Below are 72,089 nucleotides of genomic sequence, written 5' to 3' on the forward strand. Positions count from 1 at the left end.
TTCCCTGCCTGTAGTGCCTGCAAATTCTTATGTAAATTAAAATTCCTATGCTCGAATTCCTCTACTGCCTGCAAATTCATTTCCAAATAAATATTAACACTACAGATAACAACAAACACTTGAATATTTGGTTCACACGTTCTTTGTAGTATAATTTCAGTTTAAGGTGTTAGGTTGGAAATGTGAGCCTTTTAATTTCACTTTAATGTTTCGATATGGGAATGGAGGCCTCTTAATTTCTGTTTTATTTGTTCTCAATCCAGGTGCTGAGCTACTTCACCACCAATAGCCCGGTTGTTTTCCGCCTTTCAATAAGCAGGAAGATGAAGGATGCCCTAGAGATGATTGATGAACTGGTTGTAGAGATGAACAATTTCCACTTCCTGCAACATACCGAAGCACCATACGTTGATCATCCGCAAACACACTCTCAAGTCAATGAATCAGAGATTGTGGGCAGACAAGACGAGAAGGAACAAGTGGTGAAGATGTTGCTCGACCACTCCAACCACAATAATGGTAATGACAATGTCATGGTGCTCCCCATAATTGGCATGGGGGGAATTGGTAAGACCACACTTGCTCAACTTGTGCTCAATGACCACAGAATGGTGCATCATTTTGAGTTAGTCTTATGGGTCTGTGTCTCTGACAAGTTCATTATCATGGAAATAATTCGATCTATAATACAAGTGGCCACGCTGAATAAGTGTGATTTGACCGAGATGGAGGCACTGCGGAAGGAACTTGGTCAAGTGTTGGGCAAGAAAAGATACCTCTTAGTGCTGGATGATGTTTGGAATGAAGATGGACAGAAGTGGGATGCTATGAGATCATTGTTATGCTCACATGCTGGCTCAGGTAGTGCTATAATTGTGACAAGCCGCAGCGACAAAGTTGCATCTATCATGGGCACACTTCCTCCACATCAGATATCGCTTCTAAGTGATGATCAATCATGGGAGTTCTTTGACAGAAACACATCTGGAAGAGAAGTAGAAAGGCAAGAGGAATTTATTTCAGTCGCAAAGAACATTGTTGACAAGTGTAAAGGATTGCCTCTTGCTATCAAGACCATAGCCGCTTTACTTCCTTCGAAGAATCACAATCAGTGGTTTTCTGTTCTGGATAGCGATGTATGGAAAGATGACATTCTCACAACTACTGGGATTGTACCTGCACTACGACTGAGCTATGATCATTTGTCATCAGAGGAAAAAATATGCTTTTCCTTTTGTTCTATTTTCCCCAAGGATAGCCCAATGGATAAAGACATGTTAATCCAGCTATGGATGGCAAATGACTTTATTGCATCAGAAGTAAGAGGCCAGCAAATTTTTGATGTGCTAGTTTGGAGATGTTTCCTACAAGATGTCAAGATTCAAAAGAATCCTATGGGCAGATTTAAAGATGAGTTCTTCCGTGGACCTGCTTGCAAGGTGCATGATCTCATGCATGACCTCGCTAACTTCGTAAGCGGAAATGATTGCTCCATTCTGCAAGAATCTTCATCATGTCAAGAAATTATGCAAGGATCCACAAACACCTGTTCGTTACAGCATGAGGTTCGACATTTGTCACTTGATTATGTGAGTAACAATACTATTGCAGCCATGAAGAAAATTTTAGCTCCCCGAGCCCGCACAATATTAGTCCGAAGGGAGTTGGAGTGGACTAAGACTTCTCTGGATATGGGCAAGTCTCTGAGTATGACCATGTCAAAATTCATGTCCTTGCGAGCATTGAAGATATCGTCAATCTTAACACATATGACAAACTTGAAGCATCTTCGGTATCTAGATTGTTCTAATTCTGATATATCTGCACTGCCTGAAGGCATTACCATGTTTTATAGCTTGCAAGCATTGAAGCTCACGGGTTGTCGCAAACTTGAGAAATTACCAGAAGGCATACGATATATGCTCAGCCTTCGGCATATCTTCCTTAATGGGTGTCATAGTTTGGAGTGCATGCCACATGGTATTGGTCAGCTGAATTCTTTACAGACATTGACGGATTATGTCATTGATAGTGATGTGGGCCGTGGAATTGATCAACTGAAAGATTTGAATCTAGTTGGTGGTCTTTCTTTGACTAAGCTGAGGAAAGTGCATAGTGCAGAAAATGCTCAACAAGGCAATATGTCTGCTAAGCATGATTTGAAAAGATTGTCACTCGATTGGGGGGAAAATATATATACATGGCGTGAAGTTGAAGTGGATACTAATGCAGAAGGAATATTAGAGGCCCTTCGTCCGCACAAAAGGCTTGAAGTTTTAGTGTTATCTAAGTATATGGGTGCTAAATTGCCATCATGGATGCAAAACTCTACACAGTTAGAACATATCAGTGAACTTTATCTGAAAAACTGCATGAAGTGCAAGGATCTTCCATCATTATGGCAGCTTCCCTCTCTCTGGTACTTGTGTTTGGATAGTTTGGATAGCTTGACCAGTATATGTGTTGGTAATGATGATAACGACAGTGGGGAATCCTGTATTTCTCCACCACCCTTCTTTCCTAAATTGAAAACCATGGACCTTTTCGACATGCCTAAGCTAGAGAGATGGCACCGGGAAGTGGCAGGACAAGTAGCAGTTGTATCATTCCCTCAGCTCAAGAAGCTAAAAATTTCCAGATGCCCGCATGCCCAATATGCTCCCTTTGCTTGAAGATCTACGTGTGGATAAGGCAACAGATATTCCCCTTTACCATCTGATGAATCTGTCTGTGCAATCTAACCTTGAGTGCAAAGGTTCCATTGAAGTAGGACCTACAGTTGGTTGGCGGTCTAGTGAGCTTCAGTTCTCGAGGCTTGGTGACTCTAATGTGACACTGACACTTAGAGATTTGATGGAAAATGTTGAGCCCTTTGAAGAGGAGCTGAATAGAATACCTTGCAAATTTATGAAGGAGCTGCGTATAACAAATTGTGGCTTTCTTTTCTCATCAAAACCATCCCAAATACAATCAAATATATGGAACCATTTTGGTTTTGTTGAAGTGATGCAGATTATAGGCTGTAATAATATAGTACAATGGCCAGCTGTAGAGGTCAGAAACTTGAATCGTCTTCGAGTTCTACACTTGTTTGACTGTTCCAACTTAACTGGTTCCCTTCCATCAACAATATCTGATGACGAAAATGTCCTGCATCCTCGACTCCAGAATCTCTTAGTTATGAATTGTGGAAAATTGGTGGAGGTACCAAAGTTGCCTGCATCTCTTGAAAAATTGCACATCACTTTTTGTCCCAAGCTGGTGTCCGTGCCAGCAATTCTTGGAAACGTCAAAAAATTGAGAGAACTCTCTCTGATTGGTTGCGAAGCCCTGACGACATTTCCAGATGGAATTTATGGAGTTACTGTGCTCAAGAAGCTAGAAGTGAGGCAGTGCCCAAGGGTGAAGACACTACCGGAGGGACTCCTGCAGCAGCTCCCAGCCCTCGAGGAACTATATATCAGAGACTGCCCCAACTTGGAGGGAGCCTTCTCAAGAGGAGGCGCTTACTGGAATTTGGTTGAAGCAATTACATTTCGATTGGTTGACTGAGCCCGTGTGCTGAATGCTAAGGTTGCCTTCAAGTGGGATGCCTGTGCCCTTGCTTGTGTATGCTGTCCTCGTGTGGTTATGCGTTCTAGTTAGGTATATACACCCTCCTCTCATTACCTTGTTCTCTCATTCTTCAAAAGTATACCTTGGTCCAGAAGTTTGCAAACATTTTGTATCTCAACTTGAGTTATTAATCATGTATAGCTGCATCAATCTGTATAATCTATTTGGTGTCTTTGTACGCGTCAAAACTCAAAAGCACCTGTATATCTATCTAAAGATTGTCTGGGTCTTTTTTTCAGGTATCTGTTATCAGGTCCAGATGAATTGCATTGGCTTTGGGCTACTGCAGTTGTGCAACAGGAAGGGAAGGCCCTTTCCTGTCCAAATGAAGATGATTGAGGTTGTTGCTCGTAGGCAAGTACACACGCCGTGCAAACCTTGCGTGCCAAGTACATGCTTTTGATTCAAGAATCTCAGGCTGGACCATGCTGGTCTGCAACACAACTTTTAGGCTGTGTCAACTTTATGGACTGAAATGAGTCGGTGTATATCACCCAGTCTTCAAGTAATCGTTGTTACTGTATGAAAGAATCCAGTGACTGGGATATTCTGTAGTATGTTCTTGTAAAGCAAGAGATGCGACTTTTTGTAAATACAACCTTTGCCTGATTAAGTCGTCTCGTCCTCTGCTCTTCTCTGCTCTTACTGAAATATTTGAATCTCTGCGGTTAATTATGGCAGAGATCCATACATGTCTTGCATTCTTTTTGAAAACAAAATACATGTCTTGCATGGGTAGTAGCATATTGTATATCATAAACTGTATCAGAGGGAGTAGATTTTATTTGTTACAAAAAACAGTAGGAAGTATGTCCAGGCATCATTATTTCAGGCTTGTTTTTCAGCCAAAGCTTATTCAGTTATGCGGATGCTCCTTCTTGTTGTCCTTTCTAGCTCACAAATTGAGATTTTGGCGAGAAAGAACGTACATCAGATGAGTCGATGCCATGGTCTTATTTATGGACTGAAATGAGTCGTTGTATCATGTATGTCACTCAATCTTGAAGTAATCTCAATAGCTATGTGGCTACGTTCGGTTCCAAGGGATTATATCCACTAGTGGATCTAATCCGTGCAGGGTTTTGGTGTCGCCACCCAATCCCCACGAGGAACCATTCCACTAGAGGGATCACCTAATCTCTGTTCGGTTACACCCACCAGCAAAAAACACTTCTAAGTATACAGCAGTATACAACGGCACATCAGCACAACAGAAGTAATACAAGTCTTGTTCAGTAGTGGGAGCAATCAGTGACTATTACAAGAAGTAGGAATCAGTAGCAATCAATTCATTGGAAGCCAAAAAGGAAACTTGGGGTTTGTTAAAAAAAGCAGAGGAGAAATTACCTTGTACAGTTGCAGATCAGCAGATGAAATTACGATCAGTAGATAAAATTACGATATAGATGAAATTACGATCAGTAGATGGATCGTTTTGGGGCTTATAGCGCCCAGACAACGAGCTGGACAATCGGAGCAGCGGAACTGCGCCACTGCGGACGCCGGAACTACAGCCGGAAGGCAGGGCCCTACCCGCACGACCGACGGAGGCAGCGGAGGGGTCTTTGGGTCCTGGGACTGACGGACGTGTTAGAATAAATCCGAAGTTACCGTCAATCTATCGAGGACTAAGCAATCACACAAGCATGACACCGAAATTTGTTAACGAGATTCACCGATATGACTACATCCCCGGGGCATGACTACATGCGCTCCTCCCATGACACCGTCACAATACCGCACCCTGGCCGCCCGGGCGCCCGCACACGACGCCGGCTCCCCCGCGTGCCCGTGCTATTATGTTGGCATAGGTTTCATCGTGTGTCTACCCCTACTATATATGAGAGGCTTAGGATACAAGTGTCCTATTAGGACACAACTCCTACCCTGTCTACACACATTACTACTCCAAGTCCAACTGCGTAACCTAACTTGTACAATAATATTCGACACAGCTCTAACAAACTCCACCTTGGCGAATATTCTCCACCACCTTGAATTCGTCGGTGCGTCGAACTTCCATGTACATTGGATTTGAGATACGCCATGAGCACCGCTGCTACTCCCAGACTCCATGTGACTCCACCTGCAACTGTAGTCCCTTCTTGTCTTCTTCACAATCAACACTCGAGCAAAATTAAGTTCCTCATTACTCTATCTTTTGCTTCCAACTTCCGGAGAATCCGTTCAACGCCATCACACACCGACCACTGTCTGCATGAAAATGAACAACTCATATATTGGACGCCACATATAAGAGTTACATGAACTCAACATCACCACTCTTTCATGACCGTCTGTTTGAAACTTGAAGGAATTTCACCGTCGCCCTGTGTCACCCTGAGTCAAATTCACAGTTGTCTCACCCTTTTCCCGGATAGTCTCTGACATGTCCCACAATTATAGCACTCCGCCTCCTTCTGTATTTGTCATCCGCACTTTGCCATGTGCACTGAACACAACAAAATATACGGCCATGTACTCTCTTTGTTTTGACAAATCCAGACTTTCCGCCACTTTCTCAGATTCTCCATGGTCAACTCCTGTCCATCAACTATCACCGATAGACCCAGTCACCAACTTGAATCCGGTACTCGTCAACACTGCTTTAATACCCCTGCACAATTTGTCTGACCACATGTCTGACCACCAGTGCCTTGGCATGTCGCTGTGTCCCGTGCTTACCGCACGCCTCGCCGCTATCACCGCGTCGAGCCTCTGCTGTCCTGGTCGAGTCTCCCGGGTAGCTAGCCCCCACTGCCTCAACCTCCACTGCAAAGAACCACCGATCATCACCTACCGATGCCGAGTATCATGTCTCCATCAGACCACTGGTACCCAGTCCGATCCACGTGTCTCTCGCTATCCCGCTGAAATAGGCTTCGACTCTCCGAATTCTTACGCCGTAACCCCTTCATCAGCACAGAGTGAAGTCTTCTGCCGGACTCCAACTCCACCTTCAACATGACTCCATTGTGGTTGTACGTGCCACCTCCACGCCCCGTCGACCTCAAGCTCTCATGTGTACACAACCTTGAATCAACCATGCGTCATAGTCTTGTCAAAGCCGCACAAGCCCTCAAGCCTGCACCACGTGTTTCCACGCCCTAAAAGTCGATCACCATCAGCATCACGCGCCTGTGTCGTCGTCGCTGAAATCACCGCCGTCTTCTGCTTTGACCGACATCCCCGTCTATCCGTCAGACAGTCCAATCCGACCCAGCCGAAATTTTCCGACTGCAACCATACTCCACCCTGCGTCGTGTCCGCCTCCATACATCGTGCATTGCTTGACGCCCTGTGTATGCATGATCCTTATCACGACACGCTCCAGACTCTTCCAAGTCTTATACGCATGCCGCCATTCTTGCCACACGCACCATAGACTCACGCCACCATCCCCGTACACAGACTCCGTACAAAGAAATTAAGCTAAAACTCCACCATAGAGGCCCTTCCCGCGTGCACTTAACCGTGGAGAAAAGAAATCTCCAAACTCCACCATATGCTCCTGTAGGCTTTTGGTCAATTAGCTGTTTTCAACCGGTAGCACCTAGTCTATTATGCGTAGCCTTTTGTTCTTAACAAATCTCACGTCTCAGCAGCATATCTGTACGCTCCGCAGCTCTTGTGTACACGCGCGCCGCCTGTAGCAGGCACATAATCAACACGCCTTTTTTTAGGTGAAACTAGGCTTTATTCATCAACCAAAACAGACGGAATACAGATAATGTCTGGTAAGTTCCCTAGCCACACATGTCGACCAACAGGGAGTGTCGAGGCTGCCTTTGCCAAGGCATGTGCCTCAACATTTGCCTCCCTATTCTCAAAGCGAAAAATAACTTTAACAAAATCTAAAGTTCTAGTTCTAATTTCATCCAGTACAAAAGCATAAGAAGAAGATGGCGCAGAACCATTTATATCTGAAACGACTTGCGAGCAATCTGAAGCTATTATCACATGTGATTGTAGGAGATCTTGAGCAAGAGCGAGGGCCTCGTTGCATGCTTGAACTTCCAAACTTGCTGCCTCCACTAGGCCTTCAAATACCATCACTGACGAACCAATGTAGCAACCATTTTTATCCCTGCATATTGCCGCGCTTGCCCCCGTCCTTCCTGAGCGGGAAACGGCTCCATCGACATTGATCTTTACCGCATCTTCGCCTCGTGGTAGCCATCTTCGACCTCTTGGTGTTGCTACACCTGCATGTTTTATTGGTTCTCGTTTTGTGGCTATCTGCAGATCCTCGAGATACCTGTTCACAAAACACATAGTAGATAATGGGCTCTGAAATTCATCGTCATGGATCGCCCTTCTCCGCGCCCACCATATGGCCCACATGGTGATTAGAACCCTAGCAAGATCTTGCTGGTTTGTTGATTCAAAAAGTCAGAAGAGCCATAATCGTGCATCCTCAGTTATGTTTGATATTATATGCTCAACAATTTCCTCATCATAGAGCGCCCATACACATCGTGCCATTCTGCACTCAAAAAGGGAGTGGCGCCAAGAGTCATATCCCTCCTTACATAGGCCACACTCAGGGGACGTGGCCAAATTGCGCTCATGGCGGAGGGACCCAGTAGGTAGTGACATCTGGGCTAGTCTCCAAACAAAAACCTTAACCTTTGAAGGTATTTTCACTTTCCAAAGTTGCAACCAGGACTTGCTATCAGCTTCGGTGTTCGAATGACTCGGCCTATGCTCTAGCCAATCCTCTCGCTGCTGTTTGATTCCATTGATCATTCTATAGGCTGATTTAACCGTAAAAACTCCTCTTCTATCATAATGCCAAGCCCAGAAGTCGGGTTGCACTCGGAAACTCAGTGGTATACTCTGAATGACCATCACATCCGGAGCAATAAAATGCTGAGCTAGCTTCTATGTGTTCCATGACCTGGATGTTTCGTCAATTAGCTCTGACACAAGCTGCGGGGGATCAGCAGATATAGAGCATATTGGTTTCAGCTTGTAGTCCTGTGGCAGCCAGTTGTCTTCCCAGATGCGCGTATTCAAACCCGAGCCAGTTCTCTTGATCAAACCCAGAACCAGGATCTCTTTTCCTTCCAACAGCGAGCGCCACACCTGTGATGGATGTGCGCCAATGGTAGCCTCCAGAATGCTACCGTGTGGGTAATATCTAGCTCGCAAGACTCGTGCGCTTAGAGACTCCGGATCTTGAAGCAGGCGCCAAACTTGATGTGCTAGCAAAGCCAGGTTAAATAACTCGATATCCCGAAAACCAATCCCTCCCATATTCTTTGGTTTACACATGGTTTTCCACGAGACCCATGCCAGTTTTCTCTGACCTTGCTTGCTTCCCCACCAAAACTTCCTCAGCAGGCTATTTATGTGTTCAGTTATTCCTCGGCAAAGCTTAAAACATGACATTGAATATGTCGGAATAGATTGTGCTACTGACTTGATCAAAACCTCTTTCCCCCTGCTGACAAGCATTTTTCCATCCACCCTTGAATGTGTTTCCATATCCTGTCCTTCAGGTATCTGAAACTACCTTCCTTCTTCCTACCTACATCTGTAGGGAGTCCCAAGTATTTTTCTGACAGAGATTCAGTGTGTACATCCAAAGCATTCTTGATTTCATCACGCATTGAATCCGGTACACCCTTCCTGAAATAAATCGAGGATTTTTATGTATTGACCCGTTGCCCCGACGCATCACAATACCTTCTCAAGATGTCTCGCACACGCATAGCACTCTCACTGTTAGCTTCAAAAAACAAAAGGCTGTCGTCTGCAAAGAGCAAATGATTAACTATAGGAGCTGATTCTGCCACCGACAAACCTCGAATACCACCAACCTGAGCCTTTAGAAGGCATGATAGGCCTTCAGCTGCAAGTAATAATAAGTACGGGGAGATGGGATCCCCCTGTCTCATTCCCCTCGTTGGCCTGAAATCTTGCAGGCTACCACCATTAAATAAAACTGAGAAAGTGACAGATGAAACACATCGCATTATCGTCTCTGTAAAACGCGGGCTAATGCCCAACTTTAGCATTACCGCCTTTAAGTAAGGCCACTCCAAACGGTCATAGGCCTTCATCATGTCTAGTTTTAGGACAACAAAGCGGTTCCTCTTTCTTCCTACGTACACGCAAGATCATGGTGATGGCATAGCAACGAGAGGGGAGAGTGTTGTCCACGTACCCTCGTAAACCGTAAGCGGAAGCGTTAGCACAACGCGGTTGATGTAGTCGTACGTCTTCACGATCCGACTGATCCAAGCACCGAACGTACGACACCTCCGAGTTCAGCACACGTTCAGCTCGATGATGATCCCCGGGCTTCGATCCAGCAAAGCTTCGGGGATGAGTTCCGTTAGCACGATGGCGTGGTGACAATGATGATGTTCTACCGGCGCAGGGCTTCGCCTAAACTCCGCGACGATATGACCGAGGTGGAATATGATGGAGGGGGGCACCGCACACGGCTAAGGAACGATCCGTAGATCAACTTGTGTGTTATGGGGTGCCTCCTGCCCCCGTATATAAAGGAGGGAGGGGGAGGTGCGGCCGGCCCCCTTGGGGTGCGCCTGGAGGAGTCCTACTCCCACTGGGAGTAGGACTCCCCCCTCTTGCCTTGGTGGAGAAGGAAAGGGGGGAGGGGAAAGAGGAAAGGGGGCGCCGCCCCCCCCCCCCTTCCTTGTCCTATTCGGGCTAGGGGGGGAGGGGGCGCGCGGCCTGCCCTGGTCGGTCCTCCTCTTCTCCCTCATGGCCCACTAAGGCCCATTAACCCCCGGGAGGGTTCCGGTAACCCCCCGGTGTTCCGGTAAAACCCCGATTTTACCCGGAACCTTTCCGATGTCCAAACATAGGCTTCCAATATATCAATCTTTATGTCTCGACCATTTCGAGACTCCTCGTCATGTCCGTGATCACATCCGGGACTCCGAACAACCTTCGGTATATCAAAACTTATAAACTCATAATAAAACTGTCATCGTAACGTTAAGCGTGCGGACCCTACGGGTTCGAGAACTATGTAGACATGACCTAGAACTATTCTCGGTCAATAACCAATAGCGGAACCTGGATGCCCATATTGGTTCCTACATATTCTACGAAGATCTTTATCGGTCAAACCGCATAACAACATACGTTTGTTCCTTTTGTCATCGGTATGTTACTTGCCCGAGATTTGATCGTCGGTATCCAATACCTAGTCACAATCTCGTTACCGGCAAGTCTCTTTACTCGTTCCATAATGCATCATCCCGTAACCAACTCATTTGGTCACATTGCTTGCAAGGCTTATAATGATGTGCATTACCGAGAGGGCCCAGAGATGCCTCTCCGACAATCGGAGTGACAAAACCTAATCTCGAAATACGCCAACTCAACATGTACCTTCGGAGACACCTGTAGTACTCCTTTATAATCACCCAGTTACGTTGTGACGTTTGGTAGTACCCAAAGTGTTCCTCCGGTAAACGGGAGTTGCATAATTCTCATAGTTACAGGAACATGTATAAGTCATGAAGAAAGCAATAGCAATATACTAAACGATCAAGTGCTAGGCTAACGGAATGGGTCATGTCAATCACATCATTCTTCTAATGATGTGATCCCATTAATCAAATGACAACACATGTCTATGGTTAGGAAACATAACCATCTTTGATTAATGAGCTAGTCAAGTAGAGGCATACTAGTGACTATATGTTTGTCTATGTATTCACACATGTATCATGTTTCCGGTTAATACAATTCTAGCATGAATAATAAACATTTATCATGATATGAGGAAATAAATAATAACTTTATTATTGCCTCTAGGGCATATTTCCTTCAGTCTCCCACTTGCACTAGAGTCAATAATCTAGATTACATAGTAATGATTCTAACACCCATGGAGTCTTGGTGCTGATCATGTTTTGCTCATGAGAGTGGCTTAGTTAACGGGTCTGCAACATTCAGATCCGTATGTATCTTGCAAATCTCTATGTCTCCCACTTGGACTTGGTCCCGAATGGAATTGAAGCGTCTCTTGATGTGCTTGGTCCTCTTGTGAAATCTGGATTCCTTTGCCAAGGCAATTGCACCAGTATTGTCACAGAAGATTTTTATTGGTCCCAATGCACTAGGTATGACATCTAGATCGGAAATGAACTCCTTCATCCAGACTCCTTCATTTGCTGCTTCCGAAGCAGCTATGTACTCCGCTTCACATGTAGATCCCGCCACCAGGGACGAATCCAAGGGGGGACGAGGGGGGGCTAGACCCCCCCTAACGATTCTGCGGTTCTGCCCCCCCTGTGAAACGCAACGTCGCCTGAAAACTCTGAAACTCTCAGGCCCCAACCCATCAACTGCAGACAGAAGCCCATATAGATCAGTTGGAAACCAGCAACACACATGTATTTCTCAAAAAAAAAAGCAACACACATGTGGATTGGGCCAGCCGGCCTGGGACTTGGAAAGTGGAAACCATGGTGGCAGCACACACGCGGTTACACAGATCCTGTTCGCCACACCTGTTTCGTTTGTGCTCCTGTTCGCCACTGCCGCCGCCGCCGCCGAGGGCTATTTAGATCAGGCTTGGTTTCCATTGCAGATCGAAGATAGATGGTGAGAAGAGGGCGGTCATGCAAGGCTGCACGGGTGCACGCCCCGGCCGGCCGGCCGCTTGATCAAGATGAGCAGGGAGGAGGCAAGGAAGAAGAAAAGTTAGTCCACTCTCCTCTTGGATTTTGGTCGTGTTTTAGTTAGTCCTTGGATGATCATCCAACATGAAGTTAGCTTGTATCGAAACTACAAACGGCAAAATTCTATTGGCAAGTGTTCAATTGTTCACTTGTGCCTGTGGACATTAAGAGAACAAAACTACCAGCGAGGTTTTGTATTATAGAAATAATGTAGTTTCTTTTAGGATTGAAATTATGTAGATTTTTCTATCATGGTGGCCACCGGATCGATTTTAAATTAATAGATACGGACCTAAGCATGCTTACTGTAATATATGACTATATTTTCTTAGATTTTTATGCTTAAAGTTCTCGCCCCCCTCATCCCCATTTCCTGGCTCCGTCCCTGCCCGCCACGACGCTTTGTTTAGAACTGCACCAACTTACAGCTCCACCGTTTAATAAAAACACGTATCCGGTTTGCGATTTAGAATCGTCCGGATCAGTGTCAAAGCTTGCATCGACGTATCCATTTACGACTAGCTCTTTGTCACCTCCATATATGAGAAACATATCCTTAGTCCTTTTCAGGTATTTCAGGATGTTCTTGACCGCTGTCCAGTGATCCACTCCTGAATTACTTTGGTACCTTCCTGCCAAGCTTATTGCTAAGCATACGTCAGGTCTGGTACACAGCATTGCATACATGATAGAGCCTATGGCTGAAGCATAGGGAACATCTTTCATTTTCTCTCTATCTTCTGCTGTGGTCGGGCATTGAGTTTGACTCAACTTCACACCTTGTAGTACGGGCAAGAACCCTTTCTTTGCCTGATCCATTTTGAACTTTTTCAAAATTTTATCAAGGTATGTGCTTTGTGAAAGTCCTATTAAGCGTCTTGATCTATCTCTATAGATCTTGATGCCCAATATGTAAGTAGCTTCACCGAGGTCTTTCATTGAAAAACTTCTATTCAAGTATCCCTTTATGCTATCCAGAAATTCTATATCATTTCCAATTAATAATATGTCATCTACATATAATATCAGAAATGCTACAGAGCTCCCACTCACTTTCTTGTAAATACAGGCTTCTCCAAAAGTCTGTATAAAACCATATGCTTTGATCACACTATCGAGGCGTTTATTCCAACTCCGAGATGCTTGCACCAGTCCATAAATGGAACGCTGGAGCTTGCACACTTTGTTAGCACCTTTTGGATCAACAAAACCTTCTGGCTGCATCATATACAACTCTTCTTCTAGAAATCCATTCAAGAATGCAGTTTTGACATCCATTTGCCAAATTTTATAATCATGAAATGCAGCAATAGCTAACATGATTCGGACAGACTTAAGCATCGCTACGGGTGAGAAAGTCTCATCGTAGTCAACTCCTTGAACTTGTCGAAAACCTTTCGCAACAAGTCGAGCTTTATTGATAGTTACATTACCATCAGCGTCAGTCTTCTTCTTAAAGATCCATTTGTTCTCAATGGCCTGCCGATCATTGGGCAAGTCAACCAAAGTCCATGCTTTGTTCTCATACATGGATCCCATCTCAGATTTCATGGCCTCTAGCCATTTTGCGGAATCTGGGCTCATCATCGCTTCCTCATAGTTCGTAGGTTCGTCATGGTCAAGTAACATGACTTCCAGAATAGGATTACCGTACCACTCTGGTGCGGATCTTATTCTGGTAGACCTTCGAAGTTCAGTAGAAACTTGATCTGAAGTTTCATGATCAACATCGTTAGCTTCCTCACTAATTGGTGTAGGTGTCACAGGAACCGATTCATGTGATGAACTACTTTCCAATAAGGGAGCAGGTATAGTTACCTCATCAAGTTCTACTTTCCTCCCACTCACTTCTTTCGAGAGAAACTCCTTCTCTAGAAAGGATCCATTCTTAGCAACGAATGTCTTGCCTTCAGATCTGTGATAGAAGGTATACCCAACTATTTCTTTTGGGTATCCTATGAAGACACATTTCTCCGATTTAGGTTCGAGCTTATCTGGTTGAAGTTTCTTCACATAAGCATCGCAGCCCCAAACTTTAAGAAACGACAACTTTGGTTTCTTGCCAAACCACAGTTCATAAAGCGTCGTCTCAACGAATTTTGATGGTGCCCTATTTAACGTGAATGCGGCCGTCTCTAAAGCATAACCCCAAAACGATAGCGGTAAATCAGTAAGAGACATCATAGATCGCACCATATCTAGTAAAGTACGATTACGACATTCAGACACACCATTTCGTTGTGGTGTTCCGGGTGGCGTCAGTTGCGAAACTATTCGCATTGTTTTAAGTGTAGACCAAACTCGTAACTCAAATATTCTCCTCCACGATCAGATCGTAGAAATTTTATTTTCTTGTTACGATGATTTTCCACTTCACTCTGAAACTCTTTGAACTTTTCAAATGTTTCAGACTTGTGTTTCATCAAGTAGATATACCCATATCTGCTCAAATCATCTGTGAAGGTGAGAAAATAACGATACCCGTTGCGAGACTCAACATTCATTGGACCACAAACATCAGTATGTATGATTTCCAACAAATCTGTTGCTCTCTCCAAAGTACCGGAGAACGGTGTTTTAGTCATCTTGCCCATGAGGCACGGTTCGCAAGTACCAAGTGATTCATAATCAAGTGACTCCAAAATCCCATCAGTATGGAGTTTCTTCATGCGCTTTACACCGATATGACCTAAACGGCAGTGCCATAAATAAGTTGCACTGTCATTATTAACTCTGCATCTTTTGGTTTCAACACTATGAATATGTGTATCACTACTATCGAGATTCAATAAAAATAGACCACTCTTCAAGGGTGCATGACCATAAAAGATATTACTCATATAAATAGAACAACCATTATTCTCTGATTTAAATGAATAACCGTCTCGCATCAAAAAAGATCCAGATATAATGTTCATGCTCAACGCTGGCACCAAATAACAATTATTCAGGTCTAAAACTAATCCCGAAGGTAGATGTAGAGGTAGTGTGCCGACCGCGATCACATTGACTTTGGAACCATTTCCCACGCGCATCGTCACCTCATCCTTGGCCAGTGCTCGCTTATTCCGTAGTCCCTGTTTCAAGTTGCAAATGTTAGCAACAGAACTAGTATCAAATACCCAGGTGCTACTGCGAGCTCTAGTAAGGTACACATCAATAACATGTATATCACATATACCTTTGTTCACCTTGCCATCCTTCTTATCCGCCAAATACTTGGGGCAGTTCCGCTTCCAGTGTCCAGTCTGCTTGCAGTAGAAGCACTCAGTTTCAGGTTTAGGTCCAGACTTGGGTTTCTTCTCTTGAGCAGCAACTTGCTTGCTGTTCTTCTTGAAGTTCCCCTTCTTCTTTCCTTTGCCCTTTTTCTTGAAACTGGTGGTCTTGTTAACCATCAACACTTGATGCTCCTTCTTGATTTCTACCTCCGCGGCTTTTAGCATTGCGAAGAGCTCGGGAATAGTCTTGTTCATCCCTTGCATATTATAGTTCATCACGAAGCTCTTGTAGCTTGGTGGCAGTGATTGGAGAATTCTGTCAATGACACTATCATCAGGAAGATTAACTCCCAGTTGAATCAAGTGATTATTATACCCAGACATTTTGAGTATATGTTCACTGACAGAACTATTCTCCTCCATCTTGCAGCTATAGAACTTATTGGAGACTTCATATCTCTCAATCCGGGCATTTGCTTGAAATATTAACTTCAACTCCTGGAACATCTCATATGCTCCATGACGTTCAAAACTTCGTTGAAGACCCGGTTCTAAGCCGTAAAGCATGGCACACTGAACTATCGAGTAGTCATCAGCTTTGCTCTGCCAGACGTTCTTAACGTCGTCAGTTGCATCAGCAGCAGGCCTGGCACCCAGCGGTGCTTCCAGGACGTAATTTTTCTGTGCAGCAATGAGGATAATCCTCAGGTTACGAACCCAGTCCGTGTAATTGCTACCATCATCTTTCAACTTTGCTTTCTCAAGGAACGCATTAAAATTCAACGGAACAACAGCACGAGCCATCTATCTACAACAAACATAGATAAGCAAAATACTATCAGGTACTAAGTTCATGATAAATTTAAGTTCAATTAATCATATTACTTAAGAACTCCCACTTAGACAGACATCTCTCTAGTCATCTAAGTGATCACGTGATCCAAATCAACTAAACCATAACCGATCATCACGTGAGATGGAGTAGTTTTCAATGGTGAACATCACTATGTTGATCATATCTACTATATGATTCACGCTCGACCTTTCGGTCTCCGTGTTCCGAGGCCATATCTGCATATACTAGGCTCGTCAAGTTTAACCTGAGTATTCTGCGCGTGCAAAAACTGGCTTGCACCTGTTGTAGATGGACGTAGAGCTCATCACACCCGATCATCACGTGGTGTCTGAGCACGACGAACTTTGGCAACGGTGCATACTCAGGGAGAACACTTCTTGATAATTTGAGTGAGAGATCATCTTAAAATGCTACCGTCAATCAAAGCAAGATAAGATGCATAAAGGATTAACATCACATGCAATCAATATAAGTGATATGATATGGCCATCATCACCTTGTGCTTGTGATCTCCATCTCCGAAGCATCGTCGTGATCACCATCGTCACCGGCGCGACACCTTGATCTTCATCGTAGCATCATTGTCGTTTACGCCATCTATTGCTTCTACGACTATCGCTACCGCTTAGTGATAAAGTAAAGCAATTACAGGGCATTTGCATTTCATACAATAAAGCGACAACCATATGGCTCCTGCCAGTTGCCGATAACTTCAGTTACAAAACATGATCATCTCATATAATAAAATATAGCATCACGTCTTGACCATATCACATCACAACATGCCCTGCAAAAACAAGTTAGACGTCCTCTACTTTGTTGTTGCAAATTTTACGTGGCTGCTACGGGCTTTAGCAAGAACCGTTCTTACCTACGCATCAAAACCACAAACGATAGTTCGTCAAGTTACTGCTGTTTTAACCTTCGCAAGGACCGGGCGTAGCCACACTCGATTCAGCTAAAGTGAGAGAGACAGACACCCGCCAGCCACCTTTAAGCACAAGTGCTCGCAACGATGAAACCAGTCTCGCGTAAGCGTACGCGTAATGTCGGTCCGGGCCGCTTCATCTCACAATACCGCCGAACCAAAGTACGACATGCTGGTAAGCAGTATGACTTGTATCGCCCACAACTCACTTGTGTTCTACTCGTGCATATAACATCAACGCATAAAACCTAGGCTCGGATGCCACTGTTGAGGAACGTAGTAATTTCAAAAAAATTCCTACGTACACGCAAGATCATGGTGATGGCATAGCAACGAGAGGGGAGAGTGTTGTCCACATACCCTCGTAGACCGTAAGCGGAAGCGTTAGCACAACGCGGTTGATGTAGTCGTACGTCTTCACGATCCGACCGATCCAAGCACCGAACGTACGGCACCTCCGAGTTCAGCACACGTTCAGCTCGATGACGATCCCCGGGCTCCGATCCAACAAAGCTTCGGGGATGAGTTCCGTCAGCACGACGGCGTGGTGACGATGATGATGTTCTACCGGCGCAGGGCTTCGCCTAAACTCCGCGACGATATGACCGAGGTGGAATATGGTGGAGGGGGGCACCGCACACGGCTAAAGAACGATCCGTAGATCAACTTGTGTGTTATGGGGTGCCCCCCTGCCCCCGTATATAAAGGAGGGAGGGGGAGGTGCGGCCGGCCCCCTTGGGGTGCGCCTGGAGGAGTCCTACTCCCACCGGGAGTAGGACTCCCCCCTCTTGCCTTGGTGGAGAAGGAAAGGGGGGCGCCGCCCCCCCCCCCCCTTCCTTGTCCTATTCGGACTAGGGGGGAGGGGGCGCGCGGCCTGCCCTGGTCGGTCCTCCTCTTCTCCCTCATGGCCCACTAAGGCCCATTAACCCCCGGGAGGGTTCCGGTAACCCCCCGGTGTTCCGGTAAAATCCCGATTTTACCTGGAACCTTTCCGATGTCCAAACATAGGCTTCCAATATATCAATCTTTATGTCTCGACTATTTCGAGACTCCTCGTCATGTCCGTGATCACATCCGGGACTCCGAACAACCTTCGGTACATCAAAACTTATAAACTCATAATAAAACTGTCATCGTAACGTTAAGCGTGCGGACCCTACGGGTTCGAGAACTATGTAGACATGACCTAGAACTATTCTCGGTCAATAACCAATAGCGGAACCTGGATGCCCATATTGGTTCCTACATATTCTACGAAGATCTTTATCGGTCAAACCGCATAACAACATATGTTTGTTCCTTTTGTCATCGGTATGTTACTTGCCCGAGATTTGATCGTCGATATCCAATACCTAGTCACAATCTCGTTACCGGCAAGTCTCTTTACTCGTTCCGTAATGCATCATCCCGTAACCAACTCATTTGGTCACATTGCTTGCAAGGCTTATAATGATGTGCATTATCGAGAGGGCCCAGAGATACCTCTCCGACAATCGGAGTGACAAAACCTAATCTCGAAATACGCCAACTCAACATGTACCTACGGAGACACCTGTAGTACTCCTTTATAATCACCCAGTTACGTTGTGACATTTGGTAGTACCCAAAGTGTTCCTCCGGTAAACGGGAGTTGCATAATTCTCATAGTTACAGGAACATGTATAAGTCATGAAGAAGGCAATAGCAATATACTAAACGATCAAGTGCTAGGCTAACGGAATGGGTCATGTCAATCACATCATTCTTCTAATGATGTGATCCCATTAATCAAATGACAACACATGTCTATGGTTAGGAAACATAACCATCTTTGATTAATGAGCTAGTCAAGTAGAGGCATACTAGTGACTATATGTTTGTCTATGTATTCACACATGTATCATGTTTCCGGTTAATACAATTCTAGCATGAATAATAAACATTTATCATGATATGAGGAAATAAATAATAACTTTATTATTGCCTCTAGGGCATATTTCCTTCATTCTTAACTCTCCTCGACTTCATATAGTGCAAGCATTCGTACGCTGTTATGAAATTGTCAGTGATAAGGCGACCAGGCACAAAGGCCGACTGCTCCTCGGAAATTACCTTTGGGAGAATGATCTTCAACCTATTGGCTAAGACTTTTGACGCTATCTTGTAGACCACGTTGCAAAGACTTATAGGCCGAAATTGTCCGAGGATTTTTGGACTAGCTATCTTGGGAATTAAAACGATGAACGTGCGACTGATATCCTCTGGTGAGTCATCTCCATTGAGCAATCTTATAATCATACCCGTAACCTCTTCACCACAAAGATCCCAATGTCGCTGAAAAAAATGTGCGGGAAACCCATCAGGCCCCGGTGCTTTTGTTGGGAACATTTGAAAAAGAGCTTCCTTAACCTCCTTATTAGTATAAGGTGCATTCAACTTGCCATTCATATTTGCATCTACCTTGACCGGGATATGAGACAGCACCTCCTCCATCCCTATGCATCCCTCCGATCAGTACATATTTTCATAGAACTGGCTTGTCATCTCTGCCATCTCAGCGGCATCTGATGTGACTGTCCCGTCCGGCTTCTCCAACTGTGATATGTTGTTTCGAGCTCTCCTAGCACTGGCCTTCTTCTGGAAGTATTGGGTATTGCTATCGCCTGCACGGAGCCAGCCTATTCGGGACCTCTATCTCATCATTATTTCCTCCCTGTATGAGATCTCCATGATCCGGTCTTGGATCAACTTTTCTTCTTCTCCCGGTCCAGTTCGCAAAGGGTTAGCTCGTAGTTCTGCCAGTTGTTGGCGCAGCCGCCGAAGCTCTTGCCTTACTGACCCAAAGCTCGCTCGGCTCCAATGCCTCAGTGAAGAGCCAACCGAGGTTAATTTTGCTGCTAGTTCTGTCAGGTTGGTCGCAGGTAGATCCTGCTCCCACGCATGTTTCAAAGTTGCAGCAAACCTGTCATCCGTTTCCCAGCAGCACTCATATCTGAATGGTTTCTTCAGTGCAATCTGCAAGTTACTAGCCTCGAGTTCATTCATCAACAGTATGGGGCTGTGGTCAGATTTTGCCGCCGTGAGATGTTCAACTGAGGTGAACGGAAACAAGGATGACCAACTAGCGGTAGCTAGCGCTCGATCAAGCCGAACCCCGCAAAACTCTCCACCAGCGACTCTCTTCTCGAAAGTCCAGTCCAGGCCTTTGTACCCTAGATCAGCCAGCTCACATACATCTACTGCTTCTCTGAAGCCTTCGATCTGTGCACTATCTCTCTTGTTGGGACCCATTTGCTCCTCTGGCCGTAATATCTCATTAAAATCACCGATGCAAAGCCACGGCAATGTACTTTCGCCCCGTAAGAATTTCATCGTGTCCCATGTCCTGAACCTCAGGCTCCTGTTAGCTGTTCCATAAAAACAAGACAAACGCCACGGGTTTTTGCCCAGTTCCTTCACAATCGAGTCAATATGATATTGAGAAAAGGTTTTTATTTCCAGATCAACATCACTCTTCCAAAACAAGCACAAGCCACCACTCCTTCCCGCACTATCTACTCCAAAACGACCCGAGAAACCTAAGCTACCCGCCAAACCTTCCACCCTATACTTCGCAAGTTGTGTCTCCACAATGCAAAGCACCATCAGTGCACATGCCTCCACTAAATCGCGGAGCTCTCTGACTGTCGCGGGGTCGCCAATCCCGCGACAGTTCCAACAAAGCGTCCTCATTGGGATCGGCGGTCCTCTCCAACGGAGGCCGCCTGATCATCAGTTACCATGACAGCATCCTTCACAGCTCCATCTTGCCTTCTTCTCTTGACTATCGGGGCTTTCCCAGGGGTGCTGGAGGCCCCAGGATTTAGTTCGTCGCCATTGTTTTCCAGAAGAAGAACGGTACCAGCGACTCTGCCGGCCAAATTTGGGAGCACTTGGCCCCTTATATTCACCGTCCCATCTGCTAAGACAAGTCTTTTGCGTGCATTGGGATTATCAGTGGAAGGATCTTGCTGAGTATGGCCCATGCTGGTGGTATGCATATCCCCCTCCCTTCTAAAACCCTCACATCCTCCTTTCCCTTGCCTTCCACCTCTTCCCCCTTTTCCTCATGACCTGCCTCCTCCACCTCGTCCATCCATGTTTCCTCCTCCTCCTGACACAAAGGTCGGTTGCCCCGAGCCCCAAAGAAGTCACTCGCCCCACTCGCAGGTGCGAGGGTCATGTATGCCGTCTCCACACTCCTCCACTGTATGACCCATCAAGCCGCAGAAAAAGCAAAAGTCCGGCAGCCTATCATAAAAGACAGGATATCTTTTTAACCCCCTGAGGGTGATTGGTACAAACCTCACCAGAGGCGTGCTTACATCCACAAAAACTCTAACTCGCAGGGCATTTGCTGGATTGATCTTTCCTTCATTGACAATGACCGTGAAGGCGGTTCACCAACCTTGGTTGTGATCTTCTCTGCCAGTTCCTTCTTCGCTGTCAAACCATCCGGCAGCCCCTTGATTCTAGCCCACACAGGGACCTTGTTCAACTTGTACTCTGAAACATCGGTGAACCCATCATACTCCTGGATGATAACAGGCGCATAACGAAAGATCCATGGCCCCCCATCCATGATCCGTTTCCAGTCACCGAGGCAATGACACTGGAACAAGAATAGATTTGGGCCCTTTACATTGAAGGTTACTCCTTGTGCAGCCGCCCACGCGTTCCTCATCTGCTTCAACAACGCTGCATGGCTGAAGGGCTTCGTGGTATACACGCGGAACAGCCCTAGCCAACGCACGCCCTTTATCAGATCATCTACTTCACCTGACAGATCGAGATCATCCTCCTCCTCTCCATGCAATTTCATCCCTTCAAAGCTGTCTTCCAGATCCAGCACCGGTCCGTAATAGTCCCACTCCTCCTCTTCATCCCCTTCCTTGCTTCCACTACCCGATCCTCCCTCCATCGTCCTAGGTTCTTCTTCCTCCAGACCTCCTTCCCCTACCTACTATTTCCCCGCCAGATCAAAGTCTACCCTCGTCTCTTCCTTCTCACTCCCCTCTCCGCCCAACGCCTTCATGTGTCGTAAATTCGCCATGCAAGCGGTTCCCAGGGGCACCGCCGCTGTGATGACTCCCCGCCGCCGAAGAAACCCGGCCGGCGTGGAGGATTTACGTGGACTCCGACGTTGCCGCCGGAGGATAGGTGGAACCCTAGATCGCCTCTAGGGGTTTTTCGGTAGAGGATGCCCCCAAAATTAGAAAACATGATCGAGGCCTCCTACAATCAACACGCCTTGACTAGCAGCTGTCACGTGCTCCCTCTCGGCCCAATCTGCCCACTAAGCCATGACCCAACACGGCCTGCTTGCTCCTCTGGCGCCATGTTGGCTCCGCTCTGCCCCTGCGATGTATCGCTCCAATCAATCGTGTCACACTTGGACCGAACCTCCTGCACGCTGAGCATCTGAGCCTCCGACCGCGTTCTATACGCACCATGCCTGACGCAGCTTCCTGGCCGCCACACGAGCCTCGCTGCTGCGCTTCTGCACAGAATCGAAAGACTCCCGCTTCCTGCCTGTGCGCCGCCGAGAACTACTACGAGTCGATCTGCCTCCCGCTGCCGATTGCTTTATACGCGACGTTCTCCAATCGCCGCCAACATCCCACACGAACATCGTGTCAATCTGCAGCCGATCCCCGTCGCTCTCCTCTGATCAACAAACCTGCGACCTCAAATCGAACCTTGCTCATGATACCACTTGTTAGAATAAATCCGAAGTCATCGTCAATCTATCGAGGACCAAGCAATCACACAAACACGACACCGAGATTTGTTAACGAGGTTCACCGATATGGCTACATCCCCGGGGCATGACTACGGGCGCTCCTCCCCATGACACCGTCACAATACCGCACCCTGGCCGCCCGGGCGCCGGCACACGACGCCGGCTACCCCGCGTGCCCGTGCTATTATGTTGGCATAGGTTACATCGTGTGTCTACCCCTACTATACATGAGAGGCTTAGGATACAAGTGTCCTATTAGGACACAACTCCTACCCTGTCTACACACAGTACGACTCCAAGTCCAACTGTGTAACCTAACTTGTACAATAATATTCGACACAACTCTAACAGGACGTCGGAGGGAGAGGGCCGCTGCCGCCGGATCTGGAAGGGTCGTCCCCGCCGTCAGTTAGATCCGTGTCGCCGCCGTGCTTGAGCTGCTGCAACTAGATGCGGCGACGCCAGTTGGACATGTGAGAGGGAGGAGGGCGGGGGTGGGAGGAGCACGCCGCCGCAGTCTCCTCCAATAGCGCTGTTGCTGCTGTCCCTTCTTCTCCGGCACCGGCGTTGGCGTCGCCGCAACACGATTAGAGGCGGCGGTCGGGCGAGAGAGCGTTTCGTGAGAGTGGGCGTGGCGTTTCGAGCGAGAGAGAGAGACGGGGTTTGCTTCCACCAGCCGGGACGCGTGGGTCGTTTCCCGGCAATTTCCACGCGGTTTGGGAGGGGTTTAATCCCGGCCAGGTCTAAACAAAGGCTATTAGAAGCCAAACCGGGATCCGACCCCAGCCGGGGCGAAACCCACGGGGATCAGCGGGGTTTTGGCCCGATCCCAGCGGGGGTGGGGATAACCGAACAAGGCCTTAAGGGCAACATAATACACTTTCCAACTTGGTATCAGTCGCCAGGTCTCTCTCTCTCTCTCTCTCTCTCTCTCTCTCTCTCTCTCCATGGCTCCGGACGACACCTCCTCCTCCGCCGCCGCCGCCACGAGCTCCGCCACGTCGTCGGGCTCCCTCTCCTTCTCCTCCTCGGCGCCTGCTGCCGGTACCACCCCGGCTACCTCCCCTGCCACCACCCCTCCCTTCGTCTTCGGCACTTTTCCAACCCTCTTCAGCGGCTCCTTTCCCACCCCGGCATCTCAGTTTACCCCCTCTTCACCACCGCCATCGGCTCCTCTCCAGCACCGCCGCTGGCACCCGCAACACCCCATCCGATTTTTCGTGACCACATCACGAACCACATCAAGCTTCTCCTCAATCTAGCCGATCACAATTATCATAAGTGGAAAACCTTCTTTCTGATGGTCCTTGTTCGCTACAGCATCTCCTACCTCCTCGACCACCCTCCACCTCCTAACGCTCCGCCTACCTTGAGCTCGACGCCGATGTCATTCTATGGATCTATGCCACCCTCTCGGACACCATGTGTGATCACGTTGTTGGCGCCACCACCACCTACGCCCTCTGGCACAAGATCAAAAGACTTCTTTCTCGCCAATCGAGATGCCCGCTTCATGATCCGCGACCGCCAATACCGCAACCTCAAGCAGGGTGACCTCTCGGTGTCGGAGTACGCCGACTGTCTAAAACTCCTCACCGACGGCCTCGCCGACATCGAGCATGCCGTTACCGAGGTGGATCTCACCACTCAATTTCTTCACGGTCTTGACAAGCGGCTTGACACCATCCATGTCGTCCTCGGTGACCAGAGCCTTCCCTTTGACACCATCCTCTCCCGCGTCGTCCTCGCGGAGGAGTATCAGGCACAACGCGCGACTGAGGAGGGCGTGCCCGCGTTCGCCATGGCGGGCGGCACCTCTTCGGGCGGCGGCTCCTCGACCGGCCCCTATGGTGGTCGCGGCCCGGCCGATCGCACGGCTGACCGCCCAAATGATCGCGCCCCGGACACCCCCCATCCATCGCCCAACACCTCTGGTCATGGGCGCGGCGACCGCTCCGGTGACGGTGGTGATCGTGGACGCGGGCGTGGATGTGGGCGTGATCGTGGCCGCGGTGACCACTCCGAGCACGGTCAGCAGACGGCTCACTTCTCTCCCTTCACGGGGTACTTCGCCCCGTATGGGATGGCTCTTCCGTCGCCCCGCTCTGGCTGGATCCCACCGAATTCTGCTGGTGTTCTTGGACCCTAACCCAGCGCTCACACCCAGATGTACCCTGCCTTCACGCCCTCTCCGGTGCCCTCCACCCCGTACTATCAGCCACCCCAGCCATCATGGGACCACCTTGCCATGCTCAACACCGCCTTCAGCAATGGCGGCTATGCCGCGCCCCCGGCACCCGAGTGGTACCTCGATAGTGGCGCTTCTTCACACGTGACGGGCGCCCAAGGTAACCTAACCTCGTTGAGTTCTTCATTTTTGCATTTACCTTCTAGCATTGTTGTCGGTAATGGGCATCATCTCCCTGTCACTGCCACGGGCTCTACCACCCTCTCACCTCACGATTTTTGTCTTACCGATATTCTTGTCTCTCCCAGCATAGGCACTAGCCTCATTTCCGTTTGTAAATTCACTAATGATAACTCATGCTCTATTGAATTTTACCCGTGTGGTTTTCTTGTGAAGGATCTTTGTACTCGACGATTTCTCATGATCTCCGTTAGCCATGGCGATCTCCACCCCTTCGTTGGCAATAAACCGGCGCCAGCGTCCGCTCTCCTCGCAGCCACCTCCTCGGACTTGTCGCATCGTCGCCTTGGGCATCCCGAAGCACACACCTTTTCTTCCAGCTCTAAACATTTTATTATTGATTGTAATAAGGCTCCTCACTCCCCATGTAGTGCATGTCAACTTGGCCGCCAGCCCCGTTTACCTTTTCCGTCTTCATTCAGCAAAACATATGCTCCTTTTGATTTAATACATTTGATTTGTGGACACCACCCGTTGTTAGCTTCTCTGGGTTCCAATACTACCTTGTTGTGCTCTTTGATTTTACGCATTTCTCGTGGACATTTCCCCTCCACAACAAATCTGACACGTTCACCGTCCTACAACGTTTTCTTACGTTTGTGAGTACCCAATTCAACGTGATCATCAAGAGCATGCAGTGTGACAACGGTGGTGAATTTATCAACTCGTCTCTTCGCACCTTCTTCTCCTCCAACGGCATTGCCTATCGCTTCTCGTGCCCCCATACCTCCCCTCAAAATGGCAAAGTGGAACGTATGATTCATACAACCAATGATGTCGTGTGCACACTTCTCCTTCAAGCTAACCTCACACCACCCTTTTGGGTTGAAGCCCTTCACACGGCCACCTAGCTCCTCAACAGGCGTCCCTCACATGTCATTGCACCGCATACGCCACACTATCTCCTCTATGGCGTTCCACCCACATACGACGACCTTCGTGTCTTCGGTTGTCTATGTTTTCTGAACCAATATGCCACCATGGATCATAAACTCGCCCCACGCTCTTCCCGCTGCATCTTCCTTGGCTATGCCCTCGAACACAAGGGTTACCGCTCTTATGACCTCGCCACACGCCATGTCATCGTCTATCGTCACGTTATTTTCGACAAAACGATTTTCCCCTACACCCGCATCACACCAGACCACACAACTACCACGTCCACAATCAATCCCCATGCACCTCCGCCACCCAGCCCGGTTCCCTCCTGGACCACCCTCCCCTACCCCACCCGGGCCCCACCCTCCACCGACATTTGCATCCCGCCAACCCACTTCTCCCACGTCACCCGCTGCATCCCGCAACGACTGGCCCACACCTGCCGCGCCCGTCGCCTCGTCACCCGCTAGCGGATCCTCCTCGGATCGCTCGCCCACCCATGCACCCAGTCCAACGCTCGTTGGTTCGCCTGGTCCCGCCGCATCCTCCTCGGATCACTCGCCCACCCATGCACCCAGTCCCATGCTAGTTGGTTCGCCCGGTCCCACCGCGTCCTCCTCGGATCATTCGCCACCCCGTACGCCCACACCACCTCTTCCGCCCCATGCAGTACCGGTACAACCACCCCACCAATCAAATCGAATGACCACCCGTGCTAAAACTGGTTACTTAATGCCTAAATGCCTCATCCTTGTCGACGCCTCCACATCCATCTCACCCATTCCTCCCACGTATAAATCCGCCCTTAAGGATCCCCATTGGCGTCAAGCGATGTTAGATGAGTTTAATGCATTAATGAACAACTTCACTTGGTCTTTGGTGCCTAAGCCTGCAAGTGCAAATGTGGTTACGGGCGAGTGGATTTTTTGGCACAAGTTCAACACGGACGGGTCTTTGGCATGGTACAAAGCTCGGTGGGTCATTCGTGGCTTCACGCAACAAGAGGGTGTGGACTATGATGAGACATTCAGTCCAGTGGTCAAGCCAGCAGCTATTCGGGTGGTATTGAACCTTGCCACCTCTCATTCATGGCCCATTCATCAACTTGACGTCAAGAATGCCTTTCTCCATGGTGAGCTCAATGAAACTATGTATTTCTCACAACCGGACGGTTTTGTGGACTCCTCCAAGCTGGACCATGTGTGTCTTCTCAGCGAGTCACTCTATTGTCTCAAACAAGCTCCTCGGACATGTTTCTTGCGCTTTCAGACCTTCCTCTTATCTCTTGGGTTTCGGGCATCCAAGAGTGACACCTCCCTCTTCATCTTACATCATGGTAACTCTCTTGCATACCTGTTGGTTTATGTGGATGACATCATCCTCACCGTGAGCTCTCCTCACACCCTCACCCACATCATCACCTCTCTCAAGTGAGAGTTCGCCATGACTGATCTTGGTACATTACATCATTTCTTAGGCATCAATGTCACCACCAACCAATCCGGTCTCTTCCTATGCTAACAACAATACACCCTCGAGCTTCTTGCGCGCGCCAACATGCTCAACTGTAAACCTGTATCCACCCCGGTTGACACAAGCTCTAAATTGTCGTCTCAAGAAGGCCACCTGCTCTCTAATCCTACCCATTATCGTAGTATCACCGGAGCTCTCCAATACCTCACACTCACGCGCCCGGACATTAAATATGATGTCCAACAAGCTTGCTTATTCATGCATGCCCCACAAGATATTCATATGCAGCTTGTGAAGCGCATTCTACGATACTTACAGGGCACCTCTCATTATGGCCTTCAGCTCTTTCGATCTTCTTCTAAAGACCTCATCGCATACACTGATGCCGATTGGGCAGGGTGTCCGGACACGCGCAAGTCCACCTCCGGTTTTTGTGTGTTCCTTGGAGCAAACCTCATCTCATGGTTATCCAAGCGGCAACCCACCATCTCACGATCCAGTGTCGAGGCCGAATATCGTGGTGTTGCTAATTGTGTGGCTGAATCTTGTGGGAGCAAACTACAATAGAAAACAGGATTGTGGTACAAAAATAGAAAAAATCATCCTGGACCATCGGATCAAACATGGATGGCCCATATTCTAGCAGAGACATCTCAGACCACGTACTAGACCTTTTATGGAAACCCCCCTGATAATGTGTACGTATGAAACATTAGTTTACAGTGAAGACCTCACCTTTCTCATATTCAATGGTTTTGTCCTCAGTAAATAAGACTAATTTTCAAATCCTCTCAATGTTGATGCCCCATCTCAGTACGTGTTTATTTCATGTATACTTAAGTACAATAGTGGCTTCTACTAGATCACTGACTACCCAAGAAAAATAAAACTGTTGCCCCCTAAAAAAATTGTCAATATATATCACAATATTTGTATACACATGGAATTTAAGCCATCTCATTCAATTACGTGTCAAAACGGACCATCCCAGGCAAAACCGGTAACCAAATAAACAGAAGCGACTCAAAAGTAGAAACAAGCATCATCCAAACTTAAAAAAAAAATCCATCATCCAAACATAGTAGCTCTTATATGCAGGAACACAATACTTCTTTCCAACAGCAGAAGCATGGCAGCAAGCGAAGCAACCAGGATCCAGAAATAATCTACACCTATTACAAGAAGAATTAATAAGTTGAAATAATGCATACAACAGGTTGACAACTACCATATGCACAATTACATAATTCTCATTTCAATTCTCAGCAAGGACTGGTCCATGATGTACAAGTCTGATACAAACTCAGTGCAAAGCAGAGTGGAAAGACCACTGAGTTACAGGGGTTTTGGCATCTAGCAAGACTTGCTCTCTCCTCGTAATCTAGCCACTTGGACATAAGCATCTTCGTTGCTGGTGCTTCTTGCTCATCGAGGTTTATGTGCTGGAAAGATGACACCAAATAAAGTCTGAATCAGTTTGAGCACAAGACCGTGTGAGTCTCACACATCCATACTTAAAATATTTGCTCCTGAGCTAATATAATGAGTATGCATTAACAATACCATTTCACTAGCAGGAAGAGAACTATATGCTGCATATAGGTATTTGAACTTTACTTAATATCATCACTAAACTTGCTATAACAATTTGATCAGGTATATTTTCTGCCATATGGGATGATGAAATTTCCTACAGCATTCTCTAGTATATGTGAGTGGAAAGATGATTTGGATGCAATATAAGTATATAACCAGCTAAAATCCAAATAGCTGATTGTTCAGTGACCTTTAATATAACAAAATGAGAAATCAGTCCAATTACTGGACTGCAAAGTTAAGGTTGCAAATTAAAGAGATGCACAGGAGACTTATTTTTACATATAGGAAGGTAAAAAGTTGCAGTTATATACAACCAGTTGTGTTGTACAACTGAATAAGGAAGAGGAAATAGCTAACATAATTGTTTCACTACAGCAAAACTAGCATAATTTTTGGTTTCAGTGCCATTACTGGAAAAATAGATAGTAAACTCTCAAAAACCAGTGAAGTGGTACATATTGCAAGTATAATAAATTTCAGTCTTGTGCTGACAAGCACTTAACTTTCAAGTACTTTAACAGGTAGATGAGATTAGTTCATTCTCATGTACAGTTCCAAATGCTCTGTACGGACATGCGTAAAAAAGACTGCACGACCTTTTTGGAATCCTCGCGGCTCCGAATGCGCCCACTCACAACACCAATGGGTTTGTTCTTGTGCAAAAGTCTGCTATTTAAGATCTGTTGTGGCTATTCTGAACTTCACTGCTCTCAATGATTGGAGGATCGGACTACTAATTAACCTTCACAAATCAACAGGTAAACGGCTACCTTTTACAAATCAATCGTATCTACACCACCAAAGAAAATTGTATCTACACTGAACTTCCAAATGCAGCAACTTGAGAACCAACGGATTGAACGATAAAGTTTTGCACATTTTCAACAGGAATTAATAACACTCAAAAGAACTGTAGTATGCAACGTTGGCAGCGTCTGAATAAGCCACATCTTTTAAAGAAAATTGAGCAAGGGCAGAAAACGTGCATTGCACGTGCTTTCCAAGGGTGTCAATCCTTCCTAGTCTTCCTAGTGCATCTGTGTGGGATAATGGGAGTGTCGCACACATCACCAACCATTAACTACAGCATGATGCAAGTTCATAGCTTACATCTGATAGAAAAGGTCAACTATGTCAGGTTGCATGCATCCAGCATTCCAGCAACAAGTGAACTGTTGAAGGCTCCGCTAAAGAATGGCTTACAAACATGCAGAATTAACCTTCCACGGGTCGAACTTGAGAATCAAATAAAAAATATCGAAACGATCATATGTGATTGCACCAACATAGGCATGCTTGTTACGACATTTCATCGATGACTCCACACAGGTGTGATGACGAGGTTGCCATTAGGCTGTAAGCGGCCGCGATTCTCTTGAACCGAAGAAACTTACGCCACTGGCTCAAGCAGATGCGCGCTTCTAAAGAGAACACATATTGATCGGTGGCACAATCATAGAGTGGCCTCATCGTCCATGAGGAGCATGTTGTTGGCCATGCGCCCATGCCTACAAAATACGAGGCATTGACATAGCTTGGACGGTATTTTCTTGTGAAAGCTAAGTATGAGTCCCAAAAGTGCATTTTTGGTGTTGACTACTTGACTTACTAAGTTGTTCTCGTGTGCCAAGTTTATGTATCGTGGACATATTTGTTTACTCTAGAAAAAAGTTACACCACGGTATGTAGGGTGCACTTGGGGCCTCATCCGCATGTTCTACTCCCACCGCGATCCCAGGCTCATCCTCGACAGGAAGCAAGGGAGCAGAAGGCACACCTTCGCTGGTACTGTCCCTCTTGATTTAATTATGGACAACAGTTATTATTAGTAATGTAAATTCCTGAATAGTAGTAATGATCTAAATATGTGGGCAGTGCAACAGAAATTCAGTTTCATGACAGTACTATCGTAATCTGTGATGTCCATCATTCGCTTCACAATTCTCTAATGCCACAAACTAGCAACCGATACCTCTAGAACTAACTGAAAAATATAAGGCAGTCAGGAAATACATCACTCAAGATTCGTGTTGTAAATTCTGTTATTGGGATTGACACTGTTACTAGTATGATTGACTAAAGCAGTGGCAATGATGCCTACAGATCTCGTCGAATATAGTAGTATCAGCCGCCGAATATAGTACCTACAGATCTCGTCGATTGCAATGGGGTAAGACAAGGGGTAGATCGAGGTTGTCCTCGGCGTTGTGGAACGATACCTGGAGATTCACTCGGCCAGCGTCGAGGCGCAACACAGGAGAGGTCCCCCCGGGCAGCCCTACCGCCGGCGACGACACGACCAGGATTCCTCCAGTAGCCAAGGTCGCCCAGCTCGGTAGACCTAGGGGCAGAGATGGAAAGCTTCCTCCATAGCCAAGGTCGCCCAGCTAGGTACAGGATCTACACCGCCGTCGCCGTTGGCAGGCCATTAGGGTTGGGGATTTGTTCGACCCTCAGCTGTCGGGAACGTCGCGGCTCGATTTGGAAGAAGGAGATGACCGGTCAAAAGTAAGAGGACATCGGGAGCAAAATAACTGAAGATGGGGGACTATTTTGTAAAAGAAGAGCGCACAGACCCCCCACTAGAATATGGGCCATCCATGTTGGATCCCATGGTCCAGGACGAGTTTTTCTATTGTTGTACCACAAGCTCGTTTTCTATTGTAGTCACTCCCGAATCTTGTTGGTTGCGGCAACTTCTACATAAGCTCAAGGTACCACCACACGTGCCACCGTGGTGTATTGTGACAACATCAGTGCATCATATCTTGCGAGCAATCCGGTTGTGGTCGTCTTGGAGTAAATAGCATAAAACTACTACTTTAAAGTTTAGGGTTCCAAAAATCGGGTGGTCGGCTGTTTCAAAAAACCCAAATCCTCGAGTCTTTATCAGTTGATCATGATTATGACAGTTCAGGCCCACATGTAAGATAACTATTTGCTTGACCGTTAACTTACATGTGGGTTCCACATGTAAGTTTTTAAAAAAGCATCCAAATCATGTAAGTTTTTTGAAAAAAGCAATCAGGTCCTTGTGACTTTTCTGAAAAAGCAATCGGGTCCCCATGGCAGCCAACAGCTCAATCCCGCTCGGCAGGGCAGCGATGCTTCCTGAGCCATGCCTACAGTGGCAGAATCCATGCCGTGCACCACCCGAGGCCGGCCAGCTGTGCCCCCAGCGGCTGGATCCACGCCGGTCATCGCCTGAGGCCGGCGAGCCGCGCCCACCGCAGTCGCCATGTCCTGCCTCGCCGTGCCTCGCCCGCGGCCACGCCATGACTTGCGAGTCGCTTGCCGCCACACGTGCCTTGCCTACGGCCGGGCCATCCCCTGTCGCGAGCTCCTCAAGCTTGACACGATGGCTTACGCCGCTGGTGGAGTGGGCACCTCCCGTTGCCGCGGACGAGGCCGACCTCATCGCCACCGTCGCCACCAGGAGCTCCGACAAGCACCTACCACGACTGTTGGGACACTGGGAAGGAGAGGGAGGGTCGTCGCCGGCTTGGGATGGGGAGATGGGCGCCGGCTTGGGGGGAGGGGGGAAGGATCGCCGGCTTGGGAGGGGAGGGGGGTCGCCGGCTCGGGAGGGGAGAGGGCCGGCACAGGAGGCACAGAAGAGGGAAGGGAGGAGATAAAAAGGAAGAAGAAAGAGAAGAGGAAGATTACATGTGGGCTCCACATGTAAGTTAACGGTCAAATTAAGGTCAAACTAACGGTTTGTTTCGGTACGGGCCCAACCTGTCATAATCGTGATCAACTGATAAAGACTCGAGGATTTGGGTTTTTTGAGACAGTCAACCACCCATTTGGTAGTTATCTGAGAAAAATTAAAAACCGGTAGTTTTTTGGAACCCTAGCCTATAAAATAGTAGTTTTATGCTATTTACTCCATCGCCTTGCCACAGCACAGACGAATGAGGAACATACACGAGGAAAACGCAACAGGAAACCAGAAAAATCCCCTGCTGCATCATGTGTATCTAACGAAGTTTCAGTTTCTCCGATGACATTGGTACCTGAACAAAGATGCCAAAAAATGCAGGTTTGTGCACGGTCGAAGCAAAAAAGAATCATGGATGGACAGGTGGGTAATTAATCTTCACCCCGGTCCAGTCCACTTGCATTGCATCCCTAGATGATAGTGGTGTGTGCTGCCCAAAACTATCATGACCCGATCGTTGGATGGATCGAGGATGCACAAATCAGCTCAGTATTTTGATAGATTTGGGATAATTTGGGAGAATTGAGGTGAGGAATCAGAGAAGGGGGTGAGGACCAGAAGAACACGAGATGGGATTCAGAACATTCATTCATTCGCTACCCTCCTCCTGTGCTTCCTCTGCTGTATAGCCTTGACTCCATGCGACTTCCATGTGGGACTGGGACTAGCATCAAAGAGATGGCCCACCACCCAGCTGTGCTTACTAGTGGATAGGTCGGGCATGACAAAAACCACGTCCATGTCTCAATGGTGGCTGTCGAGCATCTCGCATGCACGCAATTCCAAATGGGACCTGGAAAATCGACATTTGTACGGTGGCCAGTGCATCAACGACTGATCGCAGACTGGACACTACTGCAATTCATGCTTTAAGTAGACTGGACACTACTGCACACCATCAACTCTCAAAGAGCACAAGATGTGCACAGAGACAAATCACACTGTACCAAAACGACCCCATATACGAAACCAGCTCTTCGCTACAGTCTCACTAATACAACCATCAGCCAAGGACCAATTTACTTCCATCTCTAAACTACAGGTAAGACTCCGGTCAGACTAGTAACAAGAACGCTGCATCTCACTGATCACCAGGTGGACGGATCCGCAGAACAAGGGTGCACGAATGACAGATCTCCTCGCCCAGGGGGCGCCGCCCTGGTCAGAGAGTTGCTGCTGCTCCGGGAGAATGCCCACCTGATAGTATATCCATGCTTTGATGTCGTCAATTGTCTGTGATTGCATAAACGCATGTTCAAAGATTTTCTTCCCAGTAACCGTCCTGACAAAGATGCGGATAAGGCGGAACACAAGATAAATGGTAGCCTCATTGTGCACGTTGTAGTCAGCCAAGGTGCGGCTGTCCTCCATCACGTTCCCAGCAAAGATGAGATGCTGCCTGCCTGGGGGAACACCAGTTTCATTGAAAACCTTTACCTTCACACTGTATATGCTATCTTCTCCCTCAACCTCAGTAGCCATGATCTTGTCAGTCAGTGTCCTGACCATGACGTGCATTCGACCGCCCTGACACTTGGGGAAGCGCACCACAAGATAAAGGATAGATCCATTGTACATGTTGTAGTCAGCCAAGGTGCAGCCATCCTCCAGCGCCTTCCCAGCAAAGATGAGACACTGTCTGCCTGGGGAAATGCAAGTTTCATCGAAAATCTTTGCCTTCACATTGTATATGCTATCTTCTCTGCAAACCTCAAATTTCATGATTGTGTTAACCAGTGTCCTGACAAAGACATGCATCCCTCGGGGGGAAACTCAAGGATGAGGGTAGACTCCTCCACGATGTTGTAGTCCTTCAGCGTACAGCTGCCCACCAGCAGCTTACTGCCAAATATGAGTCTCTGCTTGCGTGCAGGGATGCCCTCCTTGTCTTGAATCTTATCCTTGACATCGAAGATCGTATGTGATCCCGTGAGCTCAAGACTGACAGTCTTTAAACAGTGGATCTTTCTTTTTTTGCGAAAATATGAAAAGTTGATCTTGACAAAGATCTGCATCTGTTGAACGAGTGCACAAAACATTAGTATCTTAGATAAAAAGGCTTTCAGTAAAGACACCAAACCGTAAATGAAAAGAACAGTAACAATTCCAACAGATAGAAGAACTAAAAACAGAAATCTGCACATTGACCACAATAAATCATCAGGTTCCATGGTGATAACAGTTGGTGTTGCATGGGGTAATACATCCTGTGAAGATCAGAAGGACTAGAAAATGAGCAATAAATATGAACCCCAGGACTGTTTGGGCTATGTTGTTAGTTCTTCATAGATGTATAACATTTTTGTTGTTGTTGAGAAAATCAAGTATCTTACACAAAGTTGACAGATATTGTGATACAGACATAATAATACTCAAGCATCCTACAGATTAGTCATTTTCCTTCTTTCAAATAATATGAATCAAACGAGAACAAAGTCCATCTAACCAGTCCTAAGGTCTGACAGATCATATGAGATCAGCCCCATATGTGATGCATCGCCCCTCCAAATTAATCCACAGATTGTAAATATATACATTCAAGATCACACGATATACGTTGGGTATAGAGTGGATAGACCCTACTAGAGATTGAGGAGTATTTAACCAAAAACTACCACAATTCATGGAAACGTACCCAGAAACTACCACTTTACAAATTTGTGCCAAAAACTACCACTTTTTGCCTAATCTTTGACTAAAAACTACCATGTCGCGAAAGTGCCCGATTCGCCTCTTCTAAACGCCTTTCTGACAGGTGGGACCCACACGTCATCACCAACCTTCTTCTTCCTCCCCTCCTTTCTTTCTTTGGCATTTCAACAAATACCTCTTGCGCATGGGACGGAAGCAGGGGAGCTCCTAGACACCACTCCCCCTGAGCTCGCTCGCATGCCGCAGCCGGGTAACACCACCACCGGGCACCACGGCCGCCTTCTTCACTCCCCGGCGTTGGTTGCGGACTGGAGATGGCAACAGCGTCGGCGCGGCGGGCGGCATCGTGGCGATGGAGGTGAGGCAGGGGCAGGCACGCGGGCCACGCGGGCCACGCGCCGCTGCTGCGCTCGCCGGCACTGGACCGAGGGCGGCATGCTCCGCGACGTGCCCATCGGCGGCGGCCGCAAGAACAGGCGCAACGGCTGTAGCAAGGGCGGCGCCAAGGCCCCCTCCCCGGCTCCCCCGTCACCACGGAGGTGTCTACTGCAGCTACCCAGGGCAGCGGTGCAGGCGCACCGGCCGGCGCCGTTGACGGGTTCATCCCAGCCGACTTCTTGAAGCAGATGCTATCCCAGTCGGGGAGCTTCACGGCCGTCGGCGGGGGCGGCGGCTACGGCATCGACCTCAGCGCATGGCAGTAAATGACCGGTGTCTACTGCCGCGCCGCCGCCAGGACAGTCTGCTGCTAGGACGGCGCCGGAGCCGAGGTCTTTCGCGCGGAGGAGGAGGTCTTGGGCACGGCGGCAGCGGCGGGCGCTACGAGCGGCGGCGAGGTGTGCGGCGGAACGGGAGCAGCAGCGGGTACAAACAGCGTTGACTGATGATGCCATCACTTACATGTGGGCCAGGCCTGTCATAAGTGTGTTTAAAATGAACAGATGCGCCGATTTACAGACACGGTAGTTTTTAGTCAAAGATTAGGCAAAAAGTGGTAGTTTTTGGCACAAATTTGTAAAGTGGTAGTTTCTGGGTACGTTTCCATGAATTGTGGTAGTTTTTGGTTAAATACTCGAGATTGAGACCAGACCAACATCTGTATTATCATTTAGGATATATATCAACTAGATCTTGAGGACTAGTAACACAAATGTTCTATCTGGGATGCAGAGAGCAAGAAAACAGAGAAGTCAAGTTTTTTCTTTTGAAAAAGAGAGCTTACTCTCCGATTTCATTAAAAGAAACCACATTGTCTTTCCTACTACAGACTACTAGGAGCAACCACAAAAAGGTAAAATGCATGATCTCAGATGGACACAATCAGGCTATCCCCAACTGGCCATCTAGATCACAGGAAGGCTATATCAGCAAACCTGCCAACAGCCATAGCGAAATGACCACGTCATCCTTGGAAAGCCACAAACCGGGGTCTCCAGGACGATTAAACTGACACAAGACTCCAAACAGTTTTGCCCTCAGGCTTACATATTTATTCTACCGAACGATTAAGAGAGAAGTTGAGTTGAATAAGGAAGAGTGGAAGACTCACCGTGTTCTGTTCAAGCTCCATTTCACTGGTATCCTCACTAGTCTCCTGTTAGAAAACAGACCCAGGTCTATTAGCACTGCCCAGAAGCGAATTATACTATATAGACACCAGATATCATGGAAATCAAACCTAATTACTAATTACTGATTTTTAAAACAAGTATGGATGCAAAATTACAGATCAATGATTAAGAAAATCATGACATGCACAAGCTGGAGGGAATGCTTTTTTAGTTTTCGAACTGATGTTTTAGTACCTGCAGCTGAGAGTTATTGGAATCAGGAAGAGTTTCACAGGCTTGGGAATCCACCACGTCTCTCTCTTGAAGTTCTGCAGTGGACACAGAGGCATTGATATCAGTAGCAGCATACTACTATATAATTACACCGAAATTGAGTGCTTCATTCTAGATCTAGAAGATAAAATCTCCAAATGGACAACCAATTTTTTTTGTTATTGAGCACATCATAAAACTACAATACATAGGCAACTCCGTGACCCACAGGCATCGAGCCAAATGGGGGAAATGATGCCAGTTTTTCCACCCAAATCAATCGTCCAAAACAAACAATCCTGAGAAGAAGAGGTGAGATTACTCTTACCGGCGAGCTTGGGATTAGTACCGGGATGAAGCTCAGTGTAGGCCGCCTTCCACCTATCCCTGCTCGCCTCCGCCTTCAATCACAAACAGCATCATCAGGCGCCATGAATTGAAGCCCAATGTATAATATATAATAAAAAACCCAAATAAATAAATAAATAGAAACCCTAGAGGAAACTGAGTCGCGGTTCAGCGAATGGGTCACCTGGAGGAGGTGGGCATAAAGGGCTCCCAGCAGCTCGTGCTGGGCCCTGTTGGTTTCCTCCACGCGCGCGCGGTCGGCGGCGAGCGCCTCCACCCGCGGCAGCATCGACTCGAGCCGGTCATGGAGACGCCTGATGGAATCTCCGGCGCCCCCGCTCTCCGCAGCCGGCGCCGCCCCCGAACCGCCGCCGCTCATCGAGACGAAAGATTGATTTTTTTATTTATTTTTTTTGCCCCCTCACTTCCGTATGCTAGCACCCAGAAGTGCCCCTGGAAGGCTGGAACGGAAAGCAGATGAGCTCAATGCATGTCCACGAGGTCGATGGGATGCTTGAGCTCAATGCATGTTAGACCCAAAGGCATCCGATGGTGTGGTGCGGCCGTGCGGGTGAGGAGCGGATTTGGATTTCTCTGAGACGAGACGAGCAAGCGTACATGTTTATCCATCCATGGGCCCACTGGCGGAGGGCTCCAGTGGGCAGGGTATGGCACCTAGGGATGAAAATGGAGTGAAAACTTTCCGTTTTTTCGGAGGTAAAATGGAAACGATGAGGAAATATGAAAATGAAAACGGAAATTTGCAAAACGGAAGTAGAAATGGAAATTTTTATGCGGAAACAGAAACAAAAACGAAATGGTGTTTTCAGGTGGAACATGCATGGAAGCGGAACTTTCTGTTTCCGTGAATACGGAATTTATGTTTTTACTATAGACCTATAGCTCCTTTGTAGCCCAACCACCAAAGAGAACACAATGACACAATTAGTAGAATGGATCTGAGGCCCAACTTCTACTACCACACATGTACTCAGCTTGACCCTATATACAATTGTTCAGTACTACTACAATACTACGCTAGGGTTTTAACATAATGATATTATTTTGTAGCCATGTTAAGAACTCATTAAATTTGATTGTTTTTGTGTGTATTTCTCTATGATTCAAGGTGTTTTTAAGTTCCGATCAATGCCTATTTTTGTTTCCGTATTCACTTTGCATTCGCTCCGTTTCCGTTTCGGGTAGTATCTGTTTCCGTATTCATTTTCGGGGTTTCTGTATTCGTTTCCGCTTCCGCAAAAAAAATGTGAAAACAAATATGATAGCACTCAGTTCCGTCCGTTTTCGCTCCGTTTTCATGCCTAATGGCACCCGCCATACCTTGATTTTTGGCAAAAAAAAATTATACCTATGTATCTATCGCTTTTGACCTGGACATCGGCTCGACCGCTCGAGAGCCTCGACATACCCCACTCAAACCCACCAACGCGACACCCACCTAGACCCAAACGCGACCAAACCAAGCACGGTGGCGGCTAGCCAGGTCGCGAGGACCAGGCGGACGACACGACGGGCAGTCGACGGCGGCAACGGGCTGGGGGCTTGGAGGGCTGCTGCACAGCGGCACCTTCAGCGGCGGCTCCAGGCCTCCCGCGGCGCAGCAAGCGGCGGCTCCAGGCCTCCAGCGGCGCATCAAGCGGCGGCTCCGGCGGCGGCCGCAGCTGCGGCTCCGTCGACGGCTTCACCAGCGGCTCCAGCGGGCGACGGCGAGAGCCGGAGTTGGGGATTTTTCTGGTAATCCCTAGGGTGTAGGGTCCGGACTCTGAACTTTGTTGGGTGTTGGCGTTTTTTCTTCAGTCAGTTCTCCATTATCTGAACCAGCGTTGTTCTGTCCAGATTGCCAGAAGATGGAAGTAAGGGGGAAGGGACTAGCAAATTCGAAGAAAAGGGGAAGAGGTAATTTCTCATTTTTCTGAAATTTTGTAGCAATTTTGAACAGCATCTTGAAGCCTTACAATCCAGCAGATTTTAGTGATATATTAATCTTGTCACTGCAGATTTGAAAAGGTATTGCTATTATCGGTAGCGACGACAACTGTTGAAAGGGCCTTCTCATCAATGAAACTCATTAAGACTGAGTTGCGCAGCAAGATGACCGATGGTTGGCTTAATGACTTGATGGTTTGTTACATTGAACGAGAGATCTTCAAAAGTATAGATCTTGGTAAAATTAAGCAAGATTTTCAGAATGAGGGTAGGGCATTGCCATTGCCTGGGTCTTCTAGACGCCATTGAAAGCTTCATTATTGGTATGTTTTAGGTAGTTTTCCTATTGAAACATGCCTAGATTTTCAGTGTACTTGGTTTTTGGTTGTAATGTGTATTGACTCTTGCGATTTGCATCAAAAGAATTCTTTCCTTAAGACTTCGCCACATCTTAATTTTTTTCCGTCCTCCGCCTCTGCATGGGCCATGGCGGCAGGGAAGGGAAGGGAAGCGAGATGGACTGGTCAAGTGTGTATTGGGTTCGGGGCTGGGAGTGGAAGTGTGGAGAAGAGAACACATTTATTACTGGAGCCTCCTTCCTTTTGACTCCTTGACCGTCTCTCCCCATTCCTCATATTTTTCTTTTTCTCTTGATGATAAGAAATGACTAAATTTGCCATTTTCTCGCTTCCCGTGACCCACCATTTATTTAATCAATGTCCCTTCTTACTCCCTCCATCCACGAGAATAAATATACATATAAAAAATTTACAACGTTTTTTTTTCAGGTACGCCAACAGCGTACCGTAGTTTTGTAGAAGGCCGAAAATAAGCTACTCCCTTTGTTTATATTTACTCCGTATTTTAGCTTTGCTAAAAGTCAAACTTTGTAAACTTTAACAAAGTTTATAAACATAAATAATAACAAATACAATAACTTGAATATACTTCACGTCATATAGATTTGCTATTGTAAATGTTTATATTTTTTTCTATAAATTTGGTCAAATTTTATAAAGTTTGATTTCAGTCAAATCTAATATGCAGAAGAAAAAAGTCCATTTTACTCCCCTAAAGAAAGTGGGTTGTTTGCATAACCCCCTCATCTTTCTTTTGGTTCACTTAACCCCCTAATCTAATCAATACCGTTCAAAAATCGTTGTTGGTGGGTTTCTCAGGCGGTTTGCTGACATGGACTGGGTCAAAGTGGTTTGTTGACTAGTGGGGGTGGTGGGAACGATGCAGGTTTGTCCGGCGCCGCTGCAGAGAATGAGAGAAGAAAGGGGAAGATGGGGTCTTGGTCTGCCGCTGCGGCCGCCTTCGTGACCGACTGCCGCTGCTGCTCCCGTGACCCGCCGCCGCCGTTGTGGCCCTCCTTGACCCACCACCGCCGCTGCTGTCTCTGAAACTCTCTCTCTCTCTCTCTCTCTCTCTCTCTCTCTCTCTCTCTCTCTCTCTCTCTCTCTCTCTCTCTCTCTCTCTCTCTCTCTCTCTCTCTCTCTCTCTCTCTCTCTCTCTCTCTCTCTCTCTCTCTCTCTCTCTCTCTCTCTCTCTCTCTCTCTCTCCGGCGCTCGTCGTGGGCACGTGACAAACAGGAACCTCTGCTGGCCCTCAAGTCCGTCCTGGATGCATCGGCTCCCGACAGCAAGAGACGGAGGTGGTGACCATGGCTGCAGCGTCGGGACGTGGAGGTGGTGGTCATCAGCTTCTGCGTGGCGACCATGGATGCCAGAAGGCACGAGAGCGAGCCATCGCGACCACGAACGGCACACCGGCGTCAGTAGCAATGCACACTTCAGAGCCCTTCAGCGTGTTGTCGGCGAAGTGCTGGTGCACTAACAGCAACGCGCATGCACCGTGGTCCTCCAGGAGGAAGAATCCAACGACGCGGGCTATGTGTCCGGTGCCATGCTAGACCTTGTTAGCATTTCCTGTGCACGTCTTTGTTGTTTTTCCTTAGCGTTTTCTCAGCCGCATGCAAATAAGGTAGGACGTGCATGAGCCAACAAATTTGTGTGTGCTACTTCTCCGTGATTAGTGGATCAGACCCGACGTGCAGCTGAGTCCTATTCGTGGGCGTTGTGGACGCAGAAGCCTGATCAATTTTGTTGGTTGGACGTGAAAGGAAAGGGAAACGACTGTATCTGATCGAGCCCGTCTTTCTCGTTCTTTTTGGTTCTGCTGCGATGAATGAAAGAAGAGGAGGACGCTGTGCAGTCAGGCATCACTAACGTGCACACCGGAGGAAGGAAAAAGGAGGTCGTGATTCCTGCCCACCATGGCGAGCTTTCGTTACGTTGAGGTCGGCGTCGGAGCACTCCTTATTCAGCCCCACCCGACGTACAGGTCACCGCCGCCGGCCCCTGGCTCCCCGCACCTGTCGCTGCCGGTGGCCATGCTGTGCGCATCGCCTGCCAAAGAGGCCCAAGGCTGCAAAAGGAAGGAGGAGACTCCACGGTGAACAAAACAGCCTTGACCGAGTCAACTCAGCAAAACCACCCGGCAAATCCACTTTGGACGAGTATTGAACGGTATTGGTTTTATTAAGGGGTTAAGTGAACCATTTTAGACTTCGGGGGGTTATGTGAACCACCGACTTTGTTGAGGGGAGTAAAATGGACTTTTTTTCAAGAGATGTGAACATCAATGCAAGTAGAACACACAACACCAACACCCACAAAAACCTAAGCCTACCCTCTCGCAAACTGTTGAGCACACCCACACCTAGCCCTACCTTTTTCCACTCCCTGATTTCATCCATGATGTGGTGTTGGATCCTTTGTGTGAGACAATAAGTTTTGGGGGAACCAGCACAACCCTCTAGGGGTGGCTTATCTCATTATATATAATGGATGTGATACAATACGTACAATATACGTACATAAGTACAGAAGCTATACATAGTCTAACACCCTCCATCAATCTTAGCCACTTTCTAAAGAACTGAGAAGGATAAGATTGCGCCTACAAGCCTCAAACTGTGGTAGAGGTAAAGGCTTAGTGAAGATGTCTGCAAGTTGATCCTTAGATGAGATAAACTTGATCTGGAGTTGCTTCTATGATACAGTTCCCGTACAAAGTGATAGTCAACTTCAATGTGTTTCGTTCGGGCATGAAATACTGGATTTGCAGAAAGGTATGTAGCACCGATGTTATCACACCAAAGAATAGGAGGCTGTGGTTGAGACAAACCCAACTCCTGAAGCAAAGACTGCACCCAAATAATCTCTGCAGTAGCATTAGCCACAGCCTTGTACTCAGCTTCAGTACTGCTACGTGACACAGTAGCCTGTTTCCGAGCACTCCAGGCGATCAAATTAGGGCCAAAGAATACTGCATAACCCCCCGTGGATCGCCTGTCATCTGGGCTACCAGCCCAATCTGCATCAGAGAAGGCCGAAAGGACCCGAGAGGAAGTCGGCCGAATATGCATACCAAATGTCAGGGTGAACTGAACATAACGAAGAATGCGTTTAACAGCAGCCCAATGAGTATCTCTGGGAGCCTGAAGATATTGACAAACCCTGTTAACAGCATAAGAGATATCTGGTCTCGTGATCGTCAAGTACTGAAGTCCACCAACAATGCTCCTGTACTCTGTGGCATCCGCAGGAGACAGAAGCTCACCATCAACAGCTGTTATCTTGTCGGTAGACGACATGGGTGTGGTGGTCGGTTTGCACTTCAGCATGCCCGCTCTTTGTAACAACTCCAAGGAGTACTTCTTCTGCGTAAGGACAAGACCAGTAGCACGAGAAGTGACCTCAACTCCAAGAAAGTAGTGAAGCTTCCCAAGATCTTTGACCGCAAAATCAGCACCAAGAGAGCAGACAAGAGCATCAGCAGCATACTGAGAAGAGCTGACAAGGATAATATCATCGACATATACCAAAAGATACATAGTGACTTCTGGCTTCTGTAGAAGAAATAATGAAGTGTCAGCAGTGGACGGCACAAACCCATGAGCACGAAGGGCAGAGGCAAGGCGGGCATGCCAGGCACGAGGAGCTTGCTTCAAACCATATAGTGCTTTGGAGAGACGACAGATATAGTCAGGACGATCAGGATCAGAGAAACCAGGCGGCTGTTTCATATAAACCTCTTCCTCCAAAAATCCATGTAGAAAAGCATTCTGCACATCAAGTTGACGAAGTGACCAACCACGAGAAACAGCAATAGAGAGAAGAAGCCGAATAGTGGTAGGCTTGACGACAGGACTGAAGGTGTCCTCATAGTCAAGACCATGGCGCTGCCGAAAACCGCGAGCAACAAGTCGCGCTTTGTAACGCTCAATAGATCCATCCGAATGCTTCTTCACTTTGAATACCCATTTTGAGTCAATAACATTTACCCGTGGTGGTGGAGGAACGAGAGTCCATGTCTTGTTACGAAGGAGAGCATGAAACTCCTGCTTCATAGCCTCTCGCCAATGTGGAATGCGCAGGGCAGCCTGATATGAGAGAGGCTCAGAAGATGGATCCGCAACAGCAGCAGCCAAACAAGCAGCCAACCAAGCAACCGTACCATCCTTACGTTCCTTAGGTTTGAAAATGCCACTGCGACTGCGTGTATGTGGTCGGGACACAGGAACCACCGAGGTCGACGGAGCAGCCTGCAACGGGCTGGAGGACGGCGACGTGGACGAGTCAGCCGGTGACGAGGAGCCAGACACAATAGCCTCGGGCTCGGTCGGCGAAGAAGGCCGGCCCACCGACGAAACCGGCAGAGCAGACGAAGCAGCTGGCGACGCCAGCGTCACAGACCGGGCTGATGGCGAGCCTGGCATAGTGGGCCGTGGCGCGGCCGGTGTCGCGGGCCGATCCGCGGATGAAGGCGACGTGAGGACGGCGTCGCGGACCCGAGCTGCAGGTGAAGACGGCGTGACGGGCCGAGCCGCGGGCGAAGACGGCGTGACAGGCCGAGCCGCTGAAGACTCGGCGGCCGCTGGCGAAGAGGGCCGAGCCGCTGGAGACTCGGCGGTCGCTGGCGTAGCGGACCGAGCAGTGGAGATGCTCGGCGCGACGGGCTCTTCGGGTGACCATGCATGGGCACGCGAATCGATGCCATGCAACATAGGGCGATCGACGTGCCCATCAGAAGGCGGCGATGATGATGGTGAATCCTCCAACAGCTCCAAACGAGCCCCACGTCCGGTTCCTGCACCATGGTTAGGTAACAGCAAAGGAGAGTATGCAACATCATCAAATTGGTCAGAAGCAACAGAGGATGAATGCAGAGATGGTGGTTCGACAGTGGACACAGGAAGTTTGGCAAAGGGAAAAACATGCTCATCAAACACGACGTCCCGAGATATATAGACACGATTAGTGGGAACATGAAGACATTTGTAACCTTTATGAAGAGAGCTATAGCCAAGAAAAACACACTTCTTAGAACGAAACTCAAGCTTGCGCTTATTATATGGACGAAGATGCGGCCAGCAAGCACACCCAAATACCTTGAAAAAGGTATAATCAGGTTGTTCATTAAGGAGAACCTCAATGGGAGTCTTCATGTTTAAAACACGAGTGGGAGTACGGTTGATGAGAAAGCATGCAGTGGTGAAAGCATCACTCCAAAACCAAAACGGAACAGATGCATGAGCCAAAAGAGTAAGACCAGCTTCAACAATATGACGATGCTTACGTTCGACTGAACCATTCTGCTGATGTGTATGTGGACATGCTAAACGATGAGCTATCCCAAGCGACTGAAAGAAGGAGTTGAGGTTGCGATACTCGCCCCCCCAGTCCGACTGTGTGACGCCCGGATAATTGAGCTACAGTGATTCCCCGCTAATGATGCCATGTCACCACGGTTACTGTGATAAACTCTCGATAGTTCAGAACCGAAACAAATTCAAAATTTAAATAAAAAAAACAATAAAAGTTTTTAAAAATTAAAATAAAAATGTTCGGTGGTTGCCAAATATTACAAAGATAATTATGGTGTAAGGTTCACAATTTTATAAAATGCCTAAGTGTTTATAAATAAATAAAAACAGAAAAGAAGATAAATAAAAAGAAAACAGAAAACAATACAAAAAAAAGGAAAAAAGAGGAGAAGAGAAACCCCCCTGGGCTTCGGCCCAGCTGACCACAGGCCCCACTGGGCCACCCACCAGGCCCCGGCCCCCCCACTCTCTCCTTATCCCCCCCCACCGGTGAGACCCCGAAACCCTAACCACCCCGTCACCCACTCGCCCCCCCCACTCGCTCCCCCTCCCGATCCAGATCGGATCGGGACCGAACCACCCCGACCCCCCTGCCATCGCCGCCACACGCCTCGCCGGCGTCGCCTGTCCCCGCCGCCACCAGACGCCACCGCGTCGGCCCCCCCTGCGCCCCTCGCCGCCGCCCGGATCGAACCCCATCGTCGCCCCGAGCACCGTCGTCGGCCGGCTCCCTGCGCACCCGTCGCCGCTTGCTGCGCCTGACGCCGCCCGGAGCTCGTCCTCGCCGGCGCCCCTCCCCACCGGCCTGCCTCCTCTACGACGTCGTCACCGTCCTCCTCCTCGCCCCCCGTTGCCCCGAACCCCACGAACCCCCCTGTGAGCCCCCGTTCTTCTCCTCCGCCTCGCCCCGCACGCGTTCAGCAGCGCCGTCCCGACGCCCGCGGCGTCGCGCCCGCGCGCGCGGCACCCGCGCCGTGGCCGGCTCCCTGCTCATGACCGCGCCCGTGGACGCACCCCCGGCCTCCTCTTCTCTCCCCGTCTCCGTCGTCCGTTCCGACGCGTCGACGGGATTGCCGAACGGCACCACGGCCACCGCACTGCCTTCCCCCTCCTCCCGCTCGCTCGCACGCCCATGGTCGCGCGCCCGCGCCGACCGCAGCTGCGGCTGCCCTTCCCCGCCCCCCCTGTGTGCCCGCGCGCCTCGCCGTGGCCTCGTCCCCTGGCTGCGCTCAGCGCTCCCTGCCGGCGCCCGTCCGCGCGGCCCCACTCCGGCGTCGCCTCCGGCTGCCGCGCGCACCACCGCGGCCTCGCCCCGCTCCGGCCATGGCCACGCCGTGGCCACCGGCCTCCCCTGTTCCCGTACCCTCCCGGGTCTGCCTGCACCTGGGCGTGCGCCCGTTCGGGTCGTGCGTTGCGCCCGCAACCACTAGCGACCAGACCCGCTAGGCCCTCTGGGGCCAATGACATGGGGGCCCCAGCCCCAGAACGATTAAAAAAAGGAATTAAAAGAATTAAATATATATATATATATAATAAATTAATTAATAATAAAATTAATTAATTAATTAATTAACTAACTAACTAATTAATTAATTAACTAATTATTTAACTTATCTAATCTTGTTTAGTTTAACTAATTAAGATTAATTAACCTAATAAATAGTTACCCTAATTGTTAATTAGCTAAACAATCCCTAACAGGTGGGACCCACCTGTTAGGTTGACCAAGTCAACTGCTGACGTCATGCTGACATCATGATGACGTCAGCAGACACTATTCTGGATAATGTTGATTAAATTAATTAATTAAATCCTAAAAATGATTTAAATCTTTTAAAATTAATATAAGGTAAACCGTAGCTCGGATCGAAAAACTTTGTACATGAAAGTTGCTCAGAACGACGAGACGATTCCGGATACGCAGTCCGTTCGTCCGCCACACCCCTCTAACCTATCGAACCCGCAACTTTCCCCCTCCGGCTCCTCTGCCCGAAAACACGAAACACCGGGAATACTTTCCCGGATGTTTTCCCCCCTTCACCGGTATCACCTACTACCGCGTTAGGGCACACCGAACACCGCGTATTGCCTTGTTATATTTTGTGATGCCTTGTTTGCTCTGTATTCATAATTTCTTCCCCCTCTTCTCTCCGGTAGACTACGAGACCGACGCTGATGCCACCAAGTTCGACTACGGAGTTGACGACCCCTCTCTCTTGCCAGAGCAACCAGGCAAGCCCCCCCTTGATCACCAGATATCGCCTATTCTCCTCTATACTGCTTGCATTAGAGTAGTGTAGCATGTTACTGCTTTCGTTAATCCTATTCTGATGCATAGCCTGACATTGTCGCTACATCTGTTGATACCTTACCTGCAATCCTATATGCTTAGTATAGGATGCTAGTTTATCATCATTGCCCTACATTCTTGTCAGTCTGCCTTGCTATACTATCGGGCCGTGATCACTTGGAAGGTGATCACGGGTATATACTATACATACATACATACTATACAGATGGTGACTAAAGTCGGGTAAGCTCATTGAGTACCCGCAAGTGATTCTGACGAGGGGGCTGAAAGGACAGGTGGCTCCATCCCGGTAGAGGTGGGCCCGGGTTCCCGACGGCCCTCGACTGTTACTTTGTGGCGGAGCGACAGGGCAGGTTGAGACCACCTAGGAGACAGGTGGGCCTGGCCCTGTTCAGCGTTCGCGGATACTTAACACGCTTAACGAGATCTTGGTATTTGATCTGCGTCTGGCTACGAGCCTATACGCACTAACCATCTACGTGGGAGTAGTTATGGGTATCCCGACGTCGTGGTATCAGCCGAAGCACTTCAGACGTCAGCGACGGAGCGGCGCGCGCCGAATTGGACTGGAACGCCACTAGGCTAGGTCTGCTTTCGGCCGCCCACGCAACGTGCAGGTGTGCTCAGGGCGATGGGCCCAGACCCCTGCGCGCTTAGGTTTAGACCGGCGTGCTGGCCTCTCTGTTTTGCCTAGGTGGGGCTGCGACGTGTTGATCTTCCGAGGCCGGGCATGACCCAGGAAAGTGTGTCCGGCCAAATGGGATCGAGCGTGTTGGGCTATGTGGTGCACCCCTGCAGGGAAGTTAATCTATTCGAATAGCCGTGATCTTCGGTAACAGGACGACTTGGAGTTGTACCTTGACCTTATGACAACTAGAACCGGATTCTTAATAAAACACACCCTTCCAAGTTCCACAGACAACCCGGTGATCGCTTTTCCGCAGGGCGACGAGGAGAGGATCGCCGGGTAGGATTATGCTATGCGATGCTACTTGAAGTTGCTACTTGGAGATGCTAATTGGAGGACTTCAATCTACTCTCTACTACATGCTGCAAGACGGAGGCTGCCAGAAGCGTAGTCTTCGACAGGATTAGCTATCCCCCTCTTATTCCGGCATTCTGCAGTTCAGTCCACTGATATGGCCTCCTTACACATATACCCATGCATATGTAGTGTAGTTCCTTGCTTGCGAGTACTTTGGATGAGTACTCACGGTTGCTTTCTCCCCCCCTTTTTTTCCCCTTTCCTTTCTTTCTGGTTGTCGCAACCAGAGGCTGGAGTCCAGGAGCCAGACGCCACCGTCGACGACGACCCCTACTACACTGGAGGTGCCTACTACTACGTGCTGCCCGCTGATGACGACCTGGAGTAGTTTAGGAGGATCCCAGGCAGGAGGCCTGCGCCTCTTTCGATCTGTATCCCAGTTTGTGCTAGCCTTCTTAAGGCAAACTTGTTTAACTTATGTCTGTACTCAGATATTGTTGCTTCCGCTGACTCGTCTATGATCGAGCACTTGTATTCGAGCCCTCGAGGCCCCTGGCTTGTATTATGATGCTTGTATGACTTTTTATTTGTAGAGTTGTGTTGTGATATCTTCCCGTGAGTCCCTGATCTTGATCGTACACATTTGCGTGTATGATTAGTGTACGATTGAATCGGGGGCGTCACAAGTTGGTATCAGAGCCGACTGCCTGTAGGAATCCCCTTTCCAACTCCTCGGCCGAAGTTGAGTCTAGCCATTGCAAAACTTTTACTAACTTGGCTGTGTGCCTTACGGGCCCACGTCGCCATTGGGTGGTATTAGGATCTTTTATTCCTCGACCTATACTCTGGGACTCTTATTTCTCTTCTATTCGGGTTAAATGATTTTTGCTAAATCTAACATTAGGATCTCGTTATCACTTTCACCCGGAGAGCCCCTTATTAATGATGATCGTCTGCGGCACGTGAAGACCCTGAAGATACTCTCCGCTGTTAACCCGAGAACTTATGTTCATCGCATTTGCAATTCCCCTTCCACCGTCAACCCTTATGGATAACTACTTGCAGTTGTTATTCTTACATTCATCCCCAGTTGGTCTTGTTATTACCAGATACCTCGAAACACTCGTCGTTGTCTCGATAATCCGTTGAGCTTATCGCCTTGCTGTTCCTTGTCACCTGAATACCCCTATGGATAATTCTCGCACTTATCGAGTATCCGCTCATCCCCCAGTTGTTCATGTGTTTCACCATGGTCTTCGAAATACTATTTGATCCTCCAAAAATCCTTAATAGCTTATTGCTCTGCAATACTTGTCTGCTTGCATTATGGATGCTTTCCATATGACTGGCAATATTCGTTGGTATCCTTAGGCATCGTCATTTTGATCCTATTGATTCAGCATGTGTGCGAATGCACACAATCATCTGTCAACCCTTCTAAATTATCCTTCCGGCTCAGACATCATTTTTGAACATGAGCTGGTTCTCGACCAAACTATTTGTCGTCAATTGTGCCTCTGGTATATCCAACTTATCCATCCTTGATCAGAGCGACTGCTTCTGATCCTTTGTTTTGGAAATCGAAATTCCTTTATTATCTAAGCATCGAATCATTCCGATGTTCTATAATATGATGTCCGTGCATTCTTCTTCCTCTGGTTGAGTACCGGTGCTCACCTCAGATCCCTTGTGGACCATCGGTTCCTTTGTTGGATTTTATCCGACAGTGTACTTCATATTGAATAACCTTGAGAGCCTTTCCATGGGTATATAATGCCTTGGTAAATTGTATCATCTGCTTTTGAACAATGCTCTACTTTCGAGCTTGTATTATTTACCCCGAAGTTTGTGGTATATGTTCGTAAGACGCCCTGATGGGTTGGACCTATACCTTCTCTAAACTGTGTGAACTCGAAAGTTGTCACGAGTCACACACTTCTGGTATTTTGCCAGATAAAATTTCAACACTACAACTTCCTTGAATGTGAGAAGTGAATGAAAGGTTATGCATGAACGAAGTAGGAGTCGACCTTGAACTTTGTGTTCATGCCCATAGACACGATGTAGATCCTATCATAGAAGTTTCTTGCAATATTAACTATTCCCTTGATATGACATCATCTGGTATCTATGTATTGATCATTTGCAATCATGATCCCGACCACATTTTCTCCTTGGTTCCATTTCTCAGACAAGTTAAAGCAATTGTCTTTTGTTGATTGATACATCTCTGCAACCTCTACTTTTGATCTTCCTTGAGTATTAACCTCTGATATCTCGAGTACCGTGTTACTTCCTGCGAGTCTTCATCTAGTATTGTTTCTCACCGATCTCGGATCCCCCCAGGTTCTGAGTTATTAGTCACTCAAGAACACCGATAAGTGAATCGATTCCGCACTCTGATTCAATAACTCTAAGTAATTCTTGTTGCTTACGAGTTTAATAATCTTTCAAGTCATTCCTAGCCTGATCGGCCATATCATTATCGTGCAAAAATATAACTGTGCTACCTGGTCCTTCTTCCCGGAGCAAAATTTTCGATGATGAGCCAAGCTTACGTCGATCTTCCTCGTCATAACACTTCGCCTTGAACTACGAGCTTGTTTCGAGTTTGTGTCTTACCCATGGTTCCAATAACCTTTCGCTTCATCACCCCTTTCAACTTGATGTCATCGCCGATCGATTACATCTTCATGAGATCTCTTGACAAATGTGTCGTGATCATCATGAGCATTATGAGCTCTTCCAGGATATCGATTGAATTCATGATGAGAAATACCATCCTTGCCCTCGGTGATCTGTATTATCATCGACCACTTTATTGACTTCCCTCCAACACAAACTTGTCGAGTTTTGTGTTATACCTTGAGTTCCTTGCTATCCAGCATCTGTTCTTCTTTACCTTGGAGTATTACCCTTTACATGTCAAGAGTGTGGCAAGAAATTCACCACCCTTAAGAATTCTTGACAAAAGTGATACTTATTAACATCACCATTCTTTCCTTGGTCCTCGTGTTGTTTCTAACCGGAAAACCGACAAATGGTCTGTGAGGTGTAAATTCTAAACTTCTAGCAACCCTATTGCTTTGAAGTTTATTACTTATTGAATCATCATTCGAACATTGATCGTGCTACCTAGTCCAGATTCCTGGGTACACCCTTCTATCATTGTTCAGTTGTGTATGTTTCCCTCGAGCATACATCATTACATCGTTTGATCCGCCAAATGATTATCTCCTTGTTCACATAATTGTGGAAATCCATCTTTTTGGAATTCTCGGTGAATGGTCGCTGAGTCCATCATCCACATCCTCATCTTCTCCTTGGTTAATGATGAACTATTGTTTCGAAACTTGCTTCTATAGTTCATTTCCCGAGAATCTTACAATGTCATCTCGCCAATTGTGTTACACCTTTTCTTCTCAGACATCCTGAGTCTGACATATCCTAACACCAATCAGATCTGAATCTCGGTCAGATATGATGGTTGGGACATGTTTCCAAGAGTTATAACAATGGTCTTTATTCGTGCCTAGCACACCTGACCGGAGGCCCTATTGTTATAGATTCCTTTTAGCAAGGTTATCCATTCTTCCATGAGGAAATTGTAAGACTTATCCTATAAGTTGTTTCCGATGAATCCTTTGTGTATCCAGAGTCTGACCTTTTGCTTGAAGACCATGTCAATGTTATCCTAAAGCATGTCTATGGTACTCTGATTTTCAACAGGAACATTTGAAGCCCAATGCTAAATATTTCCTGCTCAATTATCCAAACACCTTTGTATGGATAGTGTCATGAAATTTCTCTCCCCTTACCTAAAGGGTCTTCTACATGATATCCTGCCACGGATACCATGCTCTGCTTATCCTTGGGAAGGATATATCCCTGAATTATGTGACTAAGACACATTTTTCCTTTCCATCGCCTGATTAATCTGATAATCATATGTCCTTTCCATTGTTTGGTTTAACCTTTCTTGAGGTCTATATGATCTAAGCAGTAATATTCTTCTGCTTATGTAAACACCTTGGTGTACGACCGTGTCAGTAAGACCCTGTTACTATTGTTGATGACATTTCGGTAGCCACCGATGGACGAGAACCTTGCCTATTGGCCCGCCTCGTTCAACGAGCAGGAAAATGGTTCTCTTCGTCCCTCGCCCTTGGTACCGATGTTGTTGCCGACATAACCGACAGACTATCCTCTGGCATGCCTTGCTTACATGATCGTGCAAGATGTCACTGTCCTTCCTACTTTTAATCCACATGGTGGGCCCATAACCCACAGTTCCACAGGATCGAAACCTGACTCTCCTGTACCCCCCTGTACCCAAGGTTGTTCCTCGCGCGTGGCCTCGTATGTAATTCATGAGCCACCTTCAATCTGGTATCAGACAAATACTTATTCTCGTGGCTTCGAACCCCTTTCACGCCACATATCAGACATCGAACGATTGCCTGCCCGCTCGAAACTTCCCAGGATACCTCCTTACTCTGCTCTTGATATTTTTCTTAAGTTTCAATTCGAGAGTTACTTCCGCCACCCTCCCCGATGTTATCGACCAGACAGTCAAACCTGCAGAGGTCCATTCTCTCGGAATACCCACCCTTTATCCTTTCGTAAGTACGAAGGAACCCCGAAGGAAGGACGACAAACTTCATCATGATGACCTGAAGGAGAGGACTGAAGACATCAATGTAATGGGTCGACCTCTTCGAGAAGAGCTACTATGATCGAGAAGAATCGTTAGAATTTCGTAACCAGACCCCTTCCCCCTTATAACCGATCCTAAATCTCGGGACGAGATTTCTTATAGTGGAGGAGAATTGTGACGCCCGGATAATTAAGCTACAGTGATTCCCCGCTAATGATGCCACGTCACCACGGTTACTGTGATAAACTCTCGATAGTTCAGAACCGAAACAAATTCAAAATTTAAATAAAAAAAACAATAAAAGTTTTTAAAAATTAAAATAAAAATGTTCGGTGGTTGCCAAATATTACAAAGATAATTATGGTGTAAGGTTCACAATTTTATAAAATGCCTAAGTGTTTATAAATAAATAAAAACAGAAAAGAAGATAAATAAAAAGAAAACAGAAAACAATACAAAAAAAAAGGAGAAGAGAAACCCCCCTGGGCTTCGGCCCAGCTGACCACAGGCCCCACTGGGCCACCCACCAGGCCCCGGCCCCCCCACTCTCTCCTTATCCCCCCCCCACCGGTGAGACCCCGAAACCCTAACCACCCCGTCACCCACTCGCCCCCCCCCCCACTCGCTCCCCCTCCCGATCCAGATCGGATCGGGACCGAACCACCCCGACCCCCCTGCCATCGCCGCCACACGCCTCGCCGGCGTCGCCTGTCCCCGCCGCCACCAGACGCCACCGCGTCGGCCCCCCCTGCGCCCCTCGCCGCCGCCCGGATCGAACCCCATCGTCGCCCCGAGCACCGTCGTCGGCCGGCTCCCCGCGCACCCGTCGCCGCTCGCTGCGCCTGACGCCGCCCGGAGCTCGTCCTCGCCGGCGCCCCTCCCCACCGGCCTGCCTCCTCTACGACGTCGTCACCGTCCTCCTCCTCGCCCCCCGTTGCCCCGAACCCCACGAACCCCCCTGTGAGCCCCCGTTCTTCTCCTCCGCCTCGCCCCGCACGCGTTCAGCAGCGCCGTCCCGACGCCCGCGGCGTCGCGCCCGCGCGCGCGGCACCCGCGCCGTGGCCGGCTCCCTGCTCATGACCGCGCCCGTGGACGCACCCCCGGCCTCCTCTTCTCTCCCCGTCTCCGTCGTCCGTTCCGTCGCGTCGACGGGATTGCCGAACGGCACCACGGCCACCGCACCGCCTTCCCCCTCCTCCCGCTCGCTCGCACGCCCATGGTCGCGCGCCCGCGCCGACCGCAGCTGCGGCTGCCCTTCCCCGCCCCCCCTGTGTGCCCGCGCGCCTCGCCGCGGCCTCGTCCCCTGGCTGCGCTCAGCGCTCCCTGCCGGCGCCCGTCCGCGCGGCCCCACTCCGGCGTCGCCTCCGGCTGCCGCGCGCACCACCGCGGCCTCGCCCCGCTCCGGCCATGGCCACGCCGTGGCCACCGGCCTCCCCTGTTCCCGTACCCTCCCGGGTCTGCCTGCACCTGGGCGTGCGCCCGTTCGGGTCGTGCGTTGCGCCCGCAACCACTAGCGACCAGACCCGCTAGGCCCTCTGGGGCCAATGACATGGGGGCCCCAGCCCCAGAACGATTAAAAAAAAGAATTAAAAGAATTAAAAATATATATATATATATAATAAATAAATTAATAATAAAATTAATTAATTAATTAATTAACTAACTAATTAATTAATTAACTAATTAATTAACTAATTAATTAACTTATCTAATCTTGTTTAGTTTAACTAATTAAGATTAATTAACCTAATAAATAGTTACCCTAATTGTTAATTAGCTAAACAATCCCTAACAGGTGGGACCCACCTGTCAGGTTGACCAAGTCAACTGCTGACGTCATGCTGACATCATGATGACGTCAGCAGACACTATTCTGGATAATGTTGATTAAATTAATTAATTAAATCCTAAAAATGATTTAAATCTTTTAAAATTAATATAAGGTAAACCGTAGCTCGGATCGAAAAACTTTGTACATGAAAGTTGCTCAGAACGACGAGACGATTCCGGATACGCAGTCCGTTCGTCCGCCACACCCCTCTAACCTATCGAACCCGCAACTTTCCCCCTCCGGCTCCTCTGCCCGAAAACACGAAACACCGGGAATACTTTCCCGGATGTTTTCCCCCCTTCACCGGTATCACCTACTACCGCGTTAGGGCACACCGAACACCGCGTATTGCCTTGTTATTATTTGTGATGCTTTGTTTGCTCTGTATTCATTATTTCTTCCCCCTCTTCTCTCCGGTAGACTACGAGACCGACGCTGATGCCACCGAGTTCGACTACGGAGTTGACGACCCCTCTCTCTTGCCAGAGCAACCAGGCAAGCCCCCCCCTTGATCACCAGATATCGCCTATTCTCCTCTATACTGCTTGCATTAGAGTAGTGTAGCATGTTACTGCTTTCGTTAATCCTATTCTGATGCATAGCCTGACATTGTCGCTACATCTGTTGATACCTTACCTGCAATCCTATATGCTTAGTATAGGATGCTAGTTTATCATCATTGGCCCTACATTCTTGTCAGTCTGCCTTGCTATACTATCGGGCCGTGATCACTTGGGAGGTGATCACGGGTATATACTATACATACATACATACTATACAGATGGTGACTAAAGTCGGGTCAGCTCATTGAGTACCCGCAAGTGATTCTGACGAGGGGGCTGAAAGGACAGGTGGCTCCATCCCGGTAGAGGTGGGCCTGGGTTCCCGACGGCCCTCGACTGTTACTTTGTGGCGGAGCGACAGGGCAGGTTGAGACCACCTAGGAGACAGGTGGGCCTGGCCCTGTTCGGCGTTCGCGGATACTTAACACGCTTAACGAGATCTTGGTATTTGATCTGAGTCTGGCTACGAGCCTATACGCACTAACCATCTACGTGGGAGTAGTTATGGGTATCCCGACGTCGTGGTATCAGCCGAAGCACTTCAGACGTCAGCGACGGAGCGGCGCGCGCCGAATTGGACTGGAACGCCACTAGGCTAGGTCTGCTTTCGGCCGCCCACGCAACGTGCAGGTGTGCTCAGGGCGATGGGCCCAGACCCCTGCGCGCTTAGGTTTAGACCGGCGTGCTGGCCTCTCTGTTTTGCCTAGGTGGGGCTGCGACGTGTTGATCTTCCGAGGCCGGGCATGACCCAGGAAAGTGTGTCCGGCCAAATGGGATCGAGCGTGTTGGGCTATGTGGTGCACCCCTGCAGGGAAGTTAATCTATTCGAATAGCCGTGATCTTCGGTAACAGGACGACTTGGAGTTGTACCTTGACCTTATGACAACTAGAACCGGATACTTAATAAAACACACCCTTCCAAGTTCCACAGACAACCCGGTGATCGCTTTTCCGCAGGGCGACGAGGAGAGGATCGCCGGGTAGGATTATGCTATGCGATGCTACTTGAAGTTGCTACTTGGAGATGCTACTTGGAGGACTTCAATCTACTCTCTACTACATGCTGCAAGACGGAGGCTGCCAGAAGCGTAGTCTTCGACAGGATTAGCTATCCCCCTCTTATTCCGGCATTCTGCAGTTCAGTCCACTGATATGGCCTCCTTACACATATACCCATGCATATGTAGTGTAGTTCCTTGCTTGCGAGTACTTTGGATGAGTACTCACGGTTGCTTTCTCCCCCCTTTTTTCCCCTTTCCTTTCTTTCTGGTTGTCGCAACCAGATGCTGGAGTCCAGGAGCCAGACGCCACCGTCGACGACGACCCCTACTACACCGGAGGTGCCTACTACTACGTGCTGCCCGCTGACGACGACCTGGAGTAGTTTAGGAGGATCCCAGGCAGGAGGCCTGCGCCTCTTTCGATCTGTATCCCAGTTTGTGCTAGCCTTCTTAAGGCAAACTTGTTTAACTTATGTCTGTACTCAGATATTGTTGCTTCCGCTGACTCGTCTATGATCGAGCACTTGTATTCGAGCCCTCGAGGCCCCTGGCTTGTATTATGATGCTTGTATGACTTTTTATTTGTAGAGTTGTGTTGTGATATCTTCCCGTGAGTCCCTGATCTTGATCGTACACATTTGCGTGTATGATTAGTGTACGATTGAATCGGGGGCGTCACAGACTGGACATGAACAATTTTGTGCTTGAGAAGACGTTCAACATGTTTTTGAAACTGAACAAAAATATCAAACACATCAGATTTGCGTTTAATAAGGTAAAGCCAGGTAAAGCAACTATAAGCATCAACGAAACTGATATAGTAATTATGACCACTGACAGAAGTCTGAGCAGGACCCCATACATCTGAAAACACAAGTTCTAAAGGATGTTTCACCTCACGACTGGACTCCGAAAAAGGAAGTTGATGACTCTTCCCCTGCTGACAAGCATCACACACTGCTACATCTTTATTACTAGACAAACTAGGAAGCTCATGATGACGCAAAATATGACGGACAATAGGTGTGGCCGGGTGACCAAGACGAGCATGCCACTGTGACGGAGAGACCCGAACTCCACTGAAAACACGAGCGACGCCAGGATGCTCCAGACGGTAGAGGCCCTGGCACAACCGCCCACTAAGAAGAATGTCCCTCGTGCCCCGATCCTTAATAAAAAGATCAAAAGGGTGAAATTCACAAAGCACATTATTATCACGTGTGAGTTTAGGAACTGAAAGAAGATTACGGGTCACAGATGGAACTCGAAGAACATTGCGAAGCTGAAGACTCCTATTGGCATGTCTAGTGAGAAGAGATGCTTGACCAATATGAGAGATGTGCATACCTGCTCCATTGGCGGTGTGGATCTTGTCGGAGCCATGATAGGGTTCACGAGTGTGAAGCTTCCCCATCTCGTTGGTCAGATGCTCTGTCGCCCCAGAGTCCATGTACCAGTGTGGATCGATGGAGTAGGACTGAGTGTGTCCCTGTTGCTTCTGCTGCGCGGGACGATCAGCCATGGCGACCTGACGGGCATTGTTGCGTGTATCTTTGCCGTCATTGCCAAGACCAAGGAAGCTTCGCTGGAAGCGCTTATGACACTTGGAGGCCCAGTGCCCATCGCGGCCACAAAGCTGGCACACACGTGGACCGCCAGCCCCCGGTAAGGTCGCAGTAGGTGGGGGGGGCCGAGGCGGGCGACGGTGGCAGCCCCAAGGGAGACCGGGGTGATGAAGAAGAGCGGCCACCCTTGGTGGCGGCGTTGACCGAGAGGGAGCCAGTACCCCTGGAGCGGCGTGTCTCGACCCGTTGCTCAGTGAGAAGGAGCCGAGAGAAAACCTCGTGTGCCAGCATGGGTGTCGAGTTGCCCCGCTCGTTGATGATCTCAACTAAGGCATCATACTCCTCATCAAGACCATTGACAATAAACGAGTTGAACTCGGAGTCGGTGAGGGGCTGTCCAATGGAGGCCAATGTGTCGGCGAGGCCCTTGACCTTGTTGTAGAACTCAGTGGCAGTGGAGTCAAGCTTCTGACACTCTCCAAGCTGACGACGGAGTGCAGAGACACGAGCCTGGGACTGCGCTGCAAAGGTTCGCTCAAGGATGGTCCAGGCCTCACGAGACGTCTTCGCGAAGACAACAAGTCCGGCAACTGCCGGCGAGAGCGACCCCTGGATGGAGGAGAGGTTCGCCTGGTCCTGCCCCGTCCAGACGCGATGGGCCGGATTGTAGACCGGACCGTGCACGCTGTCTACCAGTGCGGGTGGGCAGGGAAGCGATCCGTCGACGTAGCCTAGCAGGTAGTGACTCCCCAAGAGCGGGAGAACCTGCGCACGCCAGAAGATATAGTTGTCGGCGGAGAGCTTGATGGTGATGAGATGACCGAAGTGAAACGGCGGCGGCGAAGACAATCCCATCGAGGGGGCTGCCTGGGGTGCAAACACCATGGAGGCAGCCGGAGGCACCGAAGCCGATGCGGGAGGAGGCGGGACCGCAGCCAGGGCGGACGTCGCAAAGCTCGCGGCCGGGTCGGATGCCGCAAGGCCCGCGGCCGGGGCGGACGCCGCCAACCCCGCCAGCGGGGCGGTGTGATCCGCTTGCGGCAGGAGCGGCGGGACGACGCCCGCGGAGTCCGCAGCGGACGGCGGTGCCGCGGTGTGGACCACGAGGTCGCGCCCAAGCGAGGGCGCCGGCGGCGTGGAGTAGACGGAGCCGATGCTCCTGGTCCCGATCGGAGCCGGAACAGCGACGGCATCGAGCGGGAGGTTGAGCAGAGCCGCAAGAGAGGCCGGGAGGAACCCCGCAGCAGTGGAACCGGTGGTGGCGGCGCTCGACATGGCGGCGGTGAAGGCGGCGGCGGCTGCGGCGGCGGTGCGGGTATTAGGGTTTGGAAGCGGAAGCGATCGTAACCTAGCGTGATACCATGTGAGACAATAAGTTTTGGGGGAACCAGCACAACCCTCTAGGGGTGGCTTATCTCATTATATATAATGGATGTGATACAATACGTACAATATACGTACATAAGTACAGAAGCTATACATAGTCTAACACTTTGGACCACCATCATGTACTGCTCGGTCCTACTGAAAATTGGTTACACTGGTTAAGCCAATTCAGGGGGTCCTCGATGCCGTCGTAGGTGACGAACTCGAGCTTGGAGAAGGGCGGCGGCGTGTTGTTGTGGCCTATGGGGGGGGGGGGGTACGCCTCATCGGCGCGGAGCTGCGAGGAGGCGGCGCTGAGTAGGTGGGCATCAAGGCCCCTCCTGGAACAGCGGCTCGTCGCCGCCATAGGGACCCGCGGCGTGGAGGGGCCACCGAACTGCAGGGGCGACGCCGTCATAGACGGGACATGCGGCTGACCCTGGGCCTCCGTGTAGACCGGCGGCAACAACCCAGCCAACCAGGCCGGTAACGGGGACAGCGACAGGGGCAACCGCAGCTGGTGGATGGGAACCCCGGCCGCTGTTGTCAGAAGGGCCGAGCCAGAGGTGGTTGGTGGCGGCAGCGGCAGCTGCAGCTGCTGCGGCAAGGCGGGGGCGACGGAGGGCGGCGGGGGCGGCGGCTGCCACGGCACCTGCGTCGGCCCGGAGCTGGGGGTTGCAGCCCATAGGGTCCCGCCAGGAAGAGGCGGATGCCCTGGACCGCCTGGGTGAGGTCCCGGAGCGCCGCGGACATCTCCTCCGGGGTGAGGACGGTGGGGGTGACGACGGGGGCCGTCCCGTTGGCTGAGGAGACCGGTGCGGTCAGGAGCGGGGTGCTGCCCGCGGTGGTCATTGTTGACGTGGTGATCGGCAGCGGGAGGGAGGGGGTGGGCGGCAGCGCGGACATGATCGAGCCTGAGACACCTAATACCAGATTGGTAGGAGCTAGGTTCCTACCAGGTCTAGCTCGTAGGTTGTAGGGATGGAAGGGGGTTTGGCGTGGAGGAAGGCGAGGTCGCCGGTGCTGGGGCGCCGACGTCACGCGCGCGAGAGAGAGAGGGCGCAGGGGCGGCGACTAGGGTTAGGTCTCCCGGCTCCCTTCAGGAAGCCAAGCAAATAGGATTGCTTTTGCCTAATCTCAAAACGGGTCCTTACATGAGTTTATATAATCATTCTAATAATGATATAATTGGGCTAAGTCCCTAACACGATAAGATAAGTTGGGCTGGGTCACTAAGTGCCTGCGCCACGAGGTCTTCTCCGCCTATAGTGTATGTCGGTCATAACTTTTGTAGGTTATAATTAACCCTGGGCTTTTTCCTGGGGAAGTTTTTACAGCGTGCATTTTGGGTTCGGTTCTCTTGTGAAAAACAGTTCAGTATTCTGCATTTTTCTGACCCTGGTTGGTATCAACGTGTGAGCTACGAGTTTACGTCTGATTTGAGATGTTGGTTTACCAACAAGGTACAAGGTGGAGCGGCGTCCTCCTAATAATTGCATTCAGCTACTGAAATAACATCAATGTCAGGTAATTAGATAAGACTGCATACAATGCATCGAAGAGATTATATACCTAGGTGAAGAATTTATAAAGTGAGAACTAGTGGCTGTGCATGCAACTGTCACCCACTGGTCAAATGTTCCAACTATCACTTCAAATTCTCAGCTTACTCTTGCCTGACCTCTCCATGATCATGTTCATTTTGAAGATATATGCTCCATAGTACTCCCTCCGTCCGGAAATACTCGTCATCAAAATGGATAAAAAGGGATGTATCTAGATGTATACAAGTATTTTCGGACGGAGGGAGTATCATCCAATCAACACATGTAGTATCTCACTACTGGATCAATTAATCTGGAAGAATTTCAGGTTGCCGACTTGCCGTACCAGTCTTTTCAAGAACACTACAACTCACCGGAACAAAGCAATCATTACCATTTCCAATTCTCGCTATAATGGCGAGCGTATTAGTCCCCAATAAGGCATACCTAACCAGATATAGTAGATTGATGGAGCAAAATCAATTATATCAGAAGATTTCTTTGGGAAATTGAATATGATGGAATCATTTATTAACTTAACGAGTAGTGTCCAAGGTCCTCTAGAAATCAGCCTCTGTTCATCGTCAGCTTCAACAAAGGATGGAAACATAAAGCACCCTAAATATTGACTATTAAGAAGGCCACTAGATAAAAAGGCAAATTTAGTTCTTCAGTTCAGGAAATATAGTGACACGAGGCATATAGTTTGCTAACAATTTGGTACAGAGAACACCACTAGATAATTTAAATAAAGCAAAACCAATTCTTGAGACAATGAAAATTCACACATGAGTCAGTTCAGTCGGCATATATTTTAAAAGCAGAGCAAAATTAATTTCTAATTTTAGCATCAATACATCATTAGTCACTTCAGCCCAAAAGATACCAAGACAAACATAGAGCTCATGCCACCACATGACAGTCACAGCCTCCGATCATAATTTGTATAAATAAATGCAAAAGGAAGAAGTGGCCAGCAGGATCATGCTCGATCCAATTCATGAAGAAGCGCTGTCTCACTTAACAGGCGTCAGATGAAAGGCGAAGAAGCGCTGTCTCACTTAACATGCGTCAGATGAAAGGCGAAGCATTCATAGCAATAGTATAATCACCACGACGGAGACTGGCAATCAATTTGCCACGATTGCCATCACAATCAACATGAAGCAGCCACACATAACAACCGATCAGCAAGAGCACACCACCATCCACCGAAACAACGTCCACATTCCAATGGCCGTCACAACCTTCAGACTTCCGCCTGATTTCCGCAACCGGCAATTCGACTCGGTACTTTAATTCCCAAATCTCAGTATCGTAGTTTTGCAACACCCATATATCAACATATTTCGTGGCACAGCTTTGGCTATAGATGCCAACCGTGCCACCCATCTCAAAGATATATGAGTTGGCGTGTGTTGACGTATAATGTGTGACCTAGTCTCTTTCATTAGATTGCTCTTTTGGTTGCATTGGCTAGAGCATGCACTTGCACATGGTATCGAAGCCAAGAGGTCTAGAGTTCAAAACCCGGCTGGCGCAATTAAATTGCAGCTCACTTTCGGTCCATGTTTAGGCCTGAGGGAGCCACACGTGAGGGGGAGTGTTGACGTATAATGTGCGACCTAATCTCTTCCATTACATGGGTCTTTTGGTTGCATTGGCTAGAGCATGCACTTCTACAGCGTGAACAACTGGAGCATACATCGTTCGGAACAACTCTGTTATGGTGTCGAATACTATTACCACCGGATTCACGCGTGTGGATGGTTGCGGATGGATTTGGAAATCAAAATTTTCAAATAAGGATGGCATGGCGGCGACAGCATCCTCGTGGTGGACCTGTGTCCTCGGGCTCGAACGTCGGCGCGGAGCTTGGGAGATAGTCTAGGAGCGGATGCAGATTGTGGTCTGCATCGGCGAGATCTGGAAGATGGTGGATCGTGTTCTGGGTTCATGGTTCGTGGATGATAGCTATGGTTTTCTCCTTTAACGTCTTAGTCGTGTGGGGGCCTAGATCTAAAGTTCGATGGCGTGTCCGAATGTAAGACAATAGGTTTGGGGGAACCGGCTTAACCCTCTAGGGGTGGCCTATCACATATATATAATGAAGGGGTACAACGTTACATCATACATACACATATACAGAAGCTATATAGTCTAACACCCTCCCTCAATCTTAGCCACTTCCTAAAGAATCTAGAAGGGTAAGATTGCGCCGACAATTCTCAAACTGTGGTAGAGGTAACGGCTTAGTGATGATGTCTGCAAGTTGATCCTTGGAAGAGATGAACTTGATCTGTAGTTTCTTCTGAGATACCCATTCCCGTACAAAATGATAGTCCACTTCGATGTGCTTCGTTCGGGCATGAAATACCAGATTAGCAGATAGGTATGTAGCACCGATGTTATCACACCAAAGAATAGGAGACTGTGATTGAGATATACCCAACTCCTGAAGCAAAGAATGTACCTAGATAATCTCTGCAGTTGCATTAGCCACAGCCTTATACTCAGCTTCAATACTGCTACGTGAAACAGTAGCTTGTTTCTGAGCACTCCATGCGATCAAGATAGAACCAAAGAACACAGCATAGCCCCCCGTGGATCGCCTGTCATCCGGACTGCCAGCCCAATCCGCATCAGAATACGCTGAAATGACCCCAGAGGGGTTCGGTCGAATGTGCAAACCATAGGACAACGTGAAGCGAATGTAGCGCAAGATGCGCTTAACCGCGGACCAATGAGTGTCACGAGGTGCCTGGAGATACTGACATACTCTGTTGACGGCAAAGGAAATATCTGGACAGGTGATCGTCAAGTACTGCAACCCACCAACAATACTCCTGTACTGTGTCGCATCAGCAGAGGGAAGGAGCTCACCATCTACAGCAGTGATCCTGTCAGTAGCAGACATAGGTGTAGTAGTTGGTTTGCACTTAAGCATTCCAGCCCGCTGCAACAAGTCCAAAGAGTACTTCTTCTGCGTCATAACAAGACCATCAGAGAGAGAAGCAACTTCCACACCAAGGAAATAGTGAAGCTTCCCAAGATCTTTGACCGCAAAGTCAGCACCAAGAGACCGAACAAGAGCAGCAGCGGCCGACTGAGAAGAACTAACAAGTATAATATCATCCACGTAGACCAGCAGATACATGATAACTTCCGGCCTTTGTAGAAGAAATAACAAAGAGTCAGCAACCGATGATGCAAAACCATGAGCACGAAGGGCTGTCGCAAGACAAGCATGCCAAGCACGGGGAGCCTGCTTCAGACCATAGAGTGCTTTAGTGAGGCGACACAGATAATCAGGACGATCAGGATCAGAGAACCCTGGGGGCTGCCGCATATAGACCTCCTCCTCCAGAACACCATGGAGAAAGGCATTCTGCACATCAAGCTGACGAAGAGACCAACCCCGAGTAACTGCAAGAGAGAGAAGAAGCCTGATAGTAGTAGGTTTAACCATTGGACTGAAGGTGTCTTCATAATCAAGACCATAACGCTGCCGAAAACCTTGAGCAACCAGCCGCGCCTTGTAGCGCTCAATAGAACCATTAGAATGCTTCTTCACTTTGAAAACCCATTTAGAATCGATGACATTAACGCGGGGTGGTGGCGGAACAAGAGTCCATGTCTTGTTACGGAGAAGAGCATGGTACTCCTGTTCCATGGCCTCTCGCCAATGAGGTATACTGAGAGCAGCTTGGTACGTACGAGGCTCAGAGGTAGGATCCGCACGGGCAGCAGCCAGACATGCAGCCAACCAAGCAACCGTATCATCAGTGCGCTGTTTGGGCTGAAACACACCACTGCAACTCCGCGTGTGTGGTCGTTGAGGAGCCACAGGAGCCACAGGAGTCGGAGAGGGCTCATGTGATGTAGGCGGTGACAGCGATGGCGACGCCTCGGCCATCGACGGAGATGCCTCAGTGAGCACCGACGAGAGTGCACCGGGGCCAGGTGAGCTCGGCCCAGGCGAGCACGACCTAGGCGTGTCAGACCGAGAGGGCGACGAGGCCGGCGTGGCAGGCCGAGAAGGTGACGGGGCTGGCGTGGCCTGGCGAAGCGGCGAGGCCGGCTCAGAGGCCGGCTCAGGGGCCAGGGGCGATGAAGGCGGCCCAGAGACCAAGGGTGCCGGTCCAGGGGCCGGGCGCGCCGAAGCACACGGCGTAGTAGGAGGTTCGGTCCGACGTGCATGGGCACGAGGACCGAGGCCATGCAGGGGCACACCGTAATCGTCATGAACCGCTGGTAAGACCGAGGAGGGAGACGATGACGCCTCCAAAATCTCCAACCGAGCCCCACGTCCAGTGCCTGCACCATGGTTAGGCAACAAAATAGGAGAGTATGCAACATCATCAAATTGGTCAGATGCAACGGAGGATGAATGCAAAGATGGTGGTTCAGCAGTGGACACAGGAAACTTGGCAAAGGGAAAAACATGCTCATCAAACACAACATCCCGAGATATGTAGACACGATTTGTGGGAACATGAAGACATTTGTAACCTTTATGAAGATAGCTATAGCCAAGAAAAACACACTTCTTAGAACGAAACTCAAGCTTGCGCTTGTTATATGGGCGGAGATGCGGCCAGCAAGCACACCCAAAAACCTTAAAAAAGGTATAATCAGGTTGTTCATTAAGGAGAACTTCAATGGGAGTCTTCATATTCAAAACACGAATGGGGGTGCCGTTTATGAGAAAACATGCAGTGGTAAGAGCATCACTCCAGAATCGAAACGGAACCGATGCATGGGCCAAAAGAGTAAGACCAATTTCAACAATGTGACGATGCTTACATTCCACAGAACCATTCTGTTGATGTGTATGTGGACATGCTAAACGGTGAGCGATCCCAAGCGACTGAAAGAAGGAGTTAAGGTTGCGATACTCACCCCCCTAGTCCGACTGGTCATGAACAATTTTGTGCTTGAGAAGGCGTTCAACATGTTTTTGAAACTGAACAACAATGTCAAACACATCAGGTTTGCGTTTAATAAGATAAAGCCAGGTAAAGCGACTATAAGCATCAACGAAACTGATATAATAATTGTGACCACTGACACAAGTCTGGGCAGGACCCTATACATCAGAAAAGACAAATTCTAAAGGATGTTTCACCTCACGACTAGACTCCGAAAAAGGAAGTTGATGACTCTTCCCCTGCTGACAAGCATCACACACTGCTACATCTTTATTACTAGACATGATAGGAAGCTCATGACGACGTAAAACATGACAAACGATAGGTGTGGCCGGGTGACCAAGACGAGCATGCCACTGTGACGGAGATACCCGAACTCCACTGAACACGCGAGCGACACCAGGATGCTCCAGACGATAGAGGCCCTGGCGCAACCGCCCGCTAAGAAGAATGTTCCTCGTGCCCCGATCCTTAATAAAAAGATCAAAAGGATGAAATTCACAAAGCACATTATTATCACGTGTGAGTTTAGGAACAGAAAGAAGATTACGTGTCACAGAGGTAACTCTAAACACATTACGAAGCTGAAGACTCCTATTTGCATGCCTAGTGAGAAGAGATGCTTGACCAATATGAGATATATGCATACCTGCTCCATTGGTGGTGTGGATCTTGTAGGAGCCATGGTAGGGTTCGCGAGTATGGAGCTTTCCCATCTCACTCGTCGGATGCTCCGTTGCCCCAGAGTCCATATACCAGTGAGGATCGACAGAGTAGGACTGAGTGTGCCCTTGCTACTTTGTGGACACCGGCCGATCTGCCATGGCCACCTGACGCGCAAAGTTGCGCGTGTCCTTGCCATCATTGCCGAGGCCCAGAAAACTCTTCTGAAAGCGTTTGTGACACTTAGAAGACCAGTGCCCATCGAGGCCACAAAGCTGACACACGCGCTTACCGCTAGCCCCCGGTAATGTCGCGGTAGGAGGGGGGCCGAGGCGGGCGGTGGTGGCAGCCCCAAAGGAGACCGGGATGATGAAGAAGAGCGGCCACCCTTGGTGGCGGCGTTGTCCGAGAGGGAGCCGTTGCTCCTGGAGCGGCGCGTCTCGACCCGCTGCTCAGTGAGAAGGAGGCGGGAAAAGACCTCGTGCGCCAGCATGGGGTTTGAGTTGCCCCGCTCGTTGATGATCTCGACTAAGGCATCATACTCCTCATCAAGACCATTGACAATAAACGAGTTGAACTCGGAGTCGGTGAGGGGCTGTCCAATGGAGGCCAACGTGTCGGCAAGGCCCTTGACCTTGTTGTAGAACTCAGTGGCCATGGAGTCAAGCTTTTGACACTCTCCAAGTCGACGACGGAGCGCAGAGACATGAGCCTGCGATTGTGCTGCAAACGAGCGCTCGAGGATGGTCCACGCCTCATGGGACGTCTTGGTGAAGACAACAAGACCGACAACAGCCAGAGTGAGCGACCCCTGGATGGAGGAGAGGTTCGCCTGGTCCTGCCCCATCCAAACACGGTGCGCCGGATTGTAAACCGGGCCGTGCACGCTATCGATCAGCGCAGGGGGATAGGGGAGAGAGCCGTCGACGTAGCCAAGCAGGTAGTGACTCCCAAGAAGCAGGAGAACCTGCGCACGCTAGAAGATGTAATTATTCGACGACAACTTGATGGTGATGAGGTTTCCGAAGTGAAACGGCGGCGGCGGTAGGGAACCATGGAGTAGGCTGCCGGAGGCACAGGCGCCATAGGGGCAGGGGCCAGAGGTGCAGCCACGGGGACGGACGGCGCAGGAGCCGCGCCTGACGTGGCAAGGCCGGCCATCAGGGCCGACGCAGAGGCCGACATCGGGGCGACGGCGGCGTCGCTGACAAAGGCGGGTGAAGAGGCGCCCGTCGTGGCGCTGGAGGTGTGGACCACCAGCGAGTTGCCCGGCGACAAGGAGAAGACGGAGCCGACGCTCCTCGTCTCGATCGGGAGTGACGCGGCCGCGACAGAGTCAAGGGAGCGGGAGAGTAGAGCCGCCAATGGTGGCCGTGGAGGAGCCCGAGGCGGCGGATCCCGACATGGCGGCGACGGCGCGACGTGATCGACGAAAACGGTGGCGGCGGTGGCGTAGGGTTTAGCGGAAGCGTTTGACCTAGTGTGATACCATGTAAGATGACAATAGGTTTGGGGGAACCGGCTCAACCCTCTAGGGGTGGCCTACCACATATATATAATGAAGGGGTACAACGTTACATCATACGCACACATATACAGAAGCTATACAGTCTAACACCGAAATAGTGCCCCGGCCTGATTCGTTAAGCGGTAATGGTTTTGCCTTTGGTGAGCCACCTTGACAGTCTCCAAAACTGCAAATCAGCGATGGAGCCGCATCAAACTTGGGTGTAAAGGTGATCCGTCATTTTTTTTTCTTTGGTGGCTGTTGTGGTGGTGTGAGAGACAGGTGACAGACGTTGGTGACAATCTCAGATGATTCTTTGGTCTTGATTTTAATTTTACTGATATTTCTTTGTGCAAAGGATAGCGTTCTAATGCCTTTCCAGCTTTGTCAGGTTGGTCTGTACTATGATTTTTATGATATAAATGAGACACCTGTTACCATACAACAATAACAACAACAACAACAACAACAACAACAACAAAGCCTTTAGTCCCAAACAAGTTGGGGTAGGCTAGAGGTGAAACCCATAAGATCTCGCAACCAACTCATGGCTCTGGCACATGGATAGCAAGCTTCCACGCACCCCCTGTCCATAGCTAGCTCTTTGGTGATACTTCAATCCTTCAGGTCTCTCTTAACGGACTCCTCCTCGGTCTACCCCGCCCTCTCTTGACATTCTCTGCACGCTTTAGCCGTCCGCTATGCACTGGAGCTTCTGGAGGCCTGCACTGCATATGCCCAAACCATCTCAGACAATGTTGGACAAGCTTCTCTTCAATTGGTGCTACCCCAACTCTATCTCGTATATCATCATTCTGGACTCGATCCTTCCTCGTGTGGCCACACATCCATCTACATACGCATCTCCGCCACACCTAACTGTTGAACATGTTGCCTTTTAGTCGGCCAACACTCAGCGCCATACAACATTGCGGGTCGAACCGTCGTCATGTAGAACTTGTCTTTTAGATTTTGTGGCACTCTCTTGTCATAGAGAATGCCAGAAGCTTGGCGCCACTTCATCCATCCGACTTTGATTCGATGGTTCACATCTTCATCAATACGCCCATCCTCCTGCAGCATTGACCCCAAATACCGAAAGGTGTCCTTCTGAGGTACCACCTGGCCATCAAGGCTAACCTCCTCCTCACACCTAGTGCAAAAAAGAATAACTTTTGGCCCAACAAACCAGTAATCAAGATCCATATCGCGCACCTCTCTTTGAGAAAAAAAGGATCTGTGCGATCTCATCTGCCCCCAACTTCACCGGCCAAGTTGTTGACCGTCGGTCCTTGCCTCATTCGTCCGCCGCTCGGGCGACGGGAGGGGGTGGGGACCCTAGTGCTTCGGCATCCGGCCTGTAGTTAGTAGACGACGACATGTTGGAATAAATTGCATTTGCTCTTCCTCCACGACATCGCGCGGGGGGGGGGGGGGGGGATGTGGCCCGGTCGTCTCGCCGATCTATGGATCCGGCGAGATTCGTGTTTGGCGGTTGGCTGTCGGCACTCTCTCGGATGGCGGATGTGTCGGCTTTTGTAGTTATGTTTGATGTCTTGCACTTTGGTGCGTGGATGACGGCAAGTGGCGACGTTCCTCTTCTTCGACTACATCGGACGAAGTTGATAGCGTCAAGATCTGGTGACCACGGGAAAGATACCGGCCGACGTGCCACAAAATCTCGGTCTTGTCGCTTGTGGCGATCCGATTCATCGGCTCGAAAAATATCTTTGTATGCGGTGGTGCTCTCCCAGATATCGGTATAGCGGATGTGCTCTTCTTTTTCCGACGTCGCTATGGTGGTGGCAGGGGATGTTGGTGGACTACGTTTTGGCAAGGCACGAGTTTCTCCAAGGGTGGAATAGTTATTTTACTTCTTGTGGAATTTTTGGTGCAAAGTTGCTTGACAAGCATGTTTCTCTCCTATGGTGACCATATGTGTAATCTATGTGAACATATTTTCTAATGTAATATGTGGTTGCTTCAAAAGAAAAATTATGTGTTCAGTTTGTGTTAGTGAAATATTTGCCTTTATAGAACTATATAGTCTACATAAAGTTTATTTACACATGTAGCAAGGAACACGTCTCCAAAAACTGCAGAGCATAAGGATGATACAGAAGCAACAATGCTTTTTTTTTTTTACCCGCAAAAAGAAATTCCAGGTAAAGGGCAACAAAGTTTGATATGCCATGAAAAGGGAGGATGTGTTAAAACTGTACTGCAAGGCAAACAACCTACGACGAGGTTTCAGTGTCTACAATATCACTGATACCTGAACAAACATGCTGCAAACTGAGACATTTGGGCAAGCAAAGAGAAGCATGATGTGCAGATGGAGACCCGCAACAACTACATACTATTTGTCAGTCGGTGATTCACAAAGGCAACGGGGCCTTTCATGCTAAACAGACTGGACACTACAACAGAGCGAAACAGACCGGACACTGCAACAGAGCGACACTTGGAATCAATCACTCTGAAATAGCACAAGAGGTGCTCACTTAGAGGTCACAATGGAACATAATAGATGCTCCTTTGATTTCAGTGCATCAGATTGTTCATCCCAGCAATTGTCTTTGAGGTCTACAAGAAAAGGAAACTTTCAGTTGCAAGCTTTTGGCGATCAATGCTGCGATGTGAGAAACCAAACTAATGAAACACAGTAACCATAAAACTGGCACCAGGAATACACCAGCACCTACTGATCAGAAGATCCATTGGAGGCTCCAGTAGAAAACCAGCGAGGCAATACGTGTGTGCCACCGAGTCGAGATGCCTGCTCATATCCTAGAATCTGTTTGCATAAGGGAAGACAAATGGCACCTCAAAAATGAATTATTACGAGTACAATATGCTCATAAACTGAAGAAGAGATGTAATAATAGAAGTAGACATGCATACAAACAGAAAGTTCTTAAATATTGTACAGCATGCCGAGAAATGAAGTGATCACTGCTACTATTTGGTCTTTCATTAGTGAGATACATATAGATAACTAAACAGAGAATGTTGAGTATATTGTGTACGTGTATATTTGTGTGTAGGGTCCACCTCCTGTTTCCTTTGTATAGTTGAGGTTGTGGCCCACCTTTGTACTTATATATACGTGCCTGGTGCACCGATCAATACATTGAGATTGCACAGCCCATATCTTGTCCTTCTACATGGTATCTATCGCAGCACGATCCTAACCCTAGCCCTAGCCGCCGCCGCCGCCGCGCCTCCGCGCCGCCGCCGCCGCCGCCGCTCCTCCACGCCGCCGTCACCAGCCGCTCCTCCACGCCGCCGTCACCAGCCGCCGCCGCCGCCGCCCTCCTTCCGGCCACCGCCGCCGCGGCTGGTCACCGCCGCCCCTCCTCATGCCAACGTCATCACCGGCAAGTGGGTCTTTCGCCATAAGACCCGCTCAGACGGTACACTCGAGCGCTACAAGGCTCGCTGGGTGGTCCGCGGTTTCCGCCGGCGCGCTGGAGTGGACTTCACTGAGACGTTTGCCCCGGTTGTCAAATCGGGCACGATCCGCACCGTCCTCCAGCTCGCCGTCTCCCGCGGCTGGCCTGTTCACCAGATGG

The 72,089-nt window shown here is 48.9% G+C and overlaps 1 long non-coding RNA gene and 2 pseudogenes across 1 annotated transcript; 1 reads left to right on the top strand and 2 right to left on the bottom strand.

Moving 5' to 3' along the window:
• Window positions 1-4,250, top strand: part of LOC123072272 (putative disease resistance protein RGA3) — a 4,801-nt pseudogene extending 551 nt beyond the window's left edge.
• Window positions 4,251-29,059: 24,809 nt separating this feature from the next.
• Window positions 29,060-31,946, bottom strand: LOC123072274 (uncharacterized). Its single transcript, XR_006434977.1, has 2 exons — window positions 31,646-31,946; window positions 29,060-29,269 (listed from the first exon to the last, which is right to left on the bottom strand). It is a non-coding gene; the product is annotated as an uncharacterized lncRNA (long non-coding RNA).
• A 2,048-nt stretch (window positions 31,947-33,994) lies between these two features.
• LOC123066414 (polyubiquitin 11-like) lies at window positions 33,995-38,521 on the bottom strand (annotated as a pseudogene).
• Window positions 38,522-72,089: the final 33,568 nt, after the last annotated feature.

Source organism: Triticum aestivum, chromosome 3B (assembly GCF_018294505.1).
Source record: "Triticum aestivum cultivar Chinese Spring chromosome 3B, IWGSC CS RefSeq v2.1, whole genome shotgun sequence".
In the NCBI taxonomy this organism is placed as follows: domain Eukaryota; kingdom Viridiplantae; phylum Streptophyta; class Magnoliopsida; order Poales; family Poaceae; genus Triticum; species Triticum aestivum.